A 72,089-nucleotide genomic window follows, 5' to 3' on the forward strand; every position below is an offset into this window, starting at 1 on the left:
TTTTCTTATTGGGTCAAAACACAACCCAATCCAACCCCAGACGCATCGCTATAGACAGCGAAGTCTTCAACTCCATCGAGTAGAGAAAGTATCGGTGCCTCGCATAGCTTCTTGTTTAGCTTCTCGAATGCTTCTTTATGCTTATCACTCCAAGCATAAGTAGCTCCTTTGTGGGTCAAAGCTGTCAATGGAGTAGCAATCGAAGAAAAGCCTTGGATAAACCTTCGGTAATATCCGGCTAATCCTAAAAAGCTTCGAATCTCCGTGGGACTTTTCGGTTGTTCCCACTTCATTACAGCTTCAATCTTCGCCGGATCAACCATTATCCCTTCTTGGTTGACCACGTGACCCAAGAATTGGACTTCACGAATCCAAAAATCACATTTGGAGAACTTTTCATATAGCTTCTCCTGCTTCAAAACTTCTAACACTTCTCGCAAGTGTCTGCCATGCTCCTCCTGGCTTTTCGAGTAAATCAGAATGTCGTCTATGAACACTATCATGGAGTTATCAAGGAAAGGATTACAAACCCTATTCATTAAATCCATGAATGCTGCCGGAGCATTGGTTAGTCCAAACGACATAACCAAGAACTCGTAGTGTCCATATCTAGTTCTGAATGCAGTCTTCTCGATATCTCTCTCTCTTACTTTTAGCTGATGATATCCTAACCTTAGATCGGTCTTCGAGAAATAGCTCAAACCTTGCAATTGATCAAACAGGTCATCAATCCTCGGCAACGGATATCTATTCTTTATTGTTGCCTTGTTCAGCTCTCTGTAATCGATGCACATTCTCATACTTCCATCTTTCTTCTTCACGAATAACACCGGAGCTCCCCAGGGCGATGAACTAGGTCTAATGAAACCTTTGTCCAATAACTCCTGAAGTTGCATCATCAGCTCCTTCATCTCCGTCGGTGCTAATCGGTAAGGTGCTTTTGCTATTGGCGTGGTTCCTGGTAACAAGTCAATTCTGAACTCCACTTGTCTATCAGGTGGTAATCCAGGAAGATCTTCGGGAAATACTTCCGGATACTCACACACCACTGGAATACTCTGCATCACCTTCTTTTCCTTCTTAGCATCAATCACGAATGCTAAATATGATGTACATCCCTTGGTCAAACACTTCCTTGTTTTCATTAGAGAAATGATTCCAGAATTTACTCTGCGTTTGTCCCCATACACCATAAACGAATCTTTCCCAGGCGGGTTTACTTTAACTATCTTCTTCTTGCATAAAATTTCGGCATCATTGGCGCTAAGCTAATCCATTCCCAACACGATGTAGAAACCATTAAGTTCGATAGGCAATAATTCCTCGTGAAACTTATTCCCATTAAGGTCGATTAAGATGTTTTTCATGCGATAGCTCATAGGTACAAACTTGCCACTAGCTACTTCGACTAATAAAGTATTATCTAGTCTATCAACAGGAAAGGCTAGTTTTCTACCAAACTCATGCGAAATAAAGGAGTAGTTGGCTCCAGAATCAAACAAAATTTGAGCAAGTAATTCGTTTATGAGAAAGGTACCTGAAGCGACATCAGCTTCATCTTTCGTAGCCTCAAGTGTCATCTGGAAGGCTCTCGCCTTCGGCTTTGGTGGAATGTTGGGCCTAGCTGCCTCCTTCTTCTTCGGACAGTCTTTCAAAATGTTCCCCTCTTCATTACAACCAAAACACACCCTTTTGTTGTTCGGACACTCATTGGCAAAATGTCCAACCTTTCCACACTTGTAGCAGGTCACATCCTCGCTACATTTCCCAAAGTGCTTTTTCTTACACATATCACACCACTTTGCTTCGCCTACTTTTCATCCACCAAACTTTTTCGAATCAGATTTCGAAAATTTGCTTTTCTTACCGGAACCAGATGTTCCCTCAAACTTTCTCTTCTCACCAACCTCAACCTTGACGGTGGTTCTCCCCTTAATCATGTTCTCAACAGACTTGGCAGCCCAGATAGCTGCCTCTAGAGTATGTGCCTGACGTACTGGCATCTCATACTCCCATGGGAGTCCCTTCGCATACCGGTCCACCTTTGTCAACTCGTCTGGGACGATACGCAAGGCAAACTCCATCTTATCGGTGAAATTATTGGTGTATTCATCAACTGACATGCTGCCTTTCGTCAATGCCAAAAACTTGTTCTCTAATTCCAACAGATTTTGGGCCGAGCAGAACTTGCGCTTGAACTGCACCAAGAACTCTGCACAGGACAATTGCAGTGGCTCATTAGGGCTTAACGTCTTCCCTAGAGTGTTCCACCAACGAACGGCTCCACCTCGGAACTGACGCACTGCATAGATAGTCTGCAACTTGCCTCTGTAGCCACAAGTCATAAAGGCCAATTCCATTTTGGAGATCCAATCCATAACCCCAATCGGATCCTCCTTTCCATTGATGGTCGATGGTTTCCAAGTTAGAAAGTCCTTGTACTTGCATCCCATTCCATCATTCCTTCCATCATGGTTATCTTACCTAACTATCGGTGGGTTGGCTTGACCAACAGACCCACTGAAGTTTCCACCTTCCGAGTGCCCTTCGTTTAATTCGGGCTCTTCCACACGAATTGACAGTTCTTCACGATTCTGTTGAAGCAATCGTCTAGTTTCATCCATCTGACGATCCAACATCGTCTGAATCATCATTTGCACACCAGCCATGGTTATTGGCTCAGGTGCTGCTGCTACGATAGGTATTTGCTCAATCACTGGTGGTTGATTCCTGTTTTCGTCAGCATTTCCAACTCCACTTCTTGTTCTCACCATTTTGATCTACACACCGAATAAGGTGAAATTAGATCCTCAATCATGATAGATATTCCAATCATCCTTATCACTCCGAAACGTTTACATGCTAGTTCTAATATCGTAGACGCACGCTTAGAATCCTACACACATAAGGTTTCTAGATCCGGTCGGCAACAGACCATAGATTCGAACAAATAATATCATATATGGCAACATATAACATTTAGCACATAAAGCATTTTAGGCAACTTTCCTAAAATAAACTAGTGCTCGTGTCTAAAATATCACAGACACGCATCTCAAAATTTCACTTAGCATTCTAAGTTTAAGTCTAGAAATCCTACAAATTCCTAGTTCGCTTAAACGAATGCTCTGATACCAACTGTGACATCCCCAAAATCGCGGCCAGAAAAGACCGATTTTCATTTATGCTTTTAAAATATTTTCAAAGTAAATCCTTTTGATTTGAAAGAGTTGCGGAATTTGTTCCCAAAAAAAAACATGATAAAACAATGTTTACCAAAGCATTTCATAAAAGAAATGTATTTTCATTATATAATCAAAACTCGGGGTGTCATGTTCCGATACAGACCAATAAGCATAAACGATAACATTACAAGTCATTCAACAAATATATACATATACAGACTTGTAAACAAAACAACTTGATGGTTCATCCATCTTATGCCCTCGCACCACTTCCTGTAATACAAATAAAACTGAGTGGGTCAGGCTTGGGAGCCTGGTGAGCATATAGGGTTTTCAACCCACAATAAATAATCATATTTAATTTTCACCAACCAACAATAACCCAATTACCCATTCCTGTTATTCTCATTTTATGGCCCTAAGACAACTAACATAAGGGACCTAGTCTAAGAATATTTCATCGGGGCGACAACACATGCTTCGGGGGTTCCTCAGCAATATAAGTCAAATAAGGCAACCATGAGGGGGATGGAGTACAGCGAATGAACACCCAAGTTCATTAACACCTACAGGTGGCGAACCTGCTAATGTTTCCACAAGACTATCTATAAAAGTCTGTGGTCGTCATCTAAACTCCCCTAGATGACTAAATAAAACAACAACGAGGCCTCTCATTTGTTTATTACACACCAAATATCTACCCAGGTTCTACCCAACATATTAGTAGATAAAAATAGACATTTTTATACATAGATAAAAACCTGTATAGCATGCTTTGATCAACACATATTCCACATAACAGATGAGGCACACACACATAACACGTATTTCATAGAAAGCAAATCGGATCCATGAGATAGAAGAGAGTGAATATACATTCACACATAAAACACAAAATATACACATACCATGTATTTCGTATAAAATACTTCATAATTATGCGTTAGAAGAAAGTAACCACACACTCACACCTATAAACAACAATATACTTAATACATTCGAACCATACTTGTATTATTATCGTGTTTATGAAAGGTAGTATACACTCACTTGATCAGAAGATGATTGGACAGCACTACGACTTGCAGAAGTAGTAATCCTCAGCAGATCTGGAAGATCTTCACAAAAATCGAACTTCTCGCGGGCAGAGCTTCGGCTCGGGAACCGCACTTCTCGGGATCTTCGGGATCTCGGGACTTGCTTCGGGGCTCGAGAATAATACCGGGGCTTCGGGGTATTTCTGGCATGCAAATCGATGGAAAACGGGAGAGAGAAGAGAGAAAATAGCAAAAGAACTCGGCTGTCCTCGCATTCTATTTATAGGAGGCTGGAGCCTCGGAGTACGCGGGGCGTACAGGTCCGAAATCGTCATTGCTTACGTATCCGAAGTGCTCGAGTGCGAGTGTCGACATGCCTCGGTGTACGCGTGTGACATCCCCAAAGTCACGGCCAGAAAAGACCGGTTTGTTTATGCTTTATAAAAATCAGAGTACTTCATTTTATAAAAATGTTGCGGAATTTGTTCCCAGAAAAACATGGTAAATACGTTATTAAAACATTTTCGAACAAACGTATTTATTTCATTTTATAACGTTTGTGATGTCATCGTTAATACAGAAACATAAGCATAAACAGAACTTACAATTATTTACACTAGTGGTCTACATCTCTTTAAATCTCTCAGTGTAATGTCACTTCATATCAACACCTGTGATATAAATAAACTGAGTGGGTCAGGTTGGGAAACTGGGTGAGCACATAGGGTTTTCAACCCACAATAATATAATTATTATTTTTAAACATCAAACAATCAACCCAATTACCCCTTCCCGTTATCCTCACATTACGTCCCTAAAAATCTAACACAAGGGACCTAGTCAAAGGACTATCATTGGGATGGAGTATACCTGGTGAGCACACAGTTCACACAGTTCGAATAAACACACAACTCTAATAAACACACAGTTCGGTTAAACACACAGTTCGAATAAACACCTACAGGTTGCGAGCCTGCTAGTGTTCCACTGGACTGTCTAGAATAGTCCGTGGTCGTCATCTATACTCCGCTAGATGACTAGATCATCAACAACAGCTACAACGAGGCATCTCATTATTTCATTTTATCACACAGCAACTAATACATCTACCCATGTTTTACCCAACACATTTTGTAGATATAAAATACATATACAGTTTAAATCATTGAAAACATGTATAAAACGTTCATCCAGCATAGATAGCAAGTATACAGATAATATACACACACAACACGTAATTTATATAAAATACTTCATATCTATGTGTAAGATGAAAGTAACTATGCACTCACTTGATTAGGTGGTGACTCAACACTCGGACAGCGCTTCGATACTCTCAAAACGATATTCCTTCGATAAAACCTAGTATCGATACCACTAGGGTTTAGTTTAACGATAACCGCGACAAATTAATTAGTCTGACTGTTATTAAGCGTTAATAACGCTCAATATAACTCATAATAATAGCCCAAATAATTATTTTAAGGACCTAATAACATTCCTATAATTATTTGAAAGCTATATTAAAAATTGCGTAAGCGTAGCACACTTACAGCGAATTTTATCGAAAACTGGAACTTAATTGGAGCAGCGTTTCGAAACCGAAAAACTCCTTTTTCTCGGGACTTCGGGAGCCTCGGGGCTTCCCTAGGGTGCTAAGGGTTTAACTAGGGCTTAGGGGACTCAAAAAGGGTTAGAGAGAGAAAGTAGTTTAGAGAGAGAAGTGAAAATGTGTGAAAAATCTGGAAGAATTCGCATGGTATTTATAGGGAACGAAGCTCGGATTTACGCTAGGCGTACCGAGGGTACGCTGGGCATACTCCTCGGATAAGATCACCAGCTCGGACCCAGCTGTCTCGCACCCATCGGACGGATCAGATCGGACCTACGCGGGGCATAACCTCTTCGGACGCGGGGCGTTCTGCGAGGGTGGCATGTCACAATCCGAAGTGAAGCCTTGATCAACAAGCGACGGCCCTGATGCCGCCACGTCATCCATCTCGCATCAGATTTCGCAATGTGCACCCTCAACTTTAAAAATTCGTAACTTTCGCGTACGACCTTCGTTTTCGACGTTCTTTATATCCACGCGAAGGTGGGAACGTACTCTACAACTTTCGTTTAGACTTCGTCGGCTAATTTTGGCTCGATTTTAAATCTTATATTACTAACGGGCCGGGACACGATTGGTTCGTTAAATCGTCATAACTTCTTCATCCGACATCCGTTTTTGCCCATATTTTTCTCGTTACGCTACTCTCAACGAGATCTTCGATTCTCGTTTAGGTCGTGTCGTCTAAAAATCACTTGATCTAATATTCGAATTTCGGGCTGTATACTGCTAGTCTGACACTTCAAATAATCATAACTTCTTCATACGAAGTCATATTTGGGCGTTCTTTTTATCGATGTTCTTAGTTTAACATATTCTACGACTTTCGTTTAGATCGCTAAGGCTAAATCTCGCTTTATCGTAAATTCACTATTTACGCTTCCCGGTGCCGTGCCGGTTCTGTCGCGAAACTTCGACGGGTCATAACTTCTTCGTTATAACTCGGATTTCGGCGTTCTTTATATGTACGGAAACCTTGTAACATACTCTAAAACTTGGTTAAGATTATTTATTCTAAATAATCTTTTTTCGAAATGTCGTTTTCGACCCCTATTGCCTCTAAATTGACTAGCCCGGATCTACGGGCGTTACAATTATATCCCCCTTAGGATGATTACGTCCCGGAATCATCAATGAAACAGAGCTCACATGATGACTCCATTCGTTAACTATTCATCCTAAGTTATAACTTCGATGTTTCTTTGAACGAGTATCTAACTCTTAGACTCATTGACTACAGGCGGTGCTCGATCTTGCATCCGCTCTCTATCTCACGTTAGACTCCAGATTATGACCTTCAAGCCACAATGTCAATCCTCAGTGGATACGAAATTAAGAAAAGTTCTTTTCGTTACTACAATGGAACGATGTGTCATATTCTAATGACCTATCATTGTATGTTGCAACACTTGGACTTAGGTCTCTTAGAGTTAAACTCTAAAACAGACTATGCCTTCCTTCATGTTCTAATGTGATATAATCACACTTTAACATTAGGCATTTCTAGCTATCAACTTCTTTAACAACGAGCGCGATATTTCTATTGATCGCTTTGATTCCAATCGTTTGGTTTAAGTCGGACGCTTCATCAAACTTGGTTCTCCGAACCACGTAACCTACTCATCGTAGTCGGACTCAATGGGATATGACCACTAGGGTCGGGATAACAACAATCTTCTTAGTCATTACCGAAACAATGGTAATGACATACTTGAATAAAACGAAATCAATTACTAGCTTCTTGGTAACCTTGTGACTTTCCCTGATCCAAGTGTGAGTCCTGTGCTTCCGGTAGTATATGCATCTACTACCTTTCACACCTACTCATACTTGTCCTAAGTATTGTCTCGCAGTTTTCCAAGTCACCATACAAGAAAATCACATAACAGTTTAACACATCAGATAACAAAACAAAGGTTTTATCACTTCTTGAAACTATTACATAGGTGTTCAAGTTCACCCTAGATTATGCCACTAATAGGCTACATCATATGATACTATGGCTACTGCATAATTTGATCTTCGGATATGAAGTCCTCATCCTTGATTCTTCACATGGTTTTCCACTTCGTCTAGGATCATGTGAAATGCCCTTGGCCTTGGTGGCGTGTTTGGCCTTGCTGCTTCATTCTTCTTTGGGCAATTCTTTGAAAGATGTCCCCTTCTTTACATTCATAACACAACCTCTTGTTGGATGTACACTCATTGGCGTAATGCCCAGACTTTCCACACTTGAAACGTGTCACCTCTTCACCGCATTTTCCAAGGTGTTTCTTCTTGCATTTATCACACCATCTTGCTTCACCTCCTCCTCCAGGATTTGAGAATTTGCTCTCCTTGTTGGACCTTGAAGATCCTTCAAACTTCCGCTTCTCTCCTGCCTTATCTTTTTCTAGACCCTTTTCTCTTATCTGGGCCTCTACGTTCTTAGCTGCCCTAATAGCTGTTTTCAAGGTAGTTGCCATTTTGACCATTGGGCCAAAGTCAGTGGGTAATCCGTTAGCAAACCTATCAATCTTGGAGAGTTCAGTAGGAACCAAGTAGGGAAATAGCTTCATCCTCTCGGTGAATGCGGTGGCGTACTCATCAACACTTATCTTCCCTTTCTTCAGGTTCTGAAACTCGTTGTTCAGGTCTATCAGATCTATCTCTGAGTAGTACTGCATTTTCAACTGTTCCAAAAACTCTTCCCATGACATCCTTAGGGCTTCTCCTCGTGGCATCGTATCTGCCAATAGCTTCCACCAGCTCAAGACTCCTGTTTTCAGTTGTCTTACAGCGAAGACGGTCTTCTGTTTCTCGCTACAGTCGCAACTCTCAAACACCATCTCCATCTCGGAGATCCAATCCATAATCTCAACAGGCTTTGGGCTTCCTGAGAGACTTGGTGGTTTCGCACCCAAGAAATTCTTGTACATTCGCCCATCCTTGTCGTTTCTCCTCTCCGGGCCATCCCTTCATTCACCTTGAGTCTCCACTTGACTCACTTGGCGGCTGTAGTTCCCTTCCTCCGATTGCTCGGGAATCGGTTCGGGTTGCTCAATAGGCATAGTAGCTTCGTCCTTATTCAACATCTGCCTCATTTCTTCCCTTTGTTCAGCTAACATAGCCTGAATCATGGCTTGAACTCCAGCCATGGTGACTGGCTCAGGTGCAACTTCTTCTACAACAGGTATTTGCTGAACCATTGGGGGTTGGTTCCTATTCTCATTTGCATTCACGTTCCCGCTACGGGTCCTTTCCATCTTGATCTACACACCGAATAAGGTGAATCTAAACCTTTACTTAGGATTGACGTTTAAATCATCCTTATCACTCCGAAACGTTTATATGCTAGTTCTAATATCGTATTCGTACGTTTAGAATCCTAAACACATAAGGTTTCCAGATCCAGTCGGCAACAGACCATAGATCCGATCAAACTATAGCATATCAAATCATTTAGCACATAAAAGCAATTTAGGCATCATTCCTAAAATAAGCTAGTGCTCGTGTCTATTCAGGTGTATTACCTAAATCTATTTGACACACTCCTCACAATCATCACTTAGCATTCTAAGTTTAAGTCTAGAAATTTCCTACAAATTCCTAGTTCGCTTAAACTAATGCTCTGATACCAACTGTGACATACCCAAAATCACGGCCAGAAAAGACCGGTTTGTTTATGCTTTATAAAAATCAGAGTACTTCATTTTATAAAAATGTTGCGGAATCTGTTCCCAGAAAAACATGGTAAATACGTTATTAAAACATTTTCGAAGAAACGTATTTATTTCATTTTAAAACATTTGGGATGTCATCGTTAATACAGAAACATAAGCATAAACAAAACTTACAATTATTTACACTAGTGGTCTACATCTCTTTAAATCTCTCAGTGTAATGTCACTTCATATCAACACCTGTGATATAAATAAACTGAGTGGGTCAGGTTGGGAAACCTGGTGAGCACATAGGGTTTTCAACCCACAATAATATAATTATTATTTTTAAACATCAAACAATCAACCCAATTACCCATTCCCGTTATCCTCACATTACGTCCCTAAAACATCTAACACAAGGGACCTAGTCAAAGGACTATCATTGGGATGGAGTATACCTGGTGAGCACACAATTCACACAGTTCGAATAAACACACAGCTCTAATAAACACATAGTTCGGTTAAACACACAGTTCGAATAAACACCTACAGGTTGCGAGCTTGCTAGTGTTCCACTGGACTGTCTAGAATAGTCCGTGGTCGTCATCTATACTCCGCTAGATGACTAGATCATCAAGAACAGCTACAACGAGGCATCTCATTATTTCATTTTATCACACAACAACTAATACATCTACCCATGTTTTACCCAACATATTTTGTAGATATAAAATACATATACAGTTTAAATCATTGAAAACATGTATAAAACGTTCATCCAGCATAGATAGCAAGTATACAGATAATATACACACACAACACGTAATTTATATAAAATACTTCATATCTATGTGTAAGCTGAAAGTAACTATGCACTCACTTGATTAGGTGGTGACTCAACACTCGGACAGCGCTTCGATACTCTCAAAACGATATTCCTTCGATAAAACCTAGTATCGATACCACTAGGGTTTAGTTTAACGATAACCGCGACAAATTAATTAGTCTGACTATTATTAAGCGTTAATAACGCTCAATATAACTCATAATAATAGCCCAAATAATTATTTTAAGGACCTAATAACATTCCTATAATTATTTGAAAGCTATATTAAAAATTGCGTAAGCGTAGCACACTTACAGCGAATTTTATCGAAAACCGGAACTTAATTGGAGCAGCGTTTTGAAACCGAAAAACTCCTTTTTCTCGGGACTCCGGGAGCCTCGGGGCTTCCCTAGGGTGCTAAGGGTTTAACTAGGGCTTAGGGGACTCAAAAAGGGTTAGAGAGAGAAAGTAGTTTAGAGAGAGAAGTGAAAATGTGTGAAAAATCCAGAAGAATTCGCATGGTATTTATAGGGACCGAAGCTCGGATTTACGCTAGGCGTACCGAGGGTACGCTGGGCGTACTCCTCGGATAAGATCACCAGCTCGGACCCAGCTGTCTCGCACCCATCGGACGGATCAGATCGGACCTATGCGGGGCGTAACCTCTTCGGACGCGGGGCGTTCTGCGAGGGTGGCGTGTCACAATCCGAAGCGAAGCCTTGATCAACAAGCGACGGCCCAGATGCCGCCACGTCATCCATCTCGCATCAGATTTCGCAATGTGCACCCTCAACTTTAAAAATTCGTAACTTTCGCGTACGACCTTCGTTTTCGACGTTCTTTATATCCACGCGAAGGTGGGAACGTACTCTACAACTTTCGTTTAGACTTCGTCGGCTAATTTTGGCTCGATTTTAAATTTTATATTACTAACGGGCCGGGACACGATTGGTTCGTTAAATCGTCATAACTTCTTCATCCGACATCCGTTTTTGCCCATATTTTTCTCGTTACGCTACTCTCAACGAGATCTTCGATTCTCGTTTAGGTCGTGTCGTCTAAAAATCACTTGATCTAATATTCGAATTTCGGGCTGTACACTGCTAGTCTGACACTTCAAATAATCATAACTTCTTCATACGAAGTCATATTTGGGCGTTCTTTTTATCGATGTTCTTAGTTTAACATATTCTACGACTTTCGTTTAGATCGCTAAGGCTAAATCTCGCTTTATCGTAAATTCACTATTTACGCTTCCCGGTGCCGTGCCGGTTCTGTCGCGAAACTTCGACGGGTCATAACTTCTTCGTTATAACTCGGATTTCGGCGTTCTTTATATGTACGGAAACCTTGTAACATACTCTACAACTTGGTTAAGATTATTTATTCTAAATAATCTTTTGTCGAAAAGTCATTTTCGACCCCTATTGCCTCTAAATTGACTAGCCCGGATCTACGGGCGTTACAACGCGGGGCGTACTACGGATCAGATCGTTGACTCCTTTGGATAATCATCCGAATTAAAGATTAAATTTAAATAGAAATTATTTAATAAAATTCGAAAATTCATATCTTCTTCATACGAACTCCGTTTTCGACGTTCTTTATATCCACGCGGAGGTGAGACTACGCTCTACAACTTTCGTTTAGACTCCGTCGGCTAATTTTAACTTTATTTTTATTATTTATTTTTAATAGGCCGAGACAGAAAAACTTCGTTATAAATTCATAACTTCTTCGTTTGACGTCCGTTCTCGCCTGACTTTTTATCGCTTCGATACCAACAACGAGAACTTCGATCCTCGTTTAGATTGCTTCGGCTAAAAACCGCTCGATCTCAAATCGAGTATATCAGGTTGCATACCGCTAAGCCGAAACTTCGATAAATCATAACTTCCTCATACGAAGTCAAATTTGGGCGTTCTATATATATTCGGAAACCTCGCTTCAACCACTACAACATTATCCAAAGATATCAAGTTTATTTTACACTTAAATTTTGACGCTTATTTTTATTCTTAATTAATCAAACCACATAATTAAGCAATTAAGCACAAAACACATAATACTCAAATAATAAAATCCTATTATTTCAAAACGGGTTACAAAGGTTAACCTAGACCATTACATTGCTAAAAATGGCAAGCCCGGAAACACAGGCGTTGCAGGCTCCTTTATGGCAGGTACAACTCCAAGATCACCGATGAAGTTCTTTAGCCATATTACCTCCTTCGACGCTTCGCTCGCCGCAATGTACTCTGATTCGCACGTTGAATCAGCTACGGTTTCCTACTTGGAACTCTTCCATGTCACTGCTCCTCCATTCAGGGTAAAGAACCAGCCCGACTGCGAACGGTAGTTGTCCCTGTCGGTCTGAAAACTGGCATCACTATACCCTCGCACCTTCAATTCATCACTCCCTCCGAGGACTAAGAACCATTCCTTCGTCCTCCGAAGGTACTTAAGGATATTCTTCACCGCAATCCAATGTGCTCTGCCAGGATTCCCTTAATATCTGCTAACCATGCTCAAAGCGAAGGCTACATCAGGGCGAGTACAAGTCATAGTGTACATGATTGAGCCAACTGCGGAAGCGTATGGTACTCGGCTCATTTCTGCTATCTCAGCTTCGGTACTCGAACTTTGAGTCTTACTCAACTTGGCATTACTTTGTATCGGTAATTCTCCCTTCTTCGAGTTTTCCATACTAAAACGTTTTAGTACCTTCTCCAAGTAAGTGTTCTGACTAAGTCCAATTAGTCTCTTACTTCTTTCTCTTACTATCCTTATTCCCAAAATGTAAGAAGCCTCTCCGAGGTCCTTCCTAGCGAAGCACTTCCCGAGCCAGTACTTAACCTCCTGCAGAGTCGGGATGTCATTTCCTATGAGTAATATGTCATCGACATATAGAACGAGGAAGCTTACTATACTCCCACTGGCTTTGACATATACACATGATTCATCTTCGCTTCATACAAATCCAAACTCTTTGACTTTCTCATCGAAGCAAAGATTCCATCTGCGAGACGCTTGCTTAAGTCCATAAATGGACTTCTCAAGCTTACACACTCTATTCGGATGCTTCGGATCCACAAACCCTTCTGGCTGAGCCATGTAAACATCCTCAGCCAACTTTCTGTTAAGGAAAGCGGTCTTGACATCCATTTGCCAAATCTCATAATCATGAAATGCAGAAATAGCTAGCATCACTCTAATAGATTTAATCTTCGCAACTGGTGAGAAGGTCTCATCATAGTCAACTCCGGGAGTTTGAGTAAAGCCCTTCGCAACCAATCGCGCTTTATATGTGTGTACATTTCCATCCACGTCGGTCTTCTTCTTGAAGATCCATTTGCACCCAATGGTCTTACGTCCGGGCACATAATCAACCAAATTCCAAACTTGGTTATCATACATGGATTGGATCTCGCTATCCATTGCCTCTTTCCATTTTGCTGACTCCGGGCCTGCCATGGCTTCCTTATAGCTATTAGGTTCATCAAGATTTATTAGTGTACCATCACTAATATACGTGTCCCCTTCGGTAGTAATATGAAAACCATAAAACTGGGGATGAACTCTTACTCTATCGGAACGTCTAAGAGGTAAGGACTCGTCAATCGGTTCAAGCGGAGTTTCCTCCTCGGGTTGATTGCCAGCGGTAGAGGTTCCTTCATCTATCGACTCTTGAATCTCTTCAAGCTCGATTTGCCTCCCACTGTCTCCTTGGCCTATGAGTTCTCGCTCTCGGAAAACTCCTCTCCTCGAAACGAAGACAACATTGTCCTTCGATCTATAGAAGAGATATCCAAAGGATGTCTGCGGGTAGCCAATGAAAATACATCGCTCACTTTGAGGTTCGAGCTTGTCGTGAGTATCTCGTCTTACGAAAGCCTCGCAACCCCAAACCTTGATATGTGCCAATGAGGGAGCTTTCCCTGTCCACATCTCGTGAGGTGTTTTGGCAACCTTCTTAGTAGGGACTCGGTTAAGGATATGGGCGGCAGTCTCTAAGGCATACCCCCAAAAAGAGATAGGTAGTGAAGCACGACTCATCATAGAGCGAACCATATCCAATAAGGTTCGATTACCCCTTTCTGCCACACCATTCAACTGCAGTGTCCTAGGAGGCGTCAATTGCGAAACTATTCCACACTCCTTGAGATAATCGTGAAATTTAAGACTTAGGTACTCTCCTCCTCGATCGGATCGAAGCATCTTGATTTCCCTGCCCAATTGAATCTCCACTTCATTCTTGAACTCTTTGAACTTTTCAAAGGTTTCTGACTTTTTCTTGATTAAATAGATATACCCATATCTACTATAATCATCGGTAAAAGTCACGTAGAAGCGGTTCCCATCCTTCGTGGTTGATCTAAACGGTCCACATACATCGGTATGTATTAAGTCCAATAGACCCTCACCCCTTTCACACATACTCGTGAAGGGTGACTTAGTCATCTTTCCAAGTAAACAAGACTCGCATGTGTCATCTTCCCTAAGGTCGAATGACTCCAACACTCTATCCTTTTGGAGTTGGGCTATGCGTTTCTTGTTGACATGTCCAAGACGACAATGCCACAAGGATGCTTTATCCATACTAGTGGAAGAATCTATATTCAAAACATCATTTCCTAAGTTATCAACAATCAGAACAGTTTCATAAATTCCATTACATGGTATAGCTTCAAAGTAAAAGACACCATTTAGATTAGCCAAAATAGAATCATTCTCATTATTAAAAGAAAATCTAAAACCTTGTCTATATAAACCATGAAATGAAATGATGTTTCTAGCCATTTCTGGCGAATAGCAACAATTGTTCAAATCTAAAAATAAATTATTCCTAAGCACTAAAGAATACACTCCAATCTTGGTCACAGGCGACGATCTTCTGTTCCCCATGATTAGATTGATCCTTCCTTGCTCCACATCCCTACTTTTTCTTAGTCCCTGCACATTAGAACAAATGTGGTAACCACAACCGGTATCAAGAACCCAAGAAATAGCATGATTAGAATCGTTAGATTTAATTGTGTATATACCTGAGAAAGATGGCTTGATCTTTCCTTCCTTGATAGCTTGCAGGTACTCTGGGCAGCTTCTCTTCCAATGTCCTATCTTGTGGCAGTGGTGGCACTCTGCCTCCTTCAGGTTAGGGCAGGGCTTAGTGGGATCAACTTTGGTCCCAGTAGAAGAGGCACCATCTCGGGCTTTAACCTTGCGATAGTTCTTAGACGAAGCCTTCCTCTTCTTTCCTTTTCCTTGACCAATAGCCAAGATAGGAGCAGCGGGTGGATTGGGAGTTGGTGCAACAGACTTGTCTTTGAAGTTGCTCTCAGCGACCCTCAAGAAACCTTGGAGTTTGCTTAGGGTGACCTCCTCTTTGTTCATGTGGTAGGTCATCCTAAATTGATTGTACATCAGAGGCAAAGAGTGAAGCACCATGTCGATCGCCAAGTCTTCCCCAAAGTCAACATTTAACTTGCGAAGGCGGTCGACATACCTTTGCATCTTTTGCAGGTGCACGGTAAGAGATTCTCCATGACCCATCTTAGCAGAAATCATTTTAGTGAAAATCTCATAACGCTGTTGTCTCGCGTTTTGGTGGTATCTCTCCAATAAGTCATGATGCATCTCGTATGGGTACATTTCCTCGTAGGACTTTTGGAATTCGGAGTTCATGGTGGCTATCATGATGCAATGTACCTTCGTTGCATCTCGCTCATGAGTTTCAAAAGCGGTAATTTCAGCCGGAGTAGCGATTTCAGGGTTGATCTTCTCGAGCTTCTCATCGAGGACATACTCCTTATCCTCATAGCGAGCAATGGTACGAATGTATCTTATCCATTCGCTAAAGTTCGTTCCATCGAAGGTGACCTTTTGGCAAAGGCTCATCAACGTGAAAGAACTAGCAGCAGCGTTGTTTGCGTTCGACATCTACAAATAGAAAGGACAAAGATAGATTAGAATATGAATCCCTAATTATCATCCAATAAGAAAAATTAGGGCTAGGATCCAACAACAACATTTACATCTTAGAAAAGGGATGCCGTAATCTAACATGCAAATAAATTGAAGGTAAGTGAATGACGATTCACTAATTCTCCACCATAAAACCTAACTATTAGTCCTAAATGTATTGAGAATTCCTAGGTTCGAATGAGATTCATTGAAACTATTCAATGGCATGTTTAAATCTCGATATGGCCCTCTAGTTTGTGACTGGGAGACCGAGGATCACAAAGCGGGTGTGAATTACCATGCAAATTCACATGGTGCCTTCATTGTAACGATCACCTATTCGATGTGCCGGTAAACCACACACGCTCCATCGAACTATGATAAACAATGAATCACCCTTTTCCACCTTTGCTTAGAACCAATTAGTGTGCCGGTAAACCACACACGCTCAACTAACTTCTTAGCAAGGGTGCAAAGTGTAATTTCATGGGATTGCATCAATTCACTTTTCCTAAAGTAACTAAGATTGGGAAATTTTAAAAATGTGTAGTTACTTTGTATTACTTATTATACTTTTAATGAGAGGATGAAGTTGCCCTATCCTACCCGTTCGGCTAACGACCCTCCACCGATCAAGCAAGCGGTGGGTGTGAGTGTACACCCATTAAGCGCCATTTTATAGGCCGCAACCTTATACCCACCTTATAGATCGGCTTCGTGAATGAGGCCTACTAACGGTAAGACTAGCATTTTAGTTATATATATATATATATATATATATATATATATATATATATTATTCTTGTAATATTATATTAGTATAGGGTTGTATTTTAAACCTTTTAAAATCTAGGGTTTGAAATTTAAATTGTCTAAATTAAAACTTTTAATCACAAAATATAAATTTCAAAACTTGAGGACAAGTTTTAAACATTTAAAACATGGAGGACCAAATAACAAATAATTTCAATTAACAATTAATTTCCTAATTATCTATATTTGATTTATTCAAGATTTCTTTCAAGATAATTTCCAAAATAATCAAAATAATTAATTAGTTATCATATAAGGAAATTAAATATTTTATTAGTTGATAAATATCTTTAATTAGATCAAGATAATAGTCATATATATCAAAAAATCGGATTAGGGTTGATCTAATATGATTAAGGTAAGTTTCCATAAGATAATCATGAAGAAATCCCGAATTTGGCCATTCCTGACGCTTGGACTCGTCGAGTGCACCAATGGACTCGCCGAGTCAGGCCAACTCGCCGAGTCCACTATGGAACTCGCCGAGTCCATGACTCAGAAACACAAAAAATCGAATTTTGTAGTTTAGTTTCAAACAAACAAGCAACAATTTAATTAAAACCAAGCTAGGATCTGATACCACTGATGGGTTTTAGCCATAAGAACTTTCCTATGTGCGCATGCAAAACCCTAATGCTTGGATCTAGGCTTTCTAATTAAACATGCTTTAAATCCAAGACTTCTAATGACTATTTAGGAATAAGAACAATGTTAAAACAGATCTAGAATCATACCTTTGAATTCCTTGTTGATCTTGTTGTCTTGGAGCTTCTAGAGTCACAATTGTCACTCCTCTAATGGCTTACAAACACCAAATAGCAAGGAGGATGATTTGGGAGAGAGGAAAGGGGAGGAAATCGGCCAGGGGTTCTATACTTTAGATCAAGTGTCGATTTCCTTATACTCGTAGACTCCTTATGGGTTACAACCTAAACCCTAACTGGATAATCTTCTCTTAAAGCTATCCAAATCCATTCCTTAGATAACCCCTTGGATGATTTGAAGCTATCCCAAGCTTCTAGAATCCGTCCAATACATATCTATATGGATTTACAGTCTAAAGTTTAACTATCAAACAATTGACAAATTATACCCTCTTATTTAATTAATCTCTTTAAGTCACCAAATTAATTCCAATTAATTTTATGACTTATATTAATCAAATAACAATATATTATTCTTTATATTATTCTCATAATATACTAATAATATTTATTCTCTCTTAATAAATCATCCTATCAAGTTGCTATGGTGAAGGCAACCCAAAAGGACCATGCACAACCGGATCAAATACTTGCCTAATATAGTTGCAGCCTTAGACACTATTCCAACACTTTCCTATAAGAATATGTCATGAACATCCAATACTAGGACGATTTCAACTATTGGGAAAGTTTTGATCAATGAAACCCTCAGGTTGTGCCGCGTAGAGATCTTCTGCCAATTTCCTATAATGGAAAGCAGTCTTCACATCCATTTTTTATATTTCATAATTATAGAAAGTAGCAATGCCAAGTAATATTCTAATAGACTTAATCTTGTCTATTGGTGTGAAATTTTCCTCATAATCAAATCCATAATTTTGGGCATAACCTTTCGCACATTGCCTAACTTTATACATGTGCACATTCCCATCCATGTCAGTCATCTTCTTAAAGATCCACTTGTATCCAAAAAATTTGGTTCTAACTGTAGCATCAACCAAATGCTAGACTTGGTTATCATACATGGATTGCATTTCACTTTCAAGATCTCCTTCTATTTAGTAGTTTTGGTGTCTATCATCGCTTCCTTGTAGGTAGATGGTTCATCCATACCTACCAGCATGCAATCATTATTTAGCACTTCTCCTTCATTTTCAATATGGAAACCAATAAACTTGGGAGGGTATCGAACCCTATCAAATATACAAAGATAGGGAGTTAGAAATATGTTGTTTTGCACAACAGATTGATCAACCTTTGGTTGAGTGCCAATTTCAACTGCTGGTCCTTTTTCGTTCGACTCTTGAATTTCTTCAAGATCAATTGGGATCCTACTAGCTTCTTTGGACACGAGATCCGTTTCAAGGAAGAAGCTTATTCGAGAAACAAACTATTTGTTCTCAGAAGCATTGTAGAAAAGATATCAAAAAGTATTTTGAGGATACCTTACGAAATAACACTTTTCTGATATCGGTTCTAGTTTATTGCTCACCTCACGATGCACATAAACTTTGCAACCCTTGATTTTCAAATGTTCAAGACTGGCTGGTTCCTCATTCCACATTTCGGATGGCGTTGTAGCGACCTTCTTAGTTTTTTTGATGGAAATTATAATCAAATAAGAAAATTCAGGGTCGGATAAATATTAATGTGGTTAGGATTTTAAGCACTTCAACAAACAATTCAATGATTTGAATTTACGTGGTTCACATAGTCAAAGTGATCGGCTATGTCCATGAGCAAACATGATAGATAGAGATTATTACTGCCAAGTAGCATAGGTTACACAAATTCAAGAGATATATTTTTACTAGTAAATTGACCTAAAATCTATCAATAAAGTCAAACTCGAAAACTATGACAAATCTGAACCATGACACATTTTGATGTCGAATATGATAAAGGAACTGACCCACTAAAATATGTAAAAATTGTTAAACATACTCTACAACTCAACAAGCGTTTCATTGTTTTTTAAAAAACATAAAACTTAATTATTTTAGATATTAGGAAATTAACATTGTACTTTCATTGTCAGTGATTACTTTAGTGTTTCATTGTTTCTTTTCTCTTACACCATACACCATTGTTATGGTATATCATTTTAATATGTATCATTGATAGCGGTTACAAATTTGATTTAGTAGGTTGTTACGATTATACCACTATAGTATGTTGTTGACTTGTTGTTCAAAACTTTAAATATGGTTGATTATCCTTGGATGGTGTGTTTAAATAGTATATGACTATAGAAGCGTCCTATGTCTTTTTTGTTATTAGAAACTAATCTTAATTTTCATTATATATTTTCTATTTCCATGTACCTTTTTTTTCCGAACGAGAAGTTAGTACTTTCAGTTTTGTTATGGACATGTTATCGTTTTTGAGTGGAAAGTACATTCAGTTTGGTATATATATGATTTTCTTTATAGAAACGAACTTTCAATAGTATGAGTCTTGGCCATGATGGTTTGAACCTAGAAACTAGAAAACCAAAAGCCTGAAAATCAGAAACTACAAACCTGTTTAAAACCAAAAAAACAGAATATCCAAACTAGAAAAAACTGAAACCAAATGGAATTTCAAAATACAAAAAAACATAACATTTTTAGTTCAGGTAAGTAGGATTTTACCCAAGAACCAATCAATGTTCGCCCATAATTTGATTAGTTAAAAGTAATCATGGTAAAAAGAGAATTCATATCTAAACAACTAGAACCATCATCCATTAGGTCATCCACAATACTCACCACTAATTATTATAGTGGTGGGTGTCAGATAATCACCATATAAAACCACTAAAAATATGACATATAACCACTAAAAACTTCACTCCATAATATTTTTTAAAAAAAATTAATTCAAATATACACTAAAAATAAAAATAAAACATAATATTTTTAACTAGTTTTTCATTGAATAAAAAACATTACATTAATTTAAAAAGCTACACTACTTAAAAAACAACAAGAATTAAAAAACCCAACAAACATGAAGATTCAAAACATAAAAAAATATTCGTTCATGTCTCGTTGGTATAAATTATGTATGATATCTTCTCGTAGATTGAAACACATTTCATTGTTATGAATGTCATCAACCCGTGGTATGAACCAAATTTGTACGAATGATCGTTCAGCATGAATGATATATTTGTCAGTCCAATTATCTTTGAAAATAAGAGATTGACCAAGAACATTAATGTCGTTGTTAGATCCCACAACTCCAAAGAACGAATGACATATCTACAAATACTGATATGCAACAACTTCTAGTATTATACATGGCTCACATAGATTACCTCGAATAAATTGCCCGTGCCACACATTTGGACATTTTTCCCATGCGATATTTGTACAATCAACGTTACAAATAATTTCTTCAAATACATGTGTAACATCCATAAAAATCAGACAAATTTTAAACTTTTTCATTCATTCAAAACCATTAAATTATTACAAAGTGTTTTCGAAATAGTTTAAACATCAGAGTATCCTAGAAATCAAGATCATAAAAATGTGAGGAGGTGCACGATCACGCATTCGCCTTCCCGTGATCATCTGACGTATTTGAAACAAATCCAAAAACTATAAGCCCGAAGCATAGTGAGTTCCCCCAAAATACCTATACACACAACAATATATATATATATATATATATATATATATATATATATATATATAATAACAAACAACATACTATGACTCCATTAAACCAACATGTTGGAATACCCCAAGCCCTCAACCATCGGGTTGGAATGTCAACATACTATAGGTCCAATCAACCATCAGGTTGGAATATTCTTGGACCTCAACCATTGGGTTGGAATGCCAACATACTATGGGTCCAATCAACCATCGGGTTGGAATTCCCCCGACCCTCAATCATCGGTTTGGAATGCCAACATACTACAGGTCCAATAAACCATCGGGTTGGAATGCCAACATACTATGGGTCCAATCAACCATCGGGTTGGAATGCCAACATACTATGGGTCCAATCAACCATCGGGTAGGAATACCCTTGGCCCTCAACCATCGAGTTGGAATGCCAACATACTACGGGTCCAGTCAACCGTCAGGTTGGAATACCCCCGTCCCTTAACCATTGGGTTGGAATGCCAACATACTATGAGCCCAATCATCCTCGGGATGGAATACTCTCGGTACCAATCAAACATGTCCATCTATATCAGATAATCATATAACAGTCCACAGAGACAACATACTAGGGTCCAATAATCCACATGATGGAAAACCCTTAACTACCAATCAAACATGTGCACATATAACAGATGATCACATAACAGTCTACAGACAGTCAAACTGATCTTCAGATCTTAAATCATAGCAGCATCCTATTTACCATGATACCGATCTAACCAATCTCACTAATAACAAAGCAGGATAACAATCCAAAGGGTCGGCCTTGGTGCCTTCGTCCCTTCAGTATAGTCAAGAAAACTCACCTCACAATGTCGAACTGTAGTTATAAGATCAAACTCCCGAATCACAGCCACGAACTCCACCACTTATATCCACCAAAGGACCAAGTCCATCAAAATCCTAAATTACCAGAATACCCTTAGGAGTCAAACTTGGTTAACCCTTGGTCAAAGTCAAAGTCAACGATCAAGGTCAACAGTCCATGTTGACCCAACTCATTGAGTGCAACTTACTAACTCGCCGAGTTCCTTCAGAACTCAAAAACCGTGAAAACTCAAGTCAACTCGCCAAGTTACCATCCAAATCATCGAGTCCATGCAGAATCCAAAAAACGGGAAAACCAATCTCAACTCGTCGAGTTGGCTATCCATCATCGAGTTCTTCAACCAAATTGCATTCAGCCAATTTCAGTTGAGTCTAAAGCTCCAAATTCCAGATCTAGCATCCTAGAGTGGAGTTACCATGTAAAGTTGCCAGCTTTACGTGCATGCAAGGCCTTAAGAGGCTTAGAACACAAAAACCAGGTCTGAGATGGGGTTTAAGGCATGGAGACGAGCCAAAGCTTGCTAAAGTCAGGAACTTTATGCTCTATAGAGACTAAAAGAGTCAAGATCTAAAGCCATATGCTTGGGACAAGCTCAAACCCGAAAGTAACTCCATTTTGCCCTAGAAATGACCATTTTCTTTCACAAGGGAAGATCTAAACAATGAGAAGTCAAGGTATTAGCTTTATACCTCATATTGGTTGCCAATACAAAGTAGATAATGGATCTACAACCTTCTTCTTGATCAAAGCTTCTAAATCTTGAAGCGTCTTCAATAATTGCACCCAAAAACACTCTGTTAGCCTCACAAACACAAGGGAGCAGTAAAGAACGGATAGGTTTTCCTTCTTTGGGTAATGAGGTGATAAGGGAGGCTAATGGATGCGAGTTAAGTCCTTTAAATAAGGTGCAAACCCTAAAAAAATTACGGTTTTCTCGTTCAGTTTCTTACTCGTCGAGTTGGGGTCCTCCAACTCGTCGAGTAGACCTCATAAATCACATGTGTTGGCTACTCTCTACACGAAGATTTGAGGCCTCCAACTCGTCGATTAGGCTTCCTTATTTGCAATAAAATCACTAAAATCACACTCTTGGAAATCAGGATGTTACAACTCTCCCCCAGTTAAGCTAGGTTTCATCCTCGAAGCCTGTTGCGGTGAACAAATTCAGATAATGCTCTTGCATCATAGCCTCCGACTTCGAAGTCTACTTAGATTCCCTCCGATGCTCCCATTACACCCTTTCCAAAGGTATTTCAGTTCTACGTAGATTGTTCATCTTCCTTTCCACAACAACCACTGGTCTCTTTGAGTAGTTCGGGCTCTCTTCGACCTGAGTATGACTCAATGATACAACCACCTTCCCATCCAATATGCATCTTTTCGCAGCTACGAGACATGAAAAGTGATATTAATCTAACCAAACTCCTTCGGCAGGTCTATCCTATATGTTACCTTTCCAACCATGGCAAAATCCTGATGAGCCAAAGTACCGGGGACCCATCTTTCCCCCCATCTTGAAGCGAATCCTTTTTTTGTGCTGACAGGATAATGCGTCCTTTAGCTCTCGAAACAGCACACATAAACAACCACCTAACAAGGATGACCACTCACACTTGGCCCAATCAGCCTCGGGTTGGAATACTAGGCATGCCTACAACGGGTCCAGTCATCCTTAAGATGGAATTCCCTCGTATCATGCATATGTTTGGCCCAATCAACCCTATGGTTGGAATAGCAAACACGTTAGGTCCAATCAATCATAGGGCCCGGTCATCCTCATGATGGAATACCCTATATTGGAATACCACTATCTATGCAACTTGGGTCTCAACCCTTAACTTGAGATCCAAGGACCTATCCTTGCATCTTGCCCAACTTCCTCTGATTTGTCGTAATCGATTACAACTCACCCGAACCTCAACAATACATCCATTTCGAAAGTGCTCCAACAGGAGTGATAAACCATTAAGATCTCTAGGCCTACAACCTCTTACTCGAAGGCTCCTGATAACCCATCGACGCTGTCATCTTCTCTTCAGTTGCCCAATCCTACGACATGAAGGCACCCGCCTTCCTCCGTTGTCCAAAGGCCTAATCAACGCTCCTCACATCACCAACAAACACCGTAATACTGAAACTCTACCATGCACGATTTCCTTTTTGGGACAAGCTGCTACCCAAGAGTTTCCATGCTCTCATTACATAACCACCGACAGTCCCTACGGGCACTTTATAAGTGATAACTCCCAAGCACAAATAATGTACGATTCCACAGGTTGTTATCACAAAACAACATGCTCAATACCATAACGTAGGTCTTAGAAAATACACGCTGAGTCTTTAGCATGACTGGACCGCCTCTCCGGGCCTTCACCCTACCTGGACCACTCTCAGAACCTTTAGTATGTCTAGGCCGCCTCTTTGGGTCTTCATCCTGTATGGACCGTTCTCCGGGCCTTCGGCCTGACTGCTACGTCCTGTTGGCCTTCAGTCTATCCTGGCTGCCTTAGGTATGTTGAGCAGAACCCAGAACCCAAAACCCATCTTGGTGCCCTCTCTATAAATAGCTAGCTCTCCCCCACTTAGGGTTCGAACTTGTGACCCAATTTGCAGACTATAATCCCGACCTAACCATACACGTAATTCGTACCAAACACCAATGCTACCTTGAACACCTAAAGATACACTTGAAAGAATCGCCTCCATGCTTGTACTTGGGGAAACCCTTGACCTCATGTTTGATCGCCCAACCTCTCTGGAAACTGTTATCTTTTGAGAATTCTCAATCCCCCCCACCCACTTGGGACACTAACCCCTACCTACTGGTGGCGAAGCCAAAACACGACTTAACCATTCCAACCAGGTATAACCATACTTCACCATGAAAAAATTAATCCTGGAATGAATAGCCTGCATAGAACAATCCTCCCGGCACGGAGCAACCGAACTTCAAGAGTTGGGGTGCAAACGAGCCAAGCTACTCGTGAGCTACTTGAGATCGGCTCGTTAAAAGCTCGACTCGAAACCGATTTTAAACAAGCCTGAGACGAGCTCAAGCTTAATATTAAGCTTGTTTATTAAATGAGCTCGAGCTCGAGCCTATGTCACTAAGCTCGATTAAGCTTGCAAGCCTAAACGAGATTTTATATAATATAATTTATTATTATTTTTATATATTAAAATAAAAATATATTTGGGGAATTAAGAATTTATAGTATTAATAAACGAGCTTCTTAACGAGCTCGAGCCGAGCTTAAGCTCATTTAGTCACGTCGAACAAAAAACGAGTCGAGCCTGAGCCCTAGCCGAGCTTATATAATTATTTACAAGCTCGAGCTGAGCTCAGTACAAGAAAGCTCGAATCGAGCCGACCTCGAACTCGAGCCTCGTATAACTTAAACGAGCCCGAGCCGAGCTTGACCAGGCTCGGGCTCGGCTCGTCTCATTTTCACCCCTATTCAAGAGAACCCTGAATCCCAACTGAATACTTCCGAATCTCCAAATTACAACTACTGACCCTGGAATGACGATTCTCTACCCTAACTTCTCATCCTTAAATGCATCCCTGGATTCTAACCATCTATAACCCTTTGATACTAAATTCCCCTAACCCTCCTATGTCCTAAGATCTCATGCAGAAAGCAAGTTAATGTTCACAATACAACAATAAACAATAAGATAAGAGGTAAATACATACCAATCACCACATCAGGTGTTGTACTGACCTCCTCGGAAGTAAGCTGGAAGGCGTGTACACGAGCCCTCGGGGGGCTCTGCCCTACCCTGACTCCTGTTAGCAATCCTCAAGGTAGCCGACATTGGAGTCGGGACTGGCCTCGCAGCTAGTAGGGGACACTGGGACTTCATATGACCCAATTGCTCGTAATGGTAACAAAGTCTGACACCAGAACCTGGAATCTACTATCTACAATCCTTCGCGATGTGACCCTCCTTGCCACACTTGTGGCATCCTAAAGAAGATCGGAAAACCCCATCATGCACCTTTCTGCACTTCCCACAAGTGCGACCCCTCTGACTCTCTTGCCTAGAATCAGTGGCCCTAAACCGTTTCGGCGCAGGCTGTGACTACACCGGGGCCTGCCTTTGCTCCCTCAATTGAAGCTCAATCTCCAACTCACGTCGACTGGCGGCCTCCTATAACTCTAGAAAAGTATCACATACTACGTGGACACGAACTGTGTGATGTCTGTCTTGAGCATGCTCAGATATCGGGTCATCTGAGCCTGCTCCGAAGCAAACTCGGGGAAAAACATCGCCCTCTCAGTAAACATGCGGGTGATCTCCATCACCGACTACGTACCCTGTCTCATCTCCAAAAACTCTTAAGCCAACCTCTCCCGCTCAACCTGCAGAATGTAACAAATACGGAACAACTCCCTGAATTGATCCCACGTAACCGCAACTCTCTTCTCGTCAGAATACAACCCAATAATCAACATCCACCAATCCTTTGCTCTGGACATCAGCTCGTTCAGAGCACACCTGACCTTTTGGCCAGTAGGGCATGAACATGTGAAGAAGCATCCCTCCACATCAGATAGTCACCTCATGGCTATGATCAGATCCTGAATCCCCTTGAAGGTCGGGGGCTTCATGTTATCGAAGCCCCAGTACTGAAAGGCTCAAACTGTCCCTGCACCTACAACCGCCACGTCTACGGAGGCTACAGCAGTCGCAGTCCCAGCAATGGCTGCGTATCTATCATCAAAATACTCCATCATGGCAGTCTTGATAAACCTGAACATCTCCGGAATCTGACCTTGGACTATCTCAATCACCTCCTCCTGGATGATCTCCCTTACATGATCCTCTATCAACGTTGGCCTATCCTGGCTGCTAGTTCCTGATCCGGACCCGAATCCAGACTCAAATCGTCTCGTAACAGCCATACTGAAAATACATACCATGAAGATATCAGACATTCCGTGTAACAACGGAAAATCTACTACCAACAAAACCCTAGGGGTTGTGACTTCCTTGTTACGCGTATGGGTCCTGTGCTTTGAGTAGTATGGGCCCATACTACCTTATACACCTACCCATATTTGTCTCAAGTATCATCACAATGCCCTAACAATATACATTAGCATAGGCAATCCCTCAATCCTCACTCCTAGAGGAAGGCTAAATATCTCATAACTGGCAAACTGACCCTGCACAACTCATTCATCCTACCACTAACTGCCTCATGAACCTCCATTGGTGCCAGATGACTATCGCTCGAATACAATCACATACCCCACAGTTTAAGCAATCTTAGGCTAAAAGATTCAATCCCACAACATTTGGACTCAGACAAGAATTGTGCAGCAGGACTAAACCTCTCAGCCTATGATCCTTTAAACCATGAAGTATGTGACTTAGCGTATCCATTCAATAGCCAGTTCACACGTGAAAGAGTTACAAATCAACTCATTAAGAGAACACTATAGGAACTAAGACATCATATAATCAGGCAATTCTAGCATGCAATTCCTGAAGATCCCTAGCCTATCACTAGCATGTTGTTCTAACATATCACAATATCAAATAACTTTTTGGTATTTTGGGGTCCACTTATTGGCTCCGGTTGATCGTACACTCTGAATCCTTTTAGTATTTTGAAAATCATTTTGAAAATCTCTTCCTTGGTTTGAGACTGGATTCATACGAGTGTTCCTCTAATGCACTCAAACCAAGGCACTAATACCAACCTGTAACATCCATAAAAATCAGGCCAATTTTAAACTTTTTCAATTATTCAAAACCATTAAATTATTACAAAGTGTTTTCAAAATAGTTTAGACATCAAAGTATCCTAGAAATCAAGATCATAAAAATGTGAGGATGTGCACGATCACGCGTTTGCCTTCCCACGATCATCTGAGGTACCTGAAACAAATCCAAAAACTATAAGCCTGAAGCATAGTGAGTTCCCCCAAAATACCTATACACACAACAATATACATATAATCAAAAACAACATACTATGGGTCCAATCAGCCAACGTCTTGGAATATCCCAATCCCTCAACCATCGGGTTGGAATGTCAACATACTATGGGTCCAATCAACCATCGGGTTGGAATACCTCTGGCCCTCAACTATCGGCTTGGAATGCCAACATACTATGGGTCCAATCAACCATCGGGCTGGAATACCCCCGACCCTCAACCATTGGGTTGGAATGCCAACATACTATAGGTCCAATCAACCATCGGGTTGGAATACCCCGACCCTCAACCATCGGGTTAGAATGCCAACATACTATGGGTCCAATCAACCGTCAAGTTGGAATACCCCCGGCCCTCAACGATCGGGTTGGAATGCCAACATACTATGAGCCCAATCATCCTCGGGATGGAATACTCTTGCTACCAATCAAGCATGTGCACCTATATCAGATAATCATATAACAGTCCACAGAGACAACATACTAGGGTTCAATCATCCACATGATGGAAAACCCTTAACTGTCAATCAAACATGTGCACATATAACACATAATCACATAACAGTCTATAGACAGTCAAATTGATCTTCAGACTCTAATCATTAGCAACATCCTATCTACCAGGATACCGATCTAACCAATCTCACTAATAACAAAGCAGGATAACAATCCAAAGGGTCAGACTTCGTGCCTTCGTCCCTTGAGTATAGTCAGGAAAACTCACCTCACAATGTCGAACTGTAGTGATAAGATCAAACTCTCGAATCACAGCCACGAACTCCACCACTTATATCCACCATAGGACCAAGTCCATCAAAATCCTAAATTACCAGAATACCCTTAGGAGTCAAACTTGGTCAACCCTTGGTCAAAGTCAAAGTCAACGGTCAAGGTCAACAGTCCATGTTGACCTAACTCGTCGAGTGCAGCTTACTGACTCGCCGAGTTCCTTCAGAACTCAGAAACCGTGAAAACTCGAGTCAACTCGTTGAGTTGCCAACCAACTCGTCGAGTCCATGCAGAATCCAGAAAATGGGAAAACCCGTCTCAACTCATCGATTTGGCCATCCAACTCATTGATTTCTTCAACCAAATTGCATTTAGCCCATTTTAGTCGATTCCATAGCTCCAACTTCCAGATCTAGCTTCCTAGAGTGGAGTTACCATGTAAAGTTGCCACATTTACGTGCATGTAAGGCCTTAAGAGGCTTAAAACACCAAAACCAAGTCTAAGATGGAGTTTAATGCATGAAGAAGTGCCAAAGCTTGCTAAAGTCAGGAACTTTATGCTCAAGGGGCCTAGAAGAGTCCAGATCTGAAGCCATATCCTTGTGACAAGGTCAAACCCGAAAGTGACTCCATTTTCCCTTAGAAATGACCATTTTCTTTCACAAGGGAAGATCTAAACAATGAGAAGTCAAGGTATTACCTTTATACCTCAGATTGGTTGCCAATACAAAGTAGATAACGGATCTACAACCTTCTTCTTGATCCAAGCTTCTAAATCTTGAAGCTTCTTCAATAATTGCACCCAAAAACACTCTTTTAGCCTCACAAACACAAGGGAGCAGTAAAGAACAACTAGGGTTTCCTTCTCTGGGTAATGAGGTGAAAAGGGAGGCTAAAGGAAGCGGGTTAAGTCCTTTAAATAGGGTGCAAACCCTAAAAAAAATAGGGTTTTCTCGTTCAGTTTCCTACTCTGCGAGTTGGGGTCCCTCAACTCGTTGAGTAGACCTCATAAATCATGCGGGTTGGCTACTCTCTACATGAAGAGTCAGGGCCTTTAACTCATCGAGTAGGCTTCCTTATTTGCAATAAAATCCCTAAAATCACACTCCTAGAAATCAGGATGTTACACCATGCTTCTCTTCATGAGCCAAATATAATCTCTGAATATCATTTACATTAGGTCTACCTAAATATACTTGGTGAAAAACGTCATACAAACATGCGTAAAACCAATCTACACTATTAGTTATGACCCACTCAAATAATTTTAAATACTCGTCAGATGTATCAAAAATTATATCGTATCCCAAATATCTTAGTACAACCACACATTTTATATACTGCTAAAACCTCTTCTTCATCTAGCATCTGGTTTTGTTTAAAATAATCATAACAGGTCTCTAAAACATTACTAATATGTAAAAATTTAGTCTTATTTAGATGGGAATGACACTTGAACGATTCATCATTATAAAGACAATTATTGGCAAAGTAATTACGTACCAATAAGTTATGTGCGACTTGACGATCTCGATCGACAACTGCTCTTGAAGGCAAAACATTCGAAATTTCTTCATTGTGTATGTGTTGCACAACACAACTGTTCTTGAATACAAAACATCCGAACTTTCTTCATCGTGTATGTGTTGCACAACATTGAAGAACGTCGATATAAATTCTTCGTCGACATCCGAATTGAAATTTTTAATGAAATCCATAAATATGTTTTTTAAGAGATTATATGGTTTGAATGTATAGCTTTGTGTAAATGTGTGTTTGTATAGGTAAGGTTTGTATATTAAAACAAAATCAATAAATTCAATTTTTTGACCGTTGAACGGCTAAAATGGGAGAAATGGGCTTTTCGGTCGTGCTCGATCGTCGAAGGCAACACGAATGACCAAAACCCCCGATCACGAATGGCAAAGATGGTGTGCACGGACAACCCTCGTGGCTGCATAGACCACGAGCCCCTTGGTTCTTAGTATTTCGGAAGGTCTTATTTAAAGGTGAAATTACCGGTTAGTTATACATTTTTTGTTATAAAAACATAAAAAGACATAAGATTTTTAAATTCACTGTAGAATATAAAATTAATTACTATTAATTTTGACACGGAAAAACGTCTGATTAATCATTAAACGTATTACACACACGTCTAATTTCTCCTCTTTTTGAACTGGTCTTAACTCCAACACGACCCATTTTCACCATGGACGTCACAAAATCTGCTTCAAAGGACGATTGGTTAGTAGACCCGAAGTACGAATCCAATATTTGCTTGGTCGCTGGATCATCCAAGAGCTTCGAATCTGATTGTAGCACTGCAAAGCCGCTCCTAATGTTTTGTAGGATCCCATTGTCAAAATTCTCTCCACTATCATGATCGATCGGTAACCTGAAGTTTATGTCTCCCTCCGGTGGGCAAGTTTCCATAAGTTCAGGTAGGAAATCCGGATCTATACTTGGATCCGGACCCCCACCAGGCACGAAGTTGTAGAGTCGGTCCATAAGGAAGAAGCATGCGGTTGTACCAATAGTATGTGCACCTAACATTGGTTAATATGCATAAAATAAATAAGAACTTTTCCTATATTATTATGCTTGATATTTGTTATCAAAACAAGTAGCCAAATCCTCAATGTTCATACCTCTCAAAATGTCTACCAACTAAACAAACCCATCGAATCTGCATGATTTATATATTTATATACACATACACGCAATTCATATTGAGACTTGAGAGAGAAAGAGTACCAGTGAGAACCACGAGGTCTTTCTCACTTAGACCTTTGTCAAAGAACTTCTTTTTGAGAAGATGAATTGAGTCTCGGAAATCAGGCATATTGTCAGCCAATGAGATATTGGAAACAAACCCATCTTTCCTGCCGGTTTCAACTTCATAAATTGGACCAAAAGTCTGCCACCAACATCAAAATCAAGTCATCCACACAAACACACACTGCAAGTTGTATTGTGAGATATAGGAAAAAAGAGAAAGCATTTGACATACAAAAGCAACAGCATCTCGAGCAGCTATGGCAACAATATCGGCACAAGAAACAACACCAGGGCAAACAAACTCCAACTGAGCTTTTGCATTGTCTATCACATCAAAACCCTTCACTCCTTGGTGCCCTACTGCTAGCCTTTCTGAAATGGGTCCATTATCTATTAGAATTGACCCATCACAACCCTGAAAATCAAACGAGTGGTTCAAATCATAAAACCAGATGGAACCCAGAAACCATAAGAGGGGGAATTAATTGAAAGAACCTGAACAAAGCAGTCATGAAAGTGAAGCCTGAGCATGAAAGCAGGAATCTGTGGGTTAAACTGAGCTGCATCCCTTACAACCCCACCAACAATGGACTCGGCGTCTGGACATGTTTTTCTGTAGAACCCTACTTTCAGTCGTGCTTCTGAAATACCAAATATTATAAACATGACTATTATCATGTTCTTCATTCTCTCAATAGTTTGTGTGCGCGTTTTCCCCTTGGTGTGTGTGTAAGGTTGAAGGACGAAGGTGGTATCGCTAATGTCGAAGAGGAGATTCAATTCAACTTATAAAAGGAATATATAGGATGCATGTGCCTCAACTAGCTTTAAATGTCTGCAATTAACCCACAAATTATAATGCAACAATTTCATTATACAATATAATAAGTTTTTGGTTAAAAGATACAACTTAAAAGCTATATATTAATATATTTTGTGATGTTAATTTGATAGTAAAGAAATGTTGCAGAGATACATGGGTTATTATGAGCTTTTGACCCTTTTTGGACAATGGACGAAACTTAATGTATTGCTACCACTTATGTGCAATTTAATTTGTTACATTTTGAAATTGACTTGTTTGTTGAATGTGGTTAAAACTGTCGTTTTACGATTGCATCCCACCATTAATAATGTGCCATTTTTGTTCTGATCATTATATCATACCGTCTTAACTTGTCATTGTTACCATCCATATTATTTATTTGACTAAATTTCAACAATAAAAAGGCCGGGATGCAACAACATTTTTAATTTATGGTCGGTTCAACGATAATAACTTTATAAGAAAATAAGAAATAGCATATTTCATAATGATAGAGTACTCTTTTTATATATCTTTTAATTAGCGTGGACAATCCGTAACATATATGTATGTTGAATTGTAGATGTTGAATCCTACACTTGGATATTTTAAATGTGACAAATGACGTCCATTGAGATGCAATTTATCTATCGAGTAATACATGGTTGTAAGATTCAAACCTAAGAATTTCTACAATTTTCTAAAAAATTGAACTGCATAATACCTCGTTGCAACAATAACGCGACATTTGTTGCTCCTGGAAATTAATTTGAAAGAAAGTGACATCCTAGCATGCTAAGGAATTTGTATCGGGTGAACCATTTTCCTTGGCGATGTTTGTGATGCTTCTTTGTACCCCTACCTTTTGTGTTTTAATGGAATCCTTCGTCAGCAGCCTTGGATCCTATCTTAACCACCTTGGGAGTAGGTACCACAACCTTTGCAAGGCAACCCCACACTCGAAGGTATTTGTAGGATGTTTTTATACTTAACCATAACTCGTACGATGTTTTATCTGATTTCTTTTGTGAGACCTTATTTAAAAGGTAGTTAGCTGAAAGTATAGCTTCCCCCCACATTGAGGGTGGCAGCCCAGAACTTAATAACATGAAATTCATCATTTCCTTTAAGGTTCGATTTTTCCTTTCTGCCATGTCATTTTGTTGTGGTTAATAAGGTGCAGTAAGCTTATGTATGATACCATGAGTTGCACAAAATTACTCAAACGGTGATACATATTCACCTCAATAGTGACTTCTTAGTACTTTATGTTGGATTAGTGTTTAAGCTCGTAACTATATTTGGTAAGTACTTGACCCGGTTGTGCATGGTCATTTTGAGTTGCCTTCACCATAGCAACTTGACAGGGTGATTTAAGGAGAGAGAAAGAGAGAGAGAGAGAGAGAGAGAGAGAGAGAGAGAGAGAGAGAGAGAGAAGATATTATGGTTTATTAATATATTAAAAGATGAATCATATTATTTAATTAATATTAGTCATAAATTAATTAGGAATTAATTTGGTGACTAAAAGAGATTAATTGAAGAAAGGGAAATGTGTGATAGTTGTATTTTGGGCTGGGAAACCTAATGAATTGAAGGGGTGAACGAAATTATGATGGGAGCTCATCATATTTTCGTCCATGGCCCGTATTCCAAAAGGTTCCATGGGCTGCTTAGGGTTTAAGCTGTCAATTAGGGTTTTTTACTGAAACCCTAGCAGCCCACAGTATAAATAGGACCCTATGCATGCAATTTTCGGCCATTGCTTTTCTAAGAACCCTAGAGCCGACTTTGTGTGCCTCCTCCCCTCTCTCAAATACTACTCTCTTGCTTGTTGTTGTTTGTAAGCCATTAGAGGAGTTACACTTATGACTCTAAGCTCAAGGAAGAAGAAAGATTAAGAGTTGTTGAAGAGGTAATCATCTAGATCTCATTAGTTACATTAGTTTTGTAATATGTATGCTAGATCTAGGGTTTCAAATCTTGGATGAATTGCATGTACAATAGAGAAACCTAGATCCAAGTATTAGGGTTTGCATGTGCACATATGAAAGTTATTTTGTTGCTCAAACACATCAGTGGTATCAGAGCTATGTTTGGTTTCTATTGTATTGATGCCTTGTTTATTCTTTCAAGCTTTAAAATCGAGTTTTGTGCTATCTGCCTGATGAACTCGGCAAGTCACAATGTGGGCTCGACGAGTAGAATGAACTCGATGAGTCCATAAGGGGGCTCGGCAAGTCGGAGCGTCAGACAGAGGGATTTTCGGGATTTATTGCTGTTTTGATGAAGGATAATTGCTAAAATCGTTTTCATATGATAAAATCCGAATTTTATTGTTTCTATGTGATTATCCTTACCAAAACAAAAGATAATTTCTAATTACTTAAATAATAATTTCCTTATATGATAAAAATTGATTATTTAAATTAATTTGATAACTTATCTTGTAAATAATTTTGATTAGGTCAAATTTAGATAATCATTAAATTAATTGTTTAATTTAATATTATTTGCTATTTGATCTTTATGTTTTGAAAAGTTCAAAACTTACCCTCAAGTTTTGAAATTTAAATTTTGTGATTAAAATGTTTAATTTGAACTATTTAAAATTCAAACCCTAGAATTTCACAAGTTTAAATTCGACCTTATACTTTATAATATTATAAGATTAATAGGTATATATGTATAACCTAAAATGCCAGTCTAACCATTAGTAGGCGTCATTCACGAAGCCGATCTATAGGGGGTATAAGGTTATGGCCTATAAAATGGTCGTTTAATGGGTGTCCACTCTCACCCACCGCTTCCTTGATGGGTGGAGGGTCGTTAGCTGAACGGGTAGGATAGGGCATACCATTTCTCATTAATAAGTATAATGAATTATTAAAGTAACTAAATGTTTTTTACAAAATTCTCAATCTTAGTTACTTTAGGGAAAAGTGAATTGATGCAATTCCATGAAATTACACTTTGCACCCTTACTAAGACGTTACTAACTTTGTGTGGTTATCCGGCACACTTAATGGGTTCTAAGAAAAGGTGGCAAAGGGTGACTCATTGTTTGTCATAGTTCGATGGAGCGTGTGTGGTTAACCGACACATCGAATAGGTGACTGTAACAATAAGGGTACCATGTAGATTTGCATGGTTATTCACACCCGCTTTGTGATCCTTAGCATCCCAGTCACAAACTTGAGGGGCATATCGAGATTTAAACCTGTCATTGAAAAGTTCAATGAATCTCAAAATATCTAGGAGTTTTCAATACATTTAAAACTTAATCTTGTATTCGTTTTTCATAATGAATAATTAGTGAATCGTCATTCACTTACCTTCAAATTATTTACTTGTTAGATTACGACATCCCTCTTCTAGTATGTAAATAATGTTGTTAGATCGTAGTGCTAATTTCTCATTTGGGTGTTTAATTAGGGATTCTTTTCTAATCAAACTTTTTTTTTCAGATGTCGAACATGAACAACAATAACGCTTCCGACTCGAGTTCCTCCGGCTCATTCTCACTCATGAACTTGTGTGGGAGGGTGATATTCGACGGAAACAATTTCAACGATTGGATCTGAAACATAAGAATGGTCACCCGTTATGAAGACAAAGAGTATGTCCTTGACAAGGAGCTGAAGGAGATCGACATGAACACTGCCACTCCCGAAGAGATCGTTGCCTTTGAGGCCCACGAGCATGATGCTACAAAAGTCCATTGCATCATGCTAGCGATCATGACTTCTGAACTAAAAAAGTACTATGAGGACATGTATCCCTACGAGATGCATCAAGACTTGCTGGATCGGTACCACCAAAGTGCGAGGCAAGAAGTATGAGATTATCGCTTCGATGATCACTACCCGAATAGGTAGTGGAGAGTCCCTTACCGCTCATCTGCAAAACATGCAGAGATATGTTGATCGTCTGCTAAAGTTGAATGTTAACTTTGATGAAGAGATGGCGATTGACATCATCCTTCACTCCCTGCCTCCCTGCTACAACCAGTTTCGTATGACCTACCATATGAATAAGGAATTGGTCACCTTGAGCAATCTTCAAGGCTTGCTTAGGACTGCTGAGAGCAATCTCAAGGATAAGTCTGTTGCATGAACTCCCGCTCCAACTGTTGCCCCTATTCTGGCTATTGGGCAAGGGAAGGGTAAGAAGAGGAAGGCTCCCTCAAATAGCCACCACAAGGGAAAATACCAAGATGGTACCTCTTCTAGTGGAACCAAAGTTGGTTCTACTAAACCCAATTCAAACCCCAAGGAGGCAGAGTGCAACCACTACCACAAAATAGGGCTTTGGAAGAGAAGCTGCCCAGAATATCTGCAAGCAATCAAGGATGGGAAGATCAAGCCATCCTATACAGGTATTTACACAATTAAATCTAATGATTCATCACATTCCATTTCTTGGGTACTTGATACAAGATGTGGTTTTCACATTTGTTTTGATTTGAAGGCCCTAAGAAGAGATAGGGATGTGGAGCATGGGAAGATTAGTTTGATCATGAGGAACAGAAGATCGTCTCCTGTTACCAAGATCGGAGTTTACTCTTTAATGCTCAGTAGTAGATTAGGATTAGATTTAAACAATTGATGCTATTTGCCAGATATGGCAAGAAACATCATTTCATTTCATGGTTTATATAGACAAGGTTTTAAATATTCATTTGATAATGAAAAGGGTTCTATTAATGCTTATCTAAATTTTGAAGCATTGCCTTGTAATGGAATATATGAAACTGTGATGGTTGTAGATAACTTAGGAAAAGATGTGTTGTGTATTGATTCATCTAATGGTTTAGATAAAGAATGCTTGTGGCATTGTCGACTTGGACATGCCAACAAGAAACGCATAGCCCAACTCCAAAAGGATGGAGTGTTGGAGTCATTCGACCTAAGGGACGATGGCGTGTGTGAGTCTTCTGTTGGATGAGGTGTCTAAGTCCATAACTATATTTGGTATGTACTTGACCCGACCCGACATGGTCCATTTGGGTTGCATGGCATCATGCATTTGGATAAACTAAAACGAGAGAAATAAAACTTATGGTTTATTAATATATTATAAGTTCTAATATAGTAATAATATTATTTAATTAGTATTGATCAAGAATTAATTTCGAATTAATTAAGTGATAAAATGATGACTAATTAAATATATGGGTTGATTATGTAAATCATCCATAACTTGTATAGTGGGCTCAAGGCTCCATGGATTATCAAGTTGTGCTAAGACCCATAGGATGCTCCATGGAGGTTTAAACCCATGGGTCATGGAAATGAAGTCAACTTACATTAGGGTTTACATGGTGTAACCCTAAGTGTATCACACTATATAAAGAACATGATATCATCTAAAATCGGCTACACTAAGAAAAGAAGAGGGCTAGGCCGATTTTGAAGTGTTTTACATTCTCTCAAAGTTATTCCAAAGCACTTGGTGTTGTGTGAAACATTTGAGGCATCACATTTGGGGTGCTAGGCTCTCAAGTTTTTCAAGGTATCAAATCAACTACAAGGTATGTAATTCTAGCCATCTTTTATGTTTAAAGTTCCCCATGTATGCTAGATAGGATTATGAACCTTGGAAATCATATTTTGCATGTATTTTAGACAAACATAGATCCAAGGTTTTTCTAGGGTTGCGTGTACACTTAGGGGTGTTAGAATGATCATAACCCATCAGTGGTATTAGAGCCTAGGCTTGTTTGTAGATACTTGATGCAAAATAGTGTAAAAATCGAATTTTTAAGTTGTCTGCACAGGGGACTCGACGAGTCCATGGGGGACTCGACGAGTCCAAGTGAAACTTTAACCAACTCGGCGAGTCAATTCTTGCACTCGACGAGTTGGCCAGGCAGAGTGCAGAATTTCGATTTTTGCTGCTGGAAATGGACTAGAAACATTACCCTACACTGTTTTGGTGTTGTAAAAATTGTTTTAGATGGTGTAATGGTTGTTCTAATCCATTTACAATCGCTAATATCAAAATTCCATGATTATATGTGTTCATATGTTCTTGAAATTTTGATATGAATATTCATGTTCTTATGAGTTCTTGATAGATCATAGGAATTACTTGTTTAATGCCAAATTCATGATTTTTATGTGTTTTAATGGAGTCCATAAGTTGTCCTCAAGTTATGGATAACCAAAAGTTACTTTGTATTAAATCCATTAAAAGAACACATAAGTTACAAAAATGAAGAGTCTTCATTTTAATAACTCATAAGTTATGAATTGAAAAGTTTTGTAAGGTTACAAAACTTGCCCTCAAGTTTTGGAACATGTAAAGTTATCTTAATAAACTTTAGTTCCAACCCCTAGATTTTTTGAAGTTAAAAATCAACCCTTATACTTTATAATATTATAAGTTAATTATATATATATATATATATATATATATATATATATATATATGTGTGTGTGTGTGTGTGTGTGTGTATAAGATCAAGTCGTCTTACCATTATTAGGTCTCATTCACGAAGCCGGTCTATAAGGGGGGGGGGGGTATAAGGTTGTTGCCTATAAAATGGCAGCTTAATGGGTGTCCACTCTCACCCACCGTTTCCTTGATCGGTGGAGGGTCGTTAGTCGAACGCGTAGGACAAGGACTTATAAAATTCTCATTAAAAGTATAATGATTATTATAAAGTAACTAAATTTTTTTTATTAAATTCCCAATCTTAGTTACTTTAGGAAAATGTGAATAAGGTGCTAATCCATGAAATTACACTTTACACTTTGTTTAAGTCGTTAGTGGAGCGTGTGTGGTTAACCGACACACTAACTTGGACTTAGCAAGGTAGGTAAAGGGTGACTTAAGTGAAGGGTCTAGTTAGTGGTTTGGTCTAGGCTTTCACTGTAAAAAGTTCTTTTGAGTAATTATGAGGTTTTGGTAGGTTGTTTGTTAGTTTACGGCCAAGCAGTGAGTTTATCGCCGTAAACTTGTTTACGGCCGTAAACCCAATGTCCGGACCAAGTCCACTATATATAGGGATTATGTAGGTCATTAATGGTTGTTGATGCCATAATAGTTCACGATCATAGAGAGCAAGTTGTACCTAACGTTTTATGCAATATAAGTATGTGCAAGCTTGTTTCATTTCTGTTTCTACATTGTTTCTTATTCTATTTGATTGTTTGATTGCTTAATCATTGGTAATGATCCGTTTTCAGGACCTTACAATTGGTATCAGAGCAGGACCGGTGTCAAAGCATCATTCAATCGAGTTTTCAGCCATTTAAACTCATATTCTTCATTGTTCGAGATTAGGGTTTGGTGTTTTCATCACAAAGGGGGTCAAATCTGCATCAAACTTGTGTTTACTGAGATTTTTGGGAGTTTACTGCCAAAATATTACGACCGTAAACCCTGTTTAAGGCCGTAAACTCAAGCATATTCAAGAGCCGTAAATTGTGTTTTTGAACCGTATCAGTGCATCTTAATTAACCGTAAACTGCCCAACCGTTAACACCCCAACCGTAAACACAGTTTATAGCCGTAAACTGCTCACTGTAAACTCAATTTTGACAATTTTTATCTTTTAATTTTTAAGTTTTAAAATCAGAATAAATAGATTCTCAAAGTCAAACCCATCATCATGAGCTGGATTATGTTATGGGCACCACTACACGCCTTCCAAGACTGTTGTCTGCAGATGGTTTTCCTGAGTGGAAATACTAGATTGAAAAGTACATTAAAATGAAGGACTTCAAGATTTGGAGAAGCATCATCAAGAATCATGTCAAAATTACCACAACTGTTGCAGGGCAAGTAGTTGACGAAGTGGTTGAAAACTACACAGATGAAGATTTTAAGAAAGTAGAAGAACAGGAAAGGGCTTTGACCACTCTGACCATGGCTTTATCTCCTGATATAGCTCAAGGTTTCAGAGAGTATACTTCAGCAAAAGCTTTGTGGGAAGCTTTGATTGAGGTATATGAAGGTAATGAGGACATGAAGGAAAGCCGCGAGGATATGCTGCGTCAAAGGTTTAACATGTTCAACTACATTCCTGGAGAAACCCTAGAGGCACAGCTGCAACGATTCACAACTCTCACCACTGAGATGACTATAGTTGGGATATTCTTGACCAAGTCTGAAATAAATAAAAAGCTACTGAATGCTCTTCCAAAGTCATGGGACATGAATGTAGCTGTCATTAAGAAGACCAAGGATCTAAATTGCCTTACTCTTGCTGAAATAATGGCGATCATCAAGGCTTGTGATATTGATGATAAACAGCGGGAGATAAATCATATGAATTCGTATTCGGCTGCAAACCTTGGGATTTCCTCTCACAATGCTCTTTCATCAGTCATTCCTTCCTCAGGTCAAGCATTTGTTGTTCAGCAGCCTCAGATCCAAACAATTGTTGTTGCGTCATCCACGCCTCATTCGCAAAGCCAACTGCATGTCACTCATCAAGCTGCTCCCTCCTCTAGTGTACCAGTTGTGGCCTCTTCCTCAAACACAAAGGAGTGTGATGAAAATCTTTCTTTTGCTGTAGGACTTGTGAACTGCTATGATGCCCTTATTGCTGGAGAACTTCCACCTCAGTTGTAATTTGCTGATCTGGATCAGATTCATCCAGAAGATGTGGAAGAGATGCACACCACATGGCAGATAGCCATGGTTGGATTCAGGGCTAAGCAGTTTGCCAAGAAGACTGGGAAGAACAATTGGGGCATGAATGTTGATAAAAAGGTACGGTTCAGCAAAGGGAAGCTGCGTTGTTTCCACTGTCACAAGCCGGGTCATTTTTCTCGTGAGTGCCCGAAGCCGGATAGAATATTAAACAATGACCGGACAATTGTTGCAGTAGGAAACAATCAGGGAGGTGCCCAGGTCATCAGTGAGCAGGCTATGGTTGCTCAGTTATTTAACTGGGAGGACTAGATTCAGGCCTTGAATATTTCAAAACCTGAAAATGCTCACTTGGCCCAAGTTAAGGATGAAGCTTCCGTGGAGAGTGTTGCAGCTGAAAAAAATATGATGGACCTTCATTTTGCGTTGATGGTATCTTCTACTTCTGAACCGAAGAAAAATAAGGTAAGTTTGCCTTCTTGCTCTCAAGCTTGTATTGATTACGTTAAAATTATTCGTGAGGAAATAGAATCATTACTTAGAGAAGCAGAGAACCTTAGATATGCGGGCTATGAACTTAGAAAAAGACAAAAACCCTTAAAGGCCCAATTAAAGAAAAAAATAAAGGACTTTAGGAGACTCTAGGAAGACTACAATAATAAATCTGAAAACTATGATTATATCAAGAGACAGAATGTTGAGTTAATTGATGAGCTTGATACATTAAAGAATAAATTTGATACTGCAAACTTTGATTTTAAAAAATATGATGTATCAAGCGAGTTAGTTGCTAACATGATTGACCATTGCCTGCAGTTTAAACAAAACCAGAAAAAGGGTTTGGGATACGATAATGTACCTCCTCCTTTTAATCACACATATCAGTATCACCCTTTGACTAAAGAGGAGATTACCAACGAACCATTCATGGTTTATGGCAAACCAACAGGTTTTTTTAGGAGGATTGATTAATGTTGAAAATACTAACGTTTCTACTTCCCCTGTAGATCAATCCTTAAATCAGTCAAAGCACGAAGTTGAAGGATCTGTTTTTGAAAATAAAACTGAGTCTGAACCTGAAGTTTTAGTTTTAAATAAGGACTTTATTTTTTCTGATGTTGAAAGTGACAATGTTTTTTGTGATTTTTCTGCACCTGCTGATACTGGTTTGAAGTGTTTTAAAGTATTTGATGAGATGTTTGATAATTCTGATGTTTGTAATGATACAAATAAAAATTCACCATTTCCACAAGTCACTCCACTTGTTACACCCTCACTTATCTCACAACCTGCTTCTTGTTCATGTTCGTGTGAGAAAAGTAAGGGTGTCGGTATGGAAAATAAATCTGAAAAAGGTAGTACAGGTTTTAATAATAACAAACAGATTTGATTTAATTGTGGTATTGGTGGTCATATAGCTAGGAATTTTCTAAATATAATGTTTGTACATTATACGTCACAAAGAGGAGAGAACGAATTTAGAGGAGGATCTTTAACTAGAAAGTCCTCTAGAGCTCGTTCTCGGAATGATGATTGGAAGGATGATCGTAGTAGAAAAAGGGCAGTTTTTCAAAATAATGAAAAGTTTTTTCGTAACAAAGTCCCAGACAGTTTGTCAAAACCGAACACGGCTCCGCCAAGATCGGTTTCGTCAAGGAGCAGCTCTGGGTCTTCAACCTCTTCTGGTAGAAAACCCAAGTGCTCAATGCAAACTGTTAAGAAACCTATTTCAAAACCATCGGTGACTGTTAGGAAACCTAATTACCAATGGATGCCCAATATAAATTCCAATCTATCATCAGCATCCTCTAAAAAGTTAGTCAATAATGATAAATCTGAAAAAGTGAAAGGTCAACCCGGGAAAGTAATGACCTGGGTTCCCAAATCTGAATGATCCGGCACAATTTGCAGGGACAATTGCGGAGGAATGTCGTCAGACCTTGGTTCGTCGACAACGGCTGCTCCCGGCATATGACAGGAGATATCTCCCAACTGAACAACATTCAATCTTTTATTGGGGGGTATGTTTCCTTTGCGGGTGGAGAAGGTGGCAAGATCACTTAGAGAGGAACAGTTACAAATAGAGTTTTAAGTTTCAAGAATGTCAACTTTGCTCCCGAGTTAAAGCATAGTTTGTTGAGTGTGTCTCAGATATACGACAAAGGCTATTCTACACATTTCACTGACAAGGAAGGTATGATTCTCAAGCCAGGCATTGTCATCTCGGAAGAATGGATTCTTGTCAAATCTAAGAGAGATGGAAATGTTTAGATTATTGATATGAATAGCAACATTCCCAAACAAGTTACTTGCCTCTTCTCAAAGGTCTCGGCACAAAATGCAATGCTGTGGCACCGACGACTCGGTCATGCTAACGCCAAAAACCTAAATCGTCTTGCAAAGAATGAGATGGTCGGTGGTTTACCTGTTAGAGACTTTATAACTTTTGAAAAGTGTGTGTCATGTGCCCAAGGTAAACATCATAGAAAACCACACCTGCCAAAACAGGTTAACTCAATTAGTCAAGTGCTCCAATTATTACATATAGACTTGTTCGGTCCAGTCAACGTCCTAAGAATCAACAAAAGTTTGTACTGTCTAGTTGTGATTGATGATTTCTCTAGTTTTACGTGGGTCTTCTTCTTATCCAACAAAGCTGGGATTGCAGATCTGATAAAGAAGTTCATAGTGTTGATTGAGAACCAAACCAATAATCGGGTGAAGGTGCTTCGTACCGACAACGGAACAGATTTCAAGAATTTTGTTCTAGATCATTTTTGCACAGAAAAAGGGATTATGCGTCAATACAGCTCCACTCACACACCTCAATAAAATGGTGTTGCTGAAAGGAGAAATATAACTTTAAAAGACGCTGCAAGGACGATGCTGTGTGACTCCAAGTTACCCGTTTTCTTTTGGGCCGAGGCGATTAACACTACTTGCTACGTTCATAATCATGTGTCGATCAACAAAGCTCAGACGAAAACACCGTATGAGATTCGATATGATCACAAGCCATCAGTCAGTCATTTCCATGTATTTGGTTGCCCTTGCACCTTTCTTCACCTAGAGTCCAACCAAAAGTTTAATGTAAAAGCCGATGATTGTTACTTCGTAGGGTATACTGCACGCACCGCATATAGGGTCTATAATAAGAATACGAAGCAGATTGTGGAATCCTATGATGTTCGCTGGTTGGAGGAGAATGAAATGGATGCTCGAGTGGATCTGGATTGGTTATTTGATTACACATCGCTTTTCAAGTCTATAAATGTGTGTTCGGATAGTTCATGTGGGTCTTCCTCTGGTTTGAAGAATATTTCTGAGGACGAAGACGAAGAAGTTGTCTACAGACTCCCAACGGTATTCGCTTCACCATCTGAGGGGGAGTCCTCTGCCTCAGATGAGGGTGAGTCATCTGTACCACCTGATAGTCCAAAATCTTTAGTTCAGAATGATACTCCTGATGCTGATGCTACACCTCTTACTCCTGTTGAAAGAGAGTTCATGTCTAGAGATGCTTCCGCTGTCACTTCAACTTTTATGGAACTACTCTTTCCTGAAGACATTTCTAATGAGTTTGTAGCAGAGTCATCTGGTGTGGAACAATCAGCAAATGAAGGAGGTGTCAATATTGACAATCTTCCCGTCTCACTTAATGACATCAACTAGGAGATACCCTCAAGAATTCAACACGATCAATCGATCGAGAACATCATTGGTCAGCTGGGCGATGGAGTTCAAACCAGAAGTCAGAGTGGAGATGTCAATACATGTCTCTATTCTTGCTTTATCTCTCAAATAGAGCCAGAGAATGTTGAAATGGCTCTGAATGAGCCCAACTGGATAGATGCTATGCATGAAGAGCTAAATCAATTTGAGAAGCTCGGGGTTTGGAAATTGGTTGAGTTACCAAAGGTCAAAACGTCTCTTGACACACGTTGGGTCTATCGAAACAAGTAGGATGATTCAGGCTTTATAGTTCGAAATAAAGCAAGATTGGTGGTTCGCGGCTTTCGATAAGTCGAGGGTCTTGATTATACTGAGGTTTATGTTGTAGTAGAACGCTTGGAGGCTATTTGTATCTTCCTTACATATGCTTCCTACATGAACTTCACGGTTTATCAAATGGACGTCAAGACAGCCTTCTTGTATGGCAAGGTGGAGGAAGAAATCTACGTTGATCAGCCTCCTAGGTTCGTTGACTCGAAGTTTCCTAATCATGTCTAAAGTTGGACAAGGCACTGTATGGGTTACATCAAGCTCCTCGAGCGTGGTATGCGACCCTTACAAAGCACTTGCTCGAGCATGGATACTCTCGTGGCACTATTGATCAAACTTTGTTCATCAAGCGTGTTGGTAATGATCAAATTCTGGTTCAAATCTACGTTGACGACATTATCTTCGGGTCTACCAGTCCGCAGTTGTGCAAAGAGTTTGAAGGCGTCATGAAGAAGAGGTTTGAGATGAGTTCGTTGGGAGAAATGACCATGTTTCTAGGGCTTTAGGTCAAACAAAATTCAACCGTAATCCTGATACATCAAGCCAAGTACATGGAGGATATTCTGGAGAAGTTCAGGTTTCAAGACGCTAAACCTGCATCAATGTCTATGACCAAAAGACCTCTGTTGACTCCAGATGTTGATGGCGAATCTGTAGATCAGACACACTACAGATCGATGATCGGATCATTAATGTATCATACTGCAAGTTGTCCATACATTATGTTTGCATTCTGTCAATGCGCATGTTATCAGGCTAATCCTAAATTTTCACATCTTATTGCTGTCAAAAGAATTTTTCGGTATATCAAAGGCAGCCCAAAATTGGGTCTTTGGTATCCGAAAAATTTCGAATTTGAATTATATGCTTTTGCTTACAGTAATTATTGAGGCTTTGAGCTTGACAGGAAATCTACTTCAGGAGGGTGTCAATATCTTGGAGATAGGTTGTTGTCGTGGCAGTGCAAGAAGCAACACACCGTCTCAACTTCAACAGCTGAAGCAGAATACGTTGTTGCATCTGCTTGTTGCTCCCAAGTTATCTGGATCCAACATCAGCTGTTGGATTATGGTTTGAATTATCTAGAAAGCCTATTTACTGTGATAATGAGGTTGCAATTCAAATTGCTAAAAATCCTATCCAACATTCCAAAACCAAGCACATTGATATCAAAATTCATTTTATCAGAGACTGTTATGAACATTCACTCATCCGGCTGGAACAGGTTTTCACTGCTAAAAATGTGGCGAATCTGTTCACCAAGCCTTTTAACAAAGCTCGATTCGATGTGCTTGTGGGATTTTTGAAAATGATTCGTTTTGAGGATTAATTTTATTTTTCTATCTTTTTTTTTTTACTTATTTTGAGTTTTTTATTTTTATTTTCTTAATTCTTATTTTGTATTTTATTTTATTTTTGGTTAGATTAGTTTAAATTTGTGCATTTTAGTGATTTCATTCTCACCCATGCACAAATTTAGGGGGAGAAATAAACAAAAACCAAACAAAAAATTTCAAAATTTTAAAAAATCCAAAAACAATAAAAAGTCAGAAAATAAAAAATATGTTGCTGATAGTCTTGCTTGTAGGTGATGTGTTGGGAAGTGATATTATCAAGTGATAACAGGCAATCTGAATCTGCGTAACGTACCAAAATTAAATTGTCTACGCTCTGTGTTCGATGTGCTGGTAGGCACGAAAGATTCTAAATGGACTTGACTAGGAAGATTTGAACTAAAGGAATTCAAGGACTTGACAAATCTTGAACTAGTTAGATTCGTTTAGCCTTACAATATGACACTTGGATAGGTTGAGCAGGGAGATATACATGAGAGTCTACTGGTTACATTAAAAGAACCCGTATCTAAAACTATGGATTAACTTTTCCTCGATGTGCGGATTTTGTCCTTAATTCCGGTAATGATGGGGTGACTGGTAATTCCGATAAATTATGTATGTAGAAGGTTATTTTCTTTCTTACTGTCTGTTACTCATATTTTACTGTGACATCCCCATTTTCACAACCAGAAAAGACCGATTTTGTTTATGCTTTATAAAAATCAGAGTACTTCTTTTAATAAAAATGTTGCGGAATTTGTTCCCAGAAAAACATGATAAATATGTTATTAAAACATTTTCGAAGAAACGTATTTATTTCATTTTAAAACGTTTGGGATGTCATCGTTAATATAGAAACATAAGCATAAACATAACTTACAATTATTTACACTAGTGATCTACATCTCTTTAAATCTCTCAGTGTAATGTCACTTCATATGGTCACCAGTGATATAAATAAACTGAGTGGGTCAGGTTGGGAAACCTAGTGAGTACATAGGGTTTTCAACCCACAATAATATAATTATTATGTTTAAACATCAAACAGTTAACCCAATTACCCATCCCCATTATCTTCTTTATTCTTAAGGATCTACCCTAAGAATCAGCTATTTCTTGTTCATTCATTCCTAAGGAGTATCCTAAGGAATAAGTATGAATTCGATCGTTGTAAATGACACATCTGTCAATCAAAATCTGCTAGTTCTGTCACTAGGGCGCAACTACCAAAATTGTGACATTCTCTGTGGGGTGCATCTGCCGAAATAGTCCTTTACGTGCATCTGCCGGGGTTATGAGGTTCTCTATTAGGCGCTTCTGCCGATAGAGTCCTTTAGGTGCTTCTGCCGGGTTTTATTGGCAGTATCGTTTTCGAGAGTCCACTCACAATACATATCAATGGGTTTTTAGAGTACACCAGTGAGCACGTCGTTCACAACACCTACAGGTTGCGAGCCTGCTAGTGTTCCACTGGACTGTCTAGAATAGTCCGTGGTTGTCATCCATACTCTGCTGAATGACGGGGCCATCATTTGGGAAAAAGGCTTCTCACATCGTCCACCTCTCACCCTCACCTTACGGTCTATTTCACCTCTCAACTCATCATCCAACTCATATTTCATCTATTACATCTACCCATGTATTACCCTAACATTTTCGTAGATATAAAATACTTATACAGTTTAAATCATTTAAAACATGTATAAAATCGTTCACCGAACATAGACATCAAGTAAACAGACAATATGCACACATAGCACGTAGTAAATACTTCATATCTATGTGTAAGTTGAAGGGGACCATGCACTCACCTAAAAGATGATGACTCAGCACTCGGACAACGCTTCGATACTCTCAAAACGATTTTCCTTCGATAAAACCAAGTATCAATACCACTAGGGTTTAGTCTAACGATAACAATGACAAATTAATTAGTCCGACTATTATTAAGCGTTAATAACACTCAATGTAACTCATAATAATAGCCTAACTAATTATTTTAAGGACCTAATAACATTCCTATAATTATTTGAAAGCTATATTAAAAATTGCGTAAGCGTAGCATACTTACATCGAATTTTATCGAAAACCAGAACTTAATTGGAGTAGCGTTTCGAAACCGAAAGGTTCTTTTTCTCGGGACTCCGGGAGCCTCGGGGTTCCTTAGGGTGCTAGGTACTTTTCCTAGGGCTAAGGGGTGGTTTGGGAAGCTAGAGATAGAAAGAAATTAGAGAGAGAAAGGATTTTGGTGTGAAAATTGTGGGCAGCCTCGGCCTCCTTTTATAGCCGCGAGGGCCTCGCTACGTTGGGCGTTCAGAAGCTCTACGCGGGGCATAGCTTCGGATAAAGCAGATAGGCGTATTCCAGCTGGCTCGCACTCGGACAGGACCCGGATAAGACCGAAGGTACGCGGGGCGTACCGAACCTCGTACACGGGGCGTAATGTGAAGGCTTCGTGGCATGATCCGAAGCGAGGTCTGATCAGCGATGGATGGTCCGGATGTTGTCACGTCATCTCAGTTTCGCAAATTTCGTTCTCGGCTTCTAAAAATCATAACTTTCGCATACGAGCTCCATTGTTGACGTTCTTTATATCCATGCGAAGGTGGGAACGTACTCTACAACTTTTGCTTAGACTCCCTTCGGCTAATTTTGACTCGATTTTAAATTTTATATTATTAACAGGCCGGGCTAAGATTGGTCCGTTAAATCCTCATAACTTCTTCATCTGATGTCCGTTTTCGCCCATCTTTTTCTCGTTACGCTACTCTTAATGAGATCTTGGATTCTCGTTCAGGTCGTGTCAGCCAAAAACTGCTCGATCTAATATTCTAATTTCGGGCTGTATACTGCTAATTCGAAACTTCGAAAAATCATAACTTCTCCATACGAAGTCAGATTTGGGCGTTCTTTTTAACGATGTTCTTAGTTTAACATATTCTACAACTTTCGTTTAGAGCGCTAAGGCTAAATCTCGCTCTATCGTAAATTCACTATTTATGTTTCCCGGTGTCGTGCGGGTTCCGACACGAAACTTCGACGGGTTATAACTTCTTCGTTATAACTCGGATTTCGGTGTTCTTTATATGTATGGAAAGCTTGTGACATATTCTACAACTTGGTTAAGATTATTTATTCTAAATAACCTTTTGTCGAAAAGTCGTTTTCGACCCCTATTGCCTCTAATTGACTAGCCCGGATTTGCGGGCGTTACAATTATCTCCCCCTTAGGATGATTACGTCCCGGAATCATCAACAAAACTGGGCTCGTATAATGACTCCATACGTCATCTCTTCATCCTAGGTAATAATTATAACTTCTATATTCCTTCAAGTCTATCTCTTAGACTCATTGATTGTAAACAGTACTCGATCGTGCACCTGCTCTCTACCTCATGTTAGACTCCAAATTATGACCTTCAAGTCACAATCTCGATCCTTACTGGATACGAACTTGAGGTGAGTTCTTTTATTACTACCATAGATCGATGTGTCATATTCTAATGACCTATCATCGTATGTTGATGATTAGACTCAAGTCTTTTAGAGTTAAATTCTAAAACAGACTATGCCTTCCGTCATGTTCTAATGTGATATAATCACACTTTAACATTAGGCATTTCTGGCTACCAACTCCTTTAACAACGAGCGCGATACTTCTATTGATCGCTTTGATTTCAATCGTTTGGTTTAAGTCGGACGCTACATCAAACTTGGTTCTCTGAACCATGTAACCTACTCATCGTAGTCGGACTCAATGTGATATGACCACTAGGGTCGGGATAACAACAATTTTCTTAGTCATTACTGAAACAATGGTAACGACATACTTGAATAAAACAAAATCAATTACTAGCTTCTTGGTAACCTTGTGACTTTCCCTGATCCAAGTGTGAGTCCTGTGCTTCCGGTAGTATAGGCCTCTACTACCATTCACACCTACTCATACTCGTCCCAAGTATTGTCCAACAATTTCCCAAGTCACCATGCAGCAAATCACACAATCATTCAACACATCAGATAACAAAATGAAGGTTTTATTTTATTACTTGAAACGATTACATGGGTGTTCAAGTTCACCCTAGATTATGCCTCTAATAGGCTACATCATATGACACTATCTATATGGCTTCTTCATAACTTGATCTCTATATATCCATCCTTACTCCTGATTCCTTGCATCGTCAGCTGCTTTGTCAAGGATCATTTGAAATGCTCTTGCCTTTGGTTTTGGCGGCACATTTGGCTTTGTAGACCCTTCTCTCTTTGGGCAATCTTGCTTGAAGTGCCCTTCCTCGTTACATTCGTAACACACCCTTCTGTTGAATTTACACTCGTTGGCATAATGCCCATGCTTCCCACACTTGAAACAAGTCACCTCCTCACCGTATTTTCCAGAGTGTTTCTTTTTGCACTTCTCGCACCATCTTTCTTCACTCCCTCCTCCTCTAAACTTCCTTGTACTGGATTTGCTTCTCACATCGGGCTTTGCAGACCCCTCAAACTTCCTCTTTTCTCCAACCTCGGTCTTGTTAGCGGCTCTTCCCTTGATCATCTCCTCAACCGACTTGGCAGCCCGGATAGCTGCCTCCAAAGTAGGTGTCTGACGCACTGGCACCGCGTACTCCCATGGTAATCCCTTTGCGTACTTATCAATTTTGTCAGCTCATCTGGAACAAGACGCAAGGCAAACTCCATCTTTTCTGTGAAGTTGTTGGTGTATTCATCAATAGACATGCTTCCTTTCTTCAAGGTAAGAAACTGGTTCTCTAGCTCGATCAGGTTTTGAGCTGAGCAGTACTTTCGTTTGAATTGCACCAGAAATTCTACCCATGTTAGTTGCAGGGGCTCGTTGGGGCTCAGAGTCATCCCCAAGGTATTCCACCAACATACAGCGCCTCCTCGAAACTGACGCACTACAAATGTGGTCTGTTGTTTTCCCTTGCAACCGCACGTCATGAAAGCTAATTCCATCTCCGAGATCCAATCCATGACCCCGATCGGATCCTCCTTTCCAGTGAAAGTCGATGGCTTGCAAGTCAGAAAATCCTTGTACGTGCATCCATTCCTCTCGACTTCGTCATCTTGGTTGTTTTGTCGAACTATTGGTGGGTTGACTTGAACAACAGTCCCACTGTAGTTTCCTTCCTCAGTCTGCTCTTCGTTCAACTCGGGTTGTTCAATCTGAATGGTCGCTTCCTCTCGATTCTACTGGAGCAAACGCCTGGTTTCCTCTATTTGACGATCCAACATTGCCTGGATCATCGCTTGCACTCCGGCCATCGTTATTGGCTCAGCAGCGGCTACCACAACCGGTATTTGCTCAATCACTAGGGGTTGATCTCGGTTCCCATTTGCATTCGCGTTTCCACTACAGGTCCTTACCATCTTGATCTATACACCGAATAAGGTGAATCTAGATCTTTACTTAGGATTGACGGTTAAATCATCCTTATCACTCTGAAACGTTTATATGCTAGTTCTAATATCATAGTTAAACACTTAGAATCCTAAACACATAAGGTTTCCAGATCCGGTCGGCAACATACCATAGATCCGAACAACTAACAGCACATCAGGCACAAGTATTTAGCACATAAAAGCATTTTAGGCATAATTCCTAAAATAATCTAGTGCTCACACCTCACAATCATCGCTTAGCATTCTAAGTTTAAGTCTAGAAATAAATCCATATTCCAATTTCGCTTAAACTAATGCTCTGATACCAACTGTGACATCCCCATTTTCACGGCCAGAAAAGACCGATTTTGTTTATGCTTTATAAAAATCAGAGTACTTCTTTTAATAAAAATGTTGCGAAATTTGTTCCCAAAAAAACATGATAAATATGTTATTAAAACATTTTCGAAGAAACGTATTTATTTCATTTTAAAACGTTTGGGATGTCATCGTTAATATAGAAACATAAGCATAAATAGAACTTACAATTATTTACACTAGTGATCTACATCTCTTTAAATCTCTCAGTGTAATGTCACTTCATATCGTCACCTGTGATATAAATAAACTGAGTGGGTCAGGTTGGGAAACCTAGTGAGTACATAGGGTTTTCAACCCACAATAATATAATTATTATGTTTAATCATCAAACAGTTAACCCAATTACCCATCCCCATTATCTTCTTTATTCTTAAGGATCTACCCTAAGAATCAGTTATTTCTTGTTCATTCATTCCTAAGGAGTATCCTAAGGAATAGGTATGAATTCGATCATTGTAAATGACACATCTGTCAAGCAAAATCTGCTAGTTCTGTCACTAGGGCGCAACTACCAAAATTGTGACATTCTTTGTGGGGCGCATCTGCCGAAATAGTCCTTTAGGCGCATCTTCCGGGGTTATGAGGTTCTCTATTAGGTGCTTCTGCCGATAGAGTCCTTTAGGTGCTTCTGTCGGGTTTTATTGACAGTATCGTTTTCGAGAGTCCACTCGCAATACATATCAATGGGTTTTTAGAGTACACCAGTGAATACGTCGTTCACAACACCTACAGGTTGTGAGCCTGCTAGTGTTCCACTAGACTGTCTAGAATAGTCCGTGGTTGTCATCCATACTCTGCTGAATGACGGGGCCATCATTTGGGAAAAAGGCTTCTCACATCGTCCACCTCTCACCCTCAACTTACGGTCTATTTCACCTCTCAACTCATCATCCAACTCATATTTCATCTATTACATCTACCCATGTATTACCCCAACATTTTCGTAGATATAAAATACATATACAGTTTAAATCATTTAAAACATGTAATAAATCGTTCACCGAACATTGACAGCAAGTAAACAGACAATATGCACACATAGCACGTAGTAAATACTTCATATCTATGTGTAAGTTGAAGGGGACCATGCACTCACCTGAAAGGTGATGACTCAGCACTCGGACAGCGCTTCGATACTCTCAAAACGATTTTCCTTCGATAAAACCTAGTATCAATATCACTAGGGTTTAGTCTAACGATAGGGTTTAGTCTAACGATAACCGCGACAAATTAATTACTCCGACTATTATTAAGCGTTAATAACACTCAATATAACTCATAATAATAGCCTAACTAATTATTTTAAGGACCTAATAACATTCCTATAATTATTTGAAAGCTATATTAAAAATTGTGTAAGCGTAGCATACTTACAACGAATTTTATAGAAAACCGGAACTTAATTGGAGCAGCGTTTCGAAACCTTGTGACATATTCTACAACTTGGTTAAGATTATTTATTCTAAATAACCTTTTGTCAAAAAGTCGTTTTCAACCCCTATTGCCTCTAATTGACTAGCCCGGATTTGCGAGCGTTACAGTTACCTCCTCTGCGTGATCGAAAGATCCGACCTGGACTGTAGCATATGCAATTCTATCTCTCTACATCTTATCTCTATGCAATTCTTTCTATCTGTTAGCCATATACTGTCTCCTTTGCGTGACTTACAATCCGACCTGGTACACAGTATATGCATCATTCTTTTTCTCAATCCCTCTAAAATTTCAGTTAGTCATATGTTTCATCCTCTGTGTGATTGGAAGAGATCTGACCTGGGTGTATAGCATATGCATTCTAAATCTATCTTATCTCTTAATAATTGTCTGCTCACCAGATGTAAGGAGTATTCTGGAAGTTCTTGATTACTAGAGCATATCAGGAAGCGGGAAACATGTTCTAGTACAATTAAAATTAAACACTTATAGATTGTCTGTAGATCTCGTTGTTCAATTTGGGTGGACAACAATATCCTTGGTCATCGTCAGATAAATGCGCCCTAGGAAATTTATTTAAGAATTTAGAATCAGAAGGGTCTTGTCTTTATTAGCTTGTCTAAATTTTATCACAATTTTTCGGGTTTAAGTGGACCACAATACCGGCGATCGATAAGACATAGACATGAAGGTAAATGTACCGACAAGTAGACCAAGGCTGTTCAACAACTTTGATCCCTACGTTACAAAATTATATTCAGTGTTTGTTCAGATAAGTTTAGTCTATTTTATTTTATTTTATTTTTATTTTTATTTTTATTTTTATTTTTGTCTATGTTAATTTTTAATCTTAATTTTAATTTTTAGTATATTGTTAAAAGTTGTCAAAAAAAAAATTTAATTTTTTAAATTTTAGAAATTTTTATTCAATTTTATTTTTTTATTTTTATTTTTTAAGTTTAATGTTAATTTTAATTTTTAAATCCTCAATAGTTTTATTTTTTTTTTTAAATTATTTGAAATTTGGATTGTGCCTTACACTGTATGGATAGCAGGTAAAATAGTCAAGGGTATAAAAGAGAGTTTATAGCCGTAAACTCTCTCATTCTTCACTTTTCAGCTTCCGTCCGTAAATTCTCTCTCTTTCTCTCTCATCTTCGAAAATTCTTTTCGTATTTTCTTGTGAAATTGCTCCGATCATCTCAAAGGTAGTAAGATTCCGACCATGGACATGTATTTGTTTCACGAAATCGTTGAGTTTTGAGCCTAAAATCGACGAAAATAGGTCTGTTGGAGCTTACAACCCAAGCATACGGCCAAGGAGCTTACGGCCGTAAACTCTATTTGTGGCCCTGAGCTTACGACCACGGGTTTACGGTCATAAACTCCAGGTTGACCGTAAACTCCTGGTTAACCTTGAACTTAAGTTTGGACAAAATAATTAATTTTTGGGCTAAATTTAAATCGATTGAAATATTATTTGCTCAACTATCTTTCTTCTCTTACTTGGTATGTTTTTAGTGCAGATCAAATGGCAAGCTTAAAATTCACAGACATGCACAACTTGGCGATTATACTGGCAGATCCTCCAGTTGAACATGGAGAATTAAGGTCGATTCAAGGACTGAGCGAATGCTGCCTAGCCTCCGCCGTCACCATTAACACTGCGGTCTATCAGAACATCATAAGGGAATTTTGGCAGTCTGGTAAGATGAGAAGAGATGACGATGGAGCAGTCACTGTGGATGCAACTGTTAAGGGATGCAAGGTTGTGATCACTGAGTAGTTCATTAGAGAAACGTTGCTGATCAATGACTTACCTCGTTTTCCCACTGAGATTGGGATTGAATACGCACAGAAGATTCTGAAGAAGATGGGGGTATGAAGGCAACTCTCCTCCTACTATGAAGAAGCTTCTGCCACCTTGTTGGAGATTCTTAGTTCATGTGTTTGTGAGCTGCATCTCAGGCAGGAGGTCTGGTGCGGATGAAATTTCACTGAGAAACACTGTAGCCATCGTTTCTCTTGCTGCAGGGATAGGCTTCAACTTTTCGATGTTTATCCTGGACGAGTTCGTGGTCAACATCAATTCCATCACCCGGGATACCTTCTTGATGTATCCCAGGTTCATTCAACTATTCATTAACAGACAATTTCCTGATATGGTCAAGGAGGGAGATACACTTGACATGAAGTCATTAGGTCCCCACACTGTTGGGCTCATCAAGCAAAATTGCAAGGGAAAGGTCGTCTTTCAAGGACTGTGTCCGCTTGTAAAACTCAGATGATTTGCTGAGCCAAATGAGGCATCCGAGTCTCATAGATCCTCTGATAAAATATCCTCTGAGCCTACTTCCTCAGAAAAAGTGACTTCAGAAGAGGACGTGATCACTATGTCAGACCAGGAAAGAGAAGAGTCTGTTGCTCCCAATGTTTCTGAAGCTGAGGAGCATGATCTGCAATCAGTCCAAGTCAAAAGTGACTATAATGAAGGGTCTTCTAAGAACATGACTAAGACTGATCTGTATGAAGACCTTGATCTTACGGGCTTTGATAAAGATGAGATTTTGAAAAAAATTTGAAGTAATGAATACTTTTTGTCAAATGTCAACCTCAACACGTTACTTGACCATATCAATGATGTTGCTCATCCAGCAACGGAGACAAGGGACTCTGATGATGTTCTCAAGTCAACACCTGTTACTACCGATCAAGTGGTTGATACGAAAACTCCCATGGTGACAGTATCAGGGATTCCTCCCCTTGATGTTGTTTCACCTGCAACTGAAGCACTTCAGAGTGATGATACAACAATCCAGACCTTAAAACCTCCGTCAAAGAGAAGAAGACGTGATCCTAGACATGGGCTTTTGGATTCTGACTTATCTCAAGGCCTTCCAATTACACCAACAACTACCCCTGCCATCGTCTATTCAGAACATTTAGTGAAGGTCCTAGAACCACCTTTGAGGTTGGTAGTTCTTCTACACAAGCAAGATTTTCTTCTCCTAGGCCAGATCTTGATGATGCCTCTGTATGGCTACCCATGCATCTAGCTCAGGAAAAAACTCAATACCTTCTTCTAGAGCTAAAGGAATTTCTTTTAGAGGTCTTTTAGGAGAAGATGATTCAGTCATTGATGAGCTTCAAAAGAGAGTAAATGTACTTGATCAAAAGAACATAGAGCTCAGTATTCAAGTTAATGATCTTTTGAGCGAGAATGTAAATCTAAAGAATCAAGTTTCAGATCTTCAAGAGGATAAAGCTTTGAAGACCAAGCAGATTTCTGACTTACAAGAGCACTTTAATCTCCTTACTTCAATTTACTTTGATTTGAAGATGAAGTTAGAATAGGAACTTGGTGACAAGTTAAAGACATTCGTTGATGAGTCAGGATCAATATGTACATCCAGGCTCATCCTATTGTGACATCTGCTCCAACATCACGTGTTGTTGATAGATTTGAAGAAGAGCCAGCTCAAGCTCCAAGTGTTGTGGCCTTAAAACGTGCCAATTTGGCTAAATCTACTTAAAAGGAGCTCAGATCAGAATGCTCCTGCGGATCAGCCCATCATTACCTTTATAGATCTTGGAGAGAATCTTTTTAAAGATATCTATGGTGATAGGTCAAGGATCATCTCATGGGGATTTCACGACACCCTAAACATGTGGCTTGTGAGACGTAAGAATGGGACTACTGAACTATATAAAGATGTTCATGACTTCAACTCTTGGACCAGGGTTAATCTTTCAGAGTTGTCAAGGGCTCCTTTTGCCAATCCCTCTCAAAATCCCCAGGCCACACAATTCAAGCATTTCTTGGAGGATCAAGTACTCAAGGGTTTTCCTTCAATGAAGACTGCACAGTCAGGTGTACCCAAGCGTAATTGATCCTAAAACCAATTAACCTCTTCGAGCTGTGATGTGGCCAGCTACTAAACAAGTGAAGCAGATTCCTATCCTTCAAGAACATCCAGATGGATCTATGGGAACCATGGAGTACTGGGTGTTTGATGAAATCACTGCATCTGCTGTTATCAAGCTTGAGAAGGGATGCATCTGCCTGTACGACAAAAGAGACCTGCTTCAGTTTGGAAAACAGGATATACATCAGCCGAGCCATCATCATATTAAAGTTGTAGAAGACATCTTTGAGCCAGCTGCCAAAGAGTTTACAGCTATGGTTGTGGAGATCATTAACAAACGGATATGGAAACGAGCAATGGGGAAGTCAGATGTGCTGGTGGTCGACAAAGACTGAGCTCAAGCTAGCACCAAACCAAGGGGTAGATTGAAGGTTCTAGTTAGTGGTTTAGTCTAGGCTTTCATTGTAATAATCTCTTTTGAGTCTTTATGAGGTTTTGGTAGGTTGTTTGTTTGTTTATAGCTAAGTAGTGAGTTTACGGCCGTAAGCCTGTTTACGGCCGTAAACCTAGTGTCCGCCCCAAGTCCAATATATATAGGGATTGTGTAGGTCATTAATTGTTGTTGATGCCACAATAGTTCACCATCATAGAGAGCAAGTTGTACCAGACTTTTTATGCAATATAAGCGTGTGCAAGCTGGTTTCAATTCTGCTTCTACATTGTTTCCTATTCTATTTGATTGTGTGATTGCTTGATCATTGCTAAAGATCCGTTTTCAGGACCTTACATTAAGGTTTATTAAAGGTCGGTGGAGCATGTGTGGTTAACCGACACATCGATTAAGTGATAAACATTAAGGGTACCAAGTGATTTGCATGGTTACTTCACACCTCGTTTTGTGATCCTCGGTATCCCAGTCACAAAACTTGGAGGGCACACTCGAGATTGAAACATGCTTTTGAAAAGTTTATTGAATCTCAAAAGAATCTAGGAATTTCTAAAAACCAATTAAAACCTAATATTTATATTTCGTTTTTCATGATGGAAATTGGTGAATCGTGATTCACCTACGTTTCAAATATGTTATAGCTTAGATTACGGCATCCCTTTTCTAAGTTATGATATATTTTGATTGGATCCTTGCTTTAATATTACATTGGGTTGTTTTATTAAGGACTATCTTTATATCTAAACTAAACTTGTTCTCTTCTTTTCAAACGTCTTCCAACAACACTACTTCTGGCTCAAACCCTACTAGCTCCTTTTCCCTGATGAACCTATATGGGAGGGTCATATTTGATGGTTCCAACTTTATGGATTGGATCTAGAACATCAAGATGGTGACTCGCTACGAGGATAATGAATATGTCCTCGATAAGGAGCTAAAGGAGATTGATGAGTCCACTGCTACTCCCCTGGAGATCGTTGACTTCCGGACTCATCAAAGAGATGTCACTAAAGTGGCATGCATCATGATGGCCACCATGACAGCTGAACTCCAGCTAGAAGTCCTATGAGGACTAGTACCCTTTTGAGATGCACCAAGATATGATCAAAAGATACCATCAGAGTGCTCGTCAAGAGCGGTATGAAATAATCCCCACCATGATAACAACGAGGATGAAGGATGGAGAATCCGTCACGGGCCACATGTAGAAAATGCAAAGGTATGTGGACCGTTTGCTGAAGCTTAATGTGAACTTCCCCGAGGAGCTAGCAATAGATATCATTTTGCACTCCTTACCCTCGTGTTATGATTAATTCCGCATGACATACCACATGAATAAGGAAGAAGTCACACTCATCAAACTTCAAGGACTCCTGAAGACCGCAGAATCAGGTCTTAAGGGTAAGTCGGTTGTTACCACTACTACTCCTACTCCAAACTTCCACCCCTGTCCTGACAATCGGGAAAGGTAGAGGGAAAAAGAGGAAGAGCCCTTCGAAGGGTACCAAGGGTAAGACCCTTGATGGCTCCTCTTCAAGTGGAACTAAGAAAGGTTTCGTCACTCCTTCTTCTGACCTAAAAGAAGCTGAATGCTTCTATTGCCATGAAAAGTCACATTGGAAGCGGAACTGCCCAAAGTACCAACAAGACATAAATGATGGGAAAGTGAAACCCACCCATGCATGTATTTACACTATCTTATCTAATAACTCACCCTATTCTAACTCTTGGGTCCTTGATACCAGTTGTGGTATTCATATATGTTTTGTTTTGCAGGGACTAAGAAGAAGTAGAATGTGGAGCATGGAAAGATAAACTTGATCATGGGGAATAGGAAAGCTTCACTTGTCACCAAGATTGGAGTTTATTCTTTGTTGCTAAGTAGTGGGTTTACATTAGATTTGAATAAATGTTGTTATTTGCCTAAAATGGCAAGAAATATTATTTCCTTTCATGCTTTGTACAAACAAGGGTTTACCTTTTCTTTTGATAATGAAATTGGTGTTATGAATGCTTTCTTTAATAACGTTCATTATTTTAAAGCATTACCTTGTGATGGTGTGTATGAAGTTGTGTCTGTTGTAGATAGCCTAGGAAATAATGTGTTGTGTATTGATTCTTCTAGTAATAATGACTTGGATAAAGCACCATTATGGCATTGTCGTCTTGGACATGTGAGCAAGAAACGCATAGGCCAGCTCCAAAAGGATGGAGTCTTGGAGTCATTTGACCTAAATTCAGATGATAGTTGTGAATCATGCTTACTTGGAAAAATAACAAAGTCACCCTTCACTAGTTCTTATGCTAAGGGTGAAGGTTTGTTGGATCTGGTACACACAGATGTGTGTGGATCCTTCAAATCTGCCACAAGGGATGCTAATCGTTATTATTTGACTTTCACTGTTGATTATAGTAGATATGGATATGTCTATTTAATCAAGCATCAGTCAGAGACTATCGAAAGGTTTAAAGAGTTTAAACAGGAAGTCGAGAATCAATTAGGCAGGAACATTCAGATGCTTCGATCTGATCGTGGTGGTGAGTATCTTAGTAAAGAGTTCCTTGACTATCTTAAGGAATGTGGGATTATCTCACAATTGACACCTCCCAAGACACCACAACTTAATGGTGTGGCTGAGAGGCGCAATCGACCCTTGCTGGATATGGTTCGTTCCATGATGAGTCGAGCTTCACTACCAATCTCATTTTGGAGGTATGCCTTAGAGACTACCGCCCATATCCTTAACCTAGTCCCTACAAAGAAATTTGCCAAAACTCCTCATGATATGTGGACTGGTAAAGTTCCCAAACTAGACCACATCAAGATTTGGGGCCGCGAGGCTTTCGTGAGACGCAAGACTCATGATAAGCTCGAACCTCGAAGTGAGAGGTGTATTTTCATCAGCTACCCACAAAAGTCCTTTGGTTACCTCTTCTATAGACCTAGTGAGAATGTGGTCTTTGTAGCAAGGAGGGGTGTCTTTCGAGAGAGACAGAGTTCATAAGCCAAGGAAACAGTGGGAGGAAAATTGACCTTGAAGAACTACAAAAGTCAAGTGGTGAAAGAATTTCAAACCCTAGCACTCAACCTGAGGAGAAAACTCTTGTTGAGCCAATTGACGAGTCTGTACCTCTGAGGTGTTCCACAAGGGTTAGGAATGCACCTGAGCACTACTATGGTTTCCATATTACTACGGAAGGTGAGACACTTATCAATGATGATACATTGGTAAGTCTGGATGAACCTAATAGCTACATGGAAGCCATGGCAGGCCCGAGTGTGCTAAATGGAAAGAGGCAATAGACAGTGAGATACAGTCCATGTATGACAATCAAGTTTGGAACTTGGTTGACAATGTATCAGGTCGTAAGACAGTTGGGTGTAAGTGGATCTTCAAGAAGAAGACCAACATGGATGGTAATGTCCACACATATAAGGCGCGACTGGTTGTAAAGGGTTTTTCTCAAACTCCGGGAGTTGATTGTGATGAGACCTTTTCACCAGTAGAAAATATTAAGTCTATTAGGGTCCTGTTAGCTATTGTTGCATTTCATGATTATGAGATAGGGCAAAGGGATGTCAAAACCACCTTCCTTAATGGAAGTTTGGCTGAGGATGTTTACATGAGTCAGCCAGAGGCTTTTGTCAGTACATAATACCCTAATAGAGTGAGTAATCTCGAGAAATCCATTTATGGATTGAATCAGGCACCTCGCAGATGGAATCTTTGCATCGTTGAGAAAGTCAAAGAGTTTGCTTTTTTGAGGAGTGAAGATGAATCTTGTGTCTATGTCAAGGCTATTGGGAGTATAGTTAGCTTTTTGGTACTGTATGTGGATGACATACTACTCATAGGAAATGACATCCTAACCTTAGAGGAAGTGAAGTCCTGGCTTGGGAAGTGTTTCTCTATGAAAGACCTAGGAGAAGTTGCCTATATTCTAGGGATAAGGATTCTGAGAGACCGGAGTAAAAGACTAATTGGACTTATTCAGAGTACTTACTTGGATAAGGTGTTGAAAAGGTTTAGCATGCAAGATTCCAAGAAAAGAGAGTTACCCATCCAGAGTAATGCCACACTGAGTAAGACTCAGAGCCCGAGTAACGTGGCTGAGATAGAAGAAATGATTCGAGTACCTTATGCTTCCATTGTAGGCTCGATCATGTATGTTATGAATTGTACTCGTCCTGATGTAGCCTTTTCCTTGAGCATGGTTAGTAGATATCAGGGGAACCCTGTCAAGGCTCACTGGACTGCAGTAAAGAATATCCTCAAGTACCTCCGGAGGACTAAGGATTGGGTCCTTACTCTCGGTGGGAGTGATGACTTGAGAGCTGTAGGGTATAATGATGCCAGCTTTCAGACTGATAAGGATAATTTCCGCTCTCAGTCAGGCTGGGTCTTTACCTTAAACGGAGGAGCAATCACTTGGAAGAGTTCCAAACAGGAGACAATGGTTGATTCAACTTGCGAATCAGAGTATATAGCAGCAAGCGAGGCAGCAAAGGAGGCGATATGGCTGAAGAACTTCATTGGAAACCTTGGAGTTGTACCAGCTATAAAAGAGCCAATGGAAATTTTATGTGATAGTGAAAGTGCATTTGCCTTAGCCAAGGAACCGAGGGATCACGGGAGATCCAGACACATCGACAGAAAATACCATTTCATTAGACATCGAATAAAAGGACTCCTCGTGGCAAGGAGGGTATCATCAGATGAGAACCCAGCAGATCCCCTCACGAAGGGACTGAGTCGGGTTAAGCATCTCCAACATGCTTGGAGCATATGGCTGAAGGATGATATTAGTTTTAGTAATTAGATAATTTTGAAATTTGTAAAGTGTAATTGACATTTGATGATGAATAAAAGTTGTGTTTATTTATGAATAATTATGTTTGGTATATCATATTATTCGAATTCTCCACAGTCGGTCATATGTTGGAAGTAGGTATGAACCAAGATTGTCATGAGTTGGTTGCAGAGGTCTAAGTGGTTGGACATGGCTACAACACTCATGAGTGTTCATAAGTTCTGAGCATTGGATTCAACCCACGCTCACTAGTATCACTTCATGAAATTTATCTCGAGTGATCGTGAGACGGTAATATCATATAAGTCTTCAAATCTAGAGATATAATGTGTTGCCTATGACTTGATTATGCATTGATCGTACGAAAACACTTTGGTAACTCGATGTTATAAAACGTATTTTTGTGTGTGATTTAACAAGTAGTAGAACAAGCATATGAGTCGAAGTTTATCTGTTCCTTCTTGGATTAGAAGCGATATCTGGGCCCCTCGATGATTTTGTTTTGACCTACGTACCAGGCCTGGTAAGAACATAATTGATGTGTTCAATTCAGTTCTATGTCAAACAAATCAAAAATTGGGAAACAAACTGTTGGACAATAAGTAAGACATTGTTCAATGTATTTGTTCGGCTGATATCTAGAAAAGAGGATTATATGATCACTTATCTTAAATGGCGTATCATCATCTTCTCAGTTCCGAGAGACCTTGAAAGAGCTACGATTGTTGATCGGTTCGTGACGTCATACTTACAGTTGTAGTTATTAGACTTATCCAAGTGGGAGACTGTTGGATAAGGTGTCTACGTCCATAACTATATTTGGTATGTACTTGACCCGACCCGGCATGGTCCATTTGGGTTGCATGGCATCATGCATTTGAATAAAATAAAATGAGAGAAATAACACTTGTGGTTTATTAATATATTATAAGTTCTAATATATTAATAATATTATTTAATTAGTATTGATCAAGAATTAATTTAGAATTAATTAAGTGATCAAAAGATGACTAATTAAATATATGGGTTGATTATGTAAATCATCCATAACTTGTATGGTGGGCTAAAGGTTCAATGGATTATCAAGTTGGGCTAAGACCCATAGGATGCTCCATGGACGCTGCATGGAGGTTTAAACCAATAGGTCATGGAAAGCCATGTTACATTAGGGTTTACATGGTGTAACACTAAGTGTAGCACACTATATAAAGAACATGATATCATCTAAAATCGGCTACACTAAGAAAACAAGAGGGCTAGGCCGATTTTGAAGTGTTTTACATTCTCTGAAAGTTATTCCAAAGCACTTGGTGTTGTGTGAAGCATTTGAGGCATCACACTTGAGGTGCTAGGCTCTCATGGTTTTCAAGGAATCAAATCAACTACAAGGTATGTAATCCTAGACATCTTTTATGTTTAAAGTTCCCCATGTATACTAGATAGGATTATGAACCTTGGAAATCATATTTTGCATGTATTTTAGACAAACATAGATCCAAGGTTTTTCTAGGGTTGCATGTACATTTAGGGGTGTTAGAATGTTCATAACTCATCATCTTGTTTGCTTGGAAAGATGACCAAGTTGCCCTTCACTGACACTTGTGAAAGGGGTGAGGGTCTATTGGATCTCATACACACCGATGTGTGTGGGCCATTTAGATCAACCACAAGGGATGCGAGCCGCTTCTACGTGACTTTTACCGATGATTATAGTAGATATGGGTAAATCTACTTAATCAAGCACAAGTCAGAAACCTTTGAAAAGTTCAAAGAGTTTAAACAAGAAGTCGAGAATCAGTTGGCAGGAAAATCAAGATGCTTCGATCCGATCGAGGTGGAGATTACCTAAGTCTTGAAATTCCACGACTATCTTAAGGAATGCAGAATCGTTTCGCAATTGACGCCACCTAGGACACTGCAGTTAAACGGTGTGGCTAAGAGGCGTAATCGAACCTTATTGGACATGGTTCGTTCCATGATGAGTCGTACATAACTACCTATCTCATTCTGGGGGTATGCCTTAGAGACTGTCGCCCATACCCTTAACTTAATCCCTACGAAGAAGGTTGCCAAAACACCTCACGAGATGTAGACAAGGAATGCTCCCTCGTTGGCACATATCAAGGTTTAGGGTTGCGAGGCTTTCATAAGATGAGAGACTCACGACAAGCTCGAACCTCGTAGTGAGCGGTGTATATTCATCGGCTACCCGCAGAAGTCCTTTGGATATCTCTTCTATAGACCGAGTGACAATGTTGTCTCCGTTGTGAGGAGTGGAGTTTTCCGAGAGCGATAACTCATATGCCAAGAGGATAGTGGGAGGCAAGTCGATCTTGAAGAGATTCAAGAGTCGAGTAATGAAGGAACCTCTAACACTGGCGCTCAACCCGAGTAGGAAACACCGGTTGAACCGATTGACGAGTCCTTACCTCTTAGACATTCCAATAGAGTTAGGGTTCAACCCCAGTTTTATGGTTTTCATATTACTACCGAAGGGTATACGTTCATTAGTGATAGTACACTAGTGAATCTGGACGAACCTAACAGCTATAAGGAAGCCATGGCAGGCCCGGAGTCTGCAAAGTGGAAAGAGGCGATGGACAGCAAAATTCAGTCCATGTATGACAACCAAGTTTGGAATTTGGTTGACCATGTGCCCGAACATAAGACGGTCGGGTGCAAATGGATCCTCATGAAGAAGACCGACATGGATAGTAATGTGCACACATATAAGGTGTGATTGTTCGCGAAAGGTTTCACTCAAACTCCCGGAGTTGACTATGATGAAACTTTCTCACAGGTTGCCAAGATAAAGGCTATTAGGGTGATGCTGGCCATTGCTGCATTTCATGACTATGAAATATGGCAGATGAATGTCAAAACTGCTTTCCTTAATGGGAAGTTGGCTGAGGATGTTTACATGGCTCAACCTGAGGGTTTTGTCAATGAAAAGCATCCCAATAGCGTGTGCAAGCTTGAGAAGTCCATTTACGTACTTAAGCAAGTGTCTCGCAGATGGAATCTTTGTTTCGATGAGAAAGTCAAAGAGTTTGGTTTTCTAAGCGAGGATGAATCATGTGTATATGTCGAAGCCAATGGGAGTATAGTTAGCTTCCTCGTATTGTATGTCGATAACATACTACTCATAGGAAACGACATCCCGACACTGCAGGAGGTTAAGTCCTGGCTCGGGAAGTGCTTCGCTATGAAGGACCTCGGAGAGGCCTCCTATATTTTGGGAATAAGGATAGTGAGAGACAAAAGTAAGAGAATAATAGGACTTAATCAGAATACTTACTTGGAAAAGGTACTAAAATGTTTTAGTATGGAGAATTCAAAGAAGGGGGAGTTACCGATCCAAAGTAATGCCAAGTTGAGTAAGACTCAAAGCCTGAGTACCGAAGTAGAAATAGCAGAAATGAGTCGAGTACCTTACGCTTCCGTAGTTGACTCAATTGTATATGCTATGACTTGTACTCGCCCTGATGTGGCCTTCGCTTTAAGCATGGTCAGCAGATATCAAGGGAACCCTGGCAAAACACATTGGACCGCAGTCAAGAACATTCTTAAGTACCTTCAGAGGACCAAGGAATGGTTTCTAGTCCTCGGTGGGAGTGATGACTTAAAAGTGTGAGGGTACAGTGTCGCCAGTTTTTAGACCGACAGAGACAACTACTGTTCGCAGTCAGGCTGGGTCTTTACCCTTAATGGAGGAGTAGTGACTTGGAAAAGTTCCAAGCAAGAAACTGTGGCTGACTCAACGTGCGAATCAGAGTACATTGCAGCGAGCTAAGCGTCAAAGGAGGCAATATGGTTGAAGGACTTCATTGGAGACCTTGGATTTGTGCCAGCCATAAAGGAGCCCATGGAAATTTTCTGTGATAATGAAGGAGCGGCCGTATGGTGTTTACGGGTGTGTTTACGGTTGTAAACCCATTTACGACCCATGTTATCCGGCCCATGTTCTCCAAGTATAAATATAGGTGTTAAGGTGAGGAGTAAAGATTGATGAACAGAAGAGAGTTTACGGCCAGAGAGAAGTTTTGTGTGTGTGAATCTTTTGTATCAGGATCTTCATTCTAATCAATTCATACATAGATTCATATTATTCTCCTTCTCCTTCTCTTCTATTTTATCTGACATCATCCGTTTGATTGGGATTCCGCACCATCAAACGGATCTGATTGATACACAGGCATTTTAGGGACTTACAATTGGTATCAGATCCAAGTTGTATCAGTCAATTTTGTCAGATTTGGAGCATTATTTGATCTTATTTTCGAAATATTCTTGCGTTTTTGGATTGATCTCTGAAAATTAAGGGGGGTTTGTTCTTCGCATTTTTCATAAAAAATGGGTTTTTGATCGAGTTATGGAGCCTCAAAGTCGGAAAATCGATGTTTTTGGTCGTAATCAGCGAGGGGTGGCGGCCAGCAGCTAGGGTTTCCGAAGTGTTTGCGGCCGGTGTTTGCGGTCCGAGGAGTTCGCGGTCAGAGGTTACGGCCCGAGGCCTCGAACATTCACGGCCCGAGCTTGCGGCTCGAAGTTTACTGCTGAGCATTGTTTCCGGTTCGCACCTCGCACTCAGCAACCTCGCACCGAGGTCCTCGTCCTCGCTTCCAGGCAGCTTCGCAGTAGCATCAGCCTTCGCATATTAAAACTTAGCAAAGGAAGGTGGAGGTGCCGGGGATCGAACCCGGGTCTCCTCCCTACTAGTCCACGCGTCCGACCAACTCTTCTAGTATGCTTCTTGGTTTACCCTTTCCGATATTTATTCATAAAGAGTCTTTTTCGCAGCAAGTTTCACTATTTTTACACTTTTAACCCAAAATTCAATTCCTTTTAATTTTAAATTCCATTTTCATCCAAAATAAAAAAAATTTAAAATAAAAAAATCATAATAATAATAATAATAATAATAATAATAATTAAAAAAATTATTTTTAACTTTTATTTTTGATTTTTTGTTTAAAGTTTTGATTTTGACTTTCAGGTTTGACCTTTGATTTTAAACTTTGACTTTTTCATTTAACTTTTTAACTTTCAAATTTAGCTTTTCGGTTTGACTTTTCAAGTTTGACTGTTGTTTTTAACTTTTTAAGTTTAACTTTTGAGTTTAACTTTTTAAATTTGACTTTTCAAGTTTGACTTTTGAGTTTAACTTTTTAAATTTGACTTTTAAGGTTGACTTTTGAGGTTTATAATCAAAGGGTTTAACTTTTAAGTTTGATTTTGGTTTTTAGTTGTGCTTTTTAACTAATTTTAAGGTCTACGAGGGAGTTGAAAACATGAAAGAGGACGAGGACCTTGGTTTTTAGTTGTGCCCTACACACTCCCGGTGAGTGTGCAATATTGTTTTATCGCTTTGATTCATTGTTTAGCACTATCAAGGCTAAGGAAAATTAAACACATGCATTTTCCAAATTATGTTTTCTCATTAAAATATCAAGTTATACAGTAATTTCATAACGTAAGCCCTAATATACAAGGGCAAATTGAGTCAACTGGTTTGACTTGTTGACTTTGAGTTGACCCGAAGTTGACTGTTGTCACAAAGTTTGAACATACCCCTATCAACATACCCCTTACCTACATGCACACATTTTTTGGTTAACACAAATTTATCTGACTCAGACACTAAGCGAAAACTATGCTTGTTCAACAACCAACCTGACACAAGATTCTTACGAATTACGGGTACATACAATACATCATTCAACGTTATCTCTCTTCTCGATGTCATCTTCAACACAATCTTTCCAACATCTTGGATATCAAAAGTGGTCGAGTTTCCCATGAACAGCTTGTCACCATTATCCACAACCTTGAAGTTTCTGAACCATTCTATTCGAGCAAACATGACGGGTAGCTCCCGTATCAATCCACCACTCCTTTGGATTGGACTCCACAAGATTAACTTCAGAAATAACCGCTGCAAGATCGATGTCAGACACATCTTTGGTTATCTTCTACATAACATTTTCCTCCTTAGCCTTCTTTGGAAGCTTTCAATTTTTAGCCCGATGACCCCGTTGGTCACAATTATGGCAGTTTCCTAGAAATTTTTTCTTAAAAGTACCACCATTGGCTCCTAAGTTTGAACCCTTGCCTTTCTTTTAGAATTTGCCCTTTCCAGATTTGTTCTTCCTAGAAGCTTAACCATGCTCCACTACATTAGCTTTCTCAGAAGTACGAATATAACTACTCTTTTGAGCTATCTTATTGCCATCCACCATTTTATAGTCAAGAAATCGGGCAACCACAAATTTCTTTGTCCCGACAACTTCATTTTTATACTTTTTGTCCAATGAGTCCCATAGTTCTTTGGCTATCTTTGTTACACAATACACATTATAAAGTGAATCAACAAGGCCATTAAGAACGTAATTCCTACACAAGAAATCAGAATGTTTCCAAGCATCAATAGAAGTTAAATCTTGCACATCTCCTTCTCCTTCAGGATTTCGAGGAGCCTCTTCAGTTAAGAATCTAGCAAGATTCAATCTGGTAAGATAGAAGAGCATCTTTTGTTTCCACCTTTTAATGTTTAGTCCATAGAATTTCTCAGGTTTCTCAGCATGATTGACCGACATTGTCATCATTGGAGCTCACTGAGCGTTAGGAGTACCATTAGGCTTTGGTGGTTGCGAACCTTCACCAGTAGTCATGCTACAAAAGGGAGCAAATGTAAACTATTAAAGATTAAAATTTAATAACTAAACTGGTAAGTATTGTCTATTTCTAGAAAACGGGTTTTGAAAAGCTGTGAAACAAAAGAAAGAATCTGAAAACTATTTTAGAAAACAGTTTCTGAAAACAGTGACAGATTATGGATGCAATAAACTTAAACAGTTAGATACATGTAAACAGGAAAAAAAAAACATAAAGTGTCTTAGAAAACGATTTCTGAAAACAGATTCTGGAAGTGTGAAAGAGAAAAAAATCGTTTTTATAAGCACTGTAACATGAAACATAATTATTTTTTTCAAAGTTCGTTCCACACAAACGATTTGTTTTAAGACTGTTAGGAAAATAGAATGCAAAAATTGTATGAAAGAACAAAACCACAAAATTCTTGATTGGGGCTGTGTTTAACATAGTTTCCTTAAAACGAATTCTCCCTATATGGGTGTTTGTTTCCCAAGATACAACAGTAGAAGGCAATTTTTCTAGATTGTCCGAAGCCTCACTTGGCTTGGATTATACCTTGGTTGCAACAAGAGAGAAAAAATAAAGCAGAAGCGTAAGAGAGGAAGAGAGTGATTTTGTTTCATCCGATGCATTGAATCAGTCACATAGGCGTCGTATATATACTACCCAATGTAATGAAAACGAAATCATAACTGTTACAATTAAATAAAAAATTTAATCAAGAAATCAAAACCGAAGTCTATGATTAATTGCTCTTAATTCATTTAGGAAAAAATTGGAAAAAAAGTCCTTGGACTTTTCTGGTTGACCAGTGGTGCATTCATGCCCATACACAAGTTTAGTGGCCCGACGCTAATTTGGCTCGCATTTGCACCCCCCTGCGCACGCAAGAGAGAGAGCCTTGGTTCTAATAAGTCTTATAAAGATAGCTAGGCTTTGTAGTTATAAACCAAATTCTTTTTCATTCTCCCACTAATGTGGGATGAGTTTTAAAACACACTTAACTCCTTTATTTTCTCTTCTAGTTGCCCTACTTTGACAAGTAATTTCTCATTCATTTTTAATTCGTTTTGGACGTGTGATATATCAAAACGAAGATATCATGGAGGAGAACATGAATATATAATCAATAACTCGTTTTGATTATATTTAGAGTCCAAAATTTATGCTAAAAAATGGAGAAAATCCATTTTTGGAAATTAATAAAATTACTTTTTCCTAACAATGGTTCAATAGGTGTGTGCTATTCATAAAGGAAAATAAAATCGTCAAAAACTATGTGACTTGTTATGATAACTTTCAGGGTGGATATGTCATGTTAATGGTAGTCACAATGGACGAACGAATAACGAATAAAGATATATAGAGTCGGGATATTGAGGTGTTCGAACATAAAAGTCGGTGGAAGGTATGAGTGGAATAGGAGCTTATAAAATGCATTATTTATAATTCCTCACATGAGTTTAGATTTACCACTTTAGGTAGTGAGTATTGTGATCAAAGAAAATGACATAATATTGAAAACCACTAATACTAGAAAATAGAGAAGTCCAAATATCGGAATGTATAATACAGAAAATACTAGAAACATTGAAATTGGAAAGACTAATCGGAAAACAAATGTGCTTGCCGAGTTCACAAGCTCGATAAATTACATTAGAGTTTTTTTTATTATTATTATTCAAAATATAATTATTTGAAATAAGAAACTCCAACACTTCATCACTGAGACAAGCGGGTCGTTAATTCTAAATGGTTTCACCTTAGGACACAAACACTTGATAAGAGGATGGAATGACCTCATAGAGGATTCATGTGTTGTTACATCAGTGGTTGGCAACTTTGTTAATCCTTAACAATAAAACCAAATTTTTCAAAATCAGTTTTATATCTGTTGTGACATGTAAATTGATGAGTGGAAATTGTTAATAAATATATCTTTTGAAATTATTTTTATTAGTTTTTAGAAAAATCTCCAGAAAAGTCCTAAAACTTTAGTTTAATTTATGAAAAAGTCCTGAACTAATTTTTGTTTATAGAAAAGCACAGAATACCGACTAAAACTTCGAAAAATCATTTTTGGCCGGTTTCGTAGATTTAGCCGGTATTCTGTCCTTTTTCATTAGTTTGCTCAAAATATTAAGATTTTTCTGAAAATTACCCGATAACCAAAATATTGAGACTTTTTTGAAAATTACTATTAATTAATATTATTATTAACAAATCATTTATAAACATAAAAAAATATTTTTTATTATAAACAAAGGAAATACATTTGTTGGTAGTTTCTAGAAATAGAATGGTCGACTATGTACTTCTTTATTGTTTGATGACCACTTCAAGGTCTGTATTTTCTTCCTATGTATCGTTGTGGGTGTCATAGTGAGAAGTATTATGTTAAGCGTAACCAATACAAGAGTTGAGAATATTTATTAATACACAATCAATAAGTGTCTACTTGTTATTAGTCATGATGTTATATAATCACGTATTATTAGAAAATATCATTACACGAACATATAGATCTTTCATTATGTTTTTTAACCTAACTATCACCTAACCTCCAAACATTACCCGATAACAACCATAAAATTACACACATCTATTGAGA

General features: G+C 39.2%; 1 protein-coding gene across 1 annotated transcript; it reads right to left on the reverse strand.

Moving 5' to 3' along the window:
* Positions 1-31,043: 31,043 nt before the first annotated feature.
* On the reverse strand, positions 31,044-32,530 carry LOC145051525 (peroxidase 43-like). Its single transcript, XM_078999461.1, has 4 exons — positions 32,234-32,530; positions 31,971-32,153; positions 31,715-31,877; positions 31,044-31,506 (listed from the first exon to the last, which is right to left on the reverse strand). The coding sequence occupies exons 1-4, from the start codon at positions 32,423-32,425 to the stop codon at positions 31,088-31,090; spliced, it is 957 nt and encodes a 318-aa protein (XP_078855587.1). The 5' UTR covers positions 32,426-32,530; the 3' UTR covers positions 31,044-31,087.
* Positions 32,531-72,089: the final 39,559 nt, after the last annotated feature.

The sequence above is a fragment of the Lactuca serriola genome, chromosome 5 (genome assembly GCF_051521515.1).
Source record: "Lactuca serriola cultivar US96UC23 chromosome 5, Lser_US96UC23_V15, whole genome shotgun sequence".
Taxonomy (NCBI): domain Eukaryota; kingdom Viridiplantae; phylum Streptophyta; class Magnoliopsida; order Asterales; family Asteraceae; genus Lactuca; species Lactuca serriola.

Coding starts and splice junctions, on each gene's coding strand:
- LOC145051525 (XM_078999461.1), bottom strand. CDS start 32,425: ATGAAGAACATGATAATAGTCATGTTTATAATATTTGGTATTTCAGAA. Junction 31,878..31,970: donor CTCGAGATGCTGTTGCTTTT/GTATGTCAAATG, acceptor TGTTGGTGGCAG/ACTTTTGGTCCAATTTATGA. Junction 31,507..31,714: donor AGACCTCGTGGTTCTCACTG/GTACTCTTTCTC, acceptor AACCAATGTTAG/GTGCACATACTATTGGTACA.